The 60,717-nt window shown below is 36.6% G+C and overlaps 5 protein-coding genes across 5 annotated transcripts; all 5 read left to right on the top strand.

The window, feature by feature from the left end:
• The first annotated feature begins 16,438 nt into the window (after positions 1-16,438).
• On the top strand, positions 16,439-17,240 carry LOC132273463 (enoyl-CoA delta isomerase 2, peroxisomal-like). The gene has a single exon (XM_059774424.1). The coding sequence runs from the start codon at positions 16,452-16,454 to the stop codon at positions 17,169-17,171; it is 720 nt and encodes a 239-aa protein (XP_059630407.1). The 5' UTR covers positions 16,439-16,451; the 3' UTR covers positions 17,172-17,240.
• Positions 17,241-19,110: 1,870 nt separating this feature from the next.
• On the top strand, positions 19,111-19,836 carry LOC132273462 (enoyl-CoA delta isomerase 2, peroxisomal-like). Its single transcript, XM_059774423.1, has one exon. The coding sequence runs from the start codon at positions 19,111-19,113 to the stop codon at positions 19,834-19,836; it is 726 nt and encodes a 241-aa protein (XP_059630406.1).
• A 7,685-nt stretch (positions 19,837-27,521) lies between these two features.
• LOC132273460 (enoyl-CoA delta isomerase 2, peroxisomal-like) lies at positions 27,522-28,417 on the top strand. The gene has a single exon (XM_059774422.1). It carries the CDS (start codon positions 27,584-27,586, stop codon positions 28,277-28,279), a length of 696 nt encoding a protein of 231 aa, XP_059630405.1. The 5' UTR covers positions 27,522-27,583; the 3' UTR covers positions 28,280-28,417.
• A 2,043-nt stretch (positions 28,418-30,460) lies between these two features.
• On the top strand, positions 30,461-34,634 carry LOC132275027 (uncharacterized). The gene is made up of 5 exons (XM_059776405.1): positions 30,461-30,650; positions 33,664-33,778; positions 33,897-33,986; positions 34,076-34,174; positions 34,304-34,634. The coding sequence occupies exons 1-5, from the start codon at positions 30,583-30,585 to the stop codon at positions 34,403-34,405; spliced, it is 474 nt and encodes a 157-aa protein (XP_059632388.1). The 5' UTR covers positions 30,461-30,582; the 3' UTR covers positions 34,406-34,634.
• A 1,565-nt stretch (positions 34,635-36,199) lies between these two features.
• Positions 36,200-38,791, top strand: LOC132275026 (1-aminocyclopropane-1-carboxylate oxidase homolog 1-like). Its single transcript, XM_059776404.1, has 3 exons — positions 36,200-37,216; positions 37,747-38,068; positions 38,292-38,791. Exons 1-3 carry the CDS (start codon positions 36,690-36,692, stop codon positions 38,541-38,543), a joined length of 1,101 nt encoding a protein of 366 aa, XP_059632387.1. The 5' UTR covers positions 36,200-36,689; the 3' UTR covers positions 38,544-38,791.
• Positions 38,792-60,717: the final 21,926 nt, after the last annotated feature.

Raw genomic sequence — 60,717 nt, 5'->3', positions numbered from 1 at the left:
ATGACGATTTTTCAAACAAAAAAGTATTAGGTCGTGATAGTCAGACCGACTATTATGGCCTATTTCTTAGGCATAATCCAATGTGGCAGTCCAGTTGGCAACGAATCTAAAAAATAGGCATCTGAAGTGGGTTTGTTCTGGCGATGACGAACTCAAAACGGCGATGGTGAGCTTGTAGCAAAGACGGCTGGGTAAACCTACTTTGATTTCTCTCTAAGCCAATACCAAATCTCGTCATTTAGTTCAGTCACCGGTGCCATTCAGTCGCCAATGGACATTATACCTCCATTAACAACACCCCAAATCAACAAAACAACCTCATCCACCCACAACCTTCACCACCACCCATCCGCATCCAAACCATACCTGCAAACCAGAATCAAAATCGCAACCCCAAACCTCCATTACCACTACAATCAACCTAATCATAGAACCCAAAACCCAAAACCCAATTGAAAAACAAAATAATACAGACAACAATAGTGGACAACCCAAATCCCAATCTGAAGAATTGAAACCAACCATCGTCGGAACCTCGCCATTACAGTCACTGTTCAACGGCATTTTAGTCCACTTTACTTCCATTCCGTTCTCCTTCCATGTTGCCTACAGTCTCGTTTGTACCATCTGTCTATTGCCGGCATGCAAACGCTCGTCGCCAGCCCACCATCTTAGTCACCGAGCAGTTCTCTGTGCTCCTTTTTTCCTCGCTACGGTTCCTAGCTTTGATTCGTTTTTATTCATCCTCGCTACATATCAGGATCAGTCCTCGCTAATCTTTGATTTATTGCCCCCAAACCCAACATCAGAGGGTAAACGAGCCCCCCCTATTGCTCTAAATCATAACATCTTCATCGCCCTTGTTGAGTAGAGAAATGAATACAGGGAGGAAGTTCAAGATTCAGGAACGTGTGCACCGGTTTGAGCCGGAGTCGGAGTAGGGGAGGACAGACCGTCGCTTTAGGCTCACGTTCTTCCACTGTTGCATGACCTATTTGATGCCCACGATTTGGGTGGAAGACAGTCACTTCACCCGCATCTTCTCGCCGAATTTGTGTGTGGTGAATGAGATGCTAGAGAGAGAAGGAGATAGAGGAGAGAGAAGGAAAATGCCAACTAAATTGCCACGAGTCTATCCACGTAGACTCTATCTAACTAATCAGCCAAATACCTCGGCCAAAATATCATTTTCCAAAAGTAATATATCCGAATTTTTATTTATTTTGTTGCCAATTTTGTAAAAACATTTTTTAAATAAAAAGCAAATTATATCCTACATCCCATTAAGAATTTAATTTAATGGCTAAAAACAATTCTTTTCTTGCCAAAACTCGACAATACATTTTTTTCCCCAACTAAGTCACACACATATCAGTTTACATATGCATATACGTTCTTAAACTAACACGCTGTAATTTTGAAATTAAGATCTCATTAATATAGAGATTTGTTATCAACCAAAATAATGTCTTAAAAATTAGATGATAAGATTATGCTTCCTTGTCCCCTTAACAAAAACGAGGTACCAGGATCGGTTGTGTGTGGTAAGATAATGAATAATATAACTAATTTTTTTTAACAATATTTCTTTCTTATAATATATATATATATATATTTTTTTATTCCTTTATATTTCTGTCAAACCTTAGTATCATTTGTGCTAAGAGATTTCCAAGAATTCTATTATTTTCTTTTATTTTCTCAATGGAATAAATGCTTTTATTTTCTTTTATTTTCTTAATCGAATAAATCATATTGCAAGTATAAATAATATTGTTTTCTCTCAAGTAGAATAAATTGCTTATATTGGGAATATGTAAGTACAACTTCCAAAACACTAGATAGGTACAACTTGTGGGTGACTAATGTTACTAAATGAGTGATTAATAGTTACAATAGTCACATTCTAGTTATTATCTCTTTATACTCATACTTTATTTATAATTGGGTAGGATTCCAGTGTTGTTACTATTTCTTTATACTCACACTTTGCTTTCTAGTGAGCCTCCTACATGTTTACAAATTTACATAACTCTCTACTTCCCTAGAACATTATACCTTACAAATCACTATAATATTTTAGAATCCTTCAATACTCCACATAATTCTAAAAATATTGCAGCACCTAATTATTTACACTTGCCAAAGTAGAGACCATGCAGGGTCTACTTCATGACCTCTTTTGACATAACATGGCACATAAATTTGTGAATTTATAGAAGTTGCAGAACAACCCAACTTGAGTTTGTAGGTAGTGTGATCTTCAAAAATAACAAATTACTAACAAATAAAGGGAATATCACCGGGGTCGGCCTTGGACCTAAGTGATCCAGGCGATTTCTTAGGGCCTCCAATTTGGATCTAAAATTTTATATTATTAGGATTTCTCAAAATTTTGGATCTCGCCTCCTCTTATGGCTGGTCCTGAATATCACACTACAGTGTGAGAGACTCGAAAGAGATTCTGGAAGGAGGAGAAGAAGTAAACCAACCTAAATTTTGGATCTTGCCTCCTCTTAAGGTTATTTGGGTGTCTATATGCTTGAGTGTTGCCTTGAATGTGAGTAGGTATTTGGTGTGCCCGGTGCACCGTGCACATCACAGTCGTCTGTGTTGTAATGTGATGTTAAGGGTTTCTGTTTGGCACTTGCTTTCACCTTTTCTTTGTTTGGGCCCACTAGATAAGGTGTACTCTAACTTCTTATCCTCTAATATGAAATTCTTCTAAGTATCCCAAACTAGTTATTGGTACATGTAGAGGCATACCTAAAACTATTCATATGCCAGTGGTATTTTGAAGATTGCACGCTTGAGGTTTCTTGCATTAAGGATTACTCGCTTAAGGTTTTAACTCGAGGAAATATTATTTGCTCGAGGTTTTTTGACTTCGAGTAATTGCTCGCTCGAAGTATCATGGTTTTGGAGATTGTTTGCTCGAAATTTCAAGGATTGCTTGCTTGAGGTTTCATGACTTGAGGAATAGCTTTCTCGAAGTATCATGATGTTGAGGATTGTTCGCTCAAGATTTTGAGAACTGCGCACTTGAGGTTTTGAGGATTTATTGCTCGATCAATATTTCATGACTTGAGGAATTACTCGCTCAAAGTATCATGATGTTGAGGATTGCTCCCTCAAGATTTCGAGGAATGCTCTTTCTAGATTTCATGACTTAAGGAATTGCTTGGCTGAAGTATAATGATGTTAAGGATTCCTTGCTCATGATTCCAAGGAGGGCTCACTTAAGGTTTTAAGGATTGCTCGCTCACAGGGGTAGAGCCAGGAATCTGTGTCTGGGGCATATTAACACATGATAAAAATAAATTTCCTAGGTAAGAAATTAGGGTTTGATTGTTGAAAAAAGGAAATATAATTTTTTTTTTTGAAGAGAAAAGAAAAAATGTTAGAAGAGTAGAAAGGAAAAAAAAGAAAGAATTAGAAAGATTTTTTGAAAAACAAAAATTAAGGGGGGCATTTTGTAAAATCAAGAAGTAAGATTGAAAAGAAAGAAAGAACTAGAAAGACTTTTTTTGAAAAAGATAATTTCATGGGGGACATTTTATAAAAATAAGAAGCCCAAGAAGGAAAAAGAGAAGAAGAAAGAACTATTTTGTAAGATTTAATGAACTACATATATGAAATATGAAATTTTTTAATGGGTCGGCATCGGCCCAGGCCCATGCTAGCTCCGCTCGCTTGAGAATTGTTCAAGTCAGAGTTTTTCTTCTTTGAACCGTGACCCTTTCCTAAACTTCGTTCAAAGAAGAAAAACCATAGGATTTATTGCTTTCAAAGACTTCTCTCTCTTTTTGTTTTTTTTTTTTTGTTTTAGTTGATGCTATGCTTACTTTGCTTTCCTTGCTGATGTGGCAAGGGTTTTGGCTTTTTGCTGATGTGGTGAAGTATGTAGCAAGGGTAAAGTTTTTGAGCTTTTGTTGACGTGGTAGCACATACTGACCACCAACAGAGTTGAAGCTTGTGTGTCACTGGAAATTAAAGGGCTTAAAGGCTGAAATCCCAACTCAACCTATAGCTGGGTTAAAGCCCATTTATTGCCAGTTAACTTCTTTATTTTTTTTATTTTTCTTTATTTTTTTATTACTGATCTGATATCTTTACTTCGAATTAAAAATAAACTATCTTTTCATATACTGTAAGAGCATCCCCAATGCAGCATCTCCATTCTCATTCTATACTTTTACAAAGTGTAATGCCATGTCAGCATTTGTAGTGACATGGCTCTATACATTTTTTGAAAATATATTTCTCTTGTTGTGCACACATCTTTTATATTCTACACTTTATTATTTTATTATTTTAAAATTTACCCACATACTACTAATATGCAATCAATTTATTTTATAATATTAAAAGTACACACAAGGCCCACCATTTCAAGTGTACAATGACTACTTGATTCTACACATTTGAAGAATTGGGTGTGGAATATAAAGGGGGGCCCACAAGTGTGTAATGTGCATAGTAAGGATATTCGTTCAACACTTCATCAAATATTGTACACTTTGCTTATTCATTGGGGTTGCTCTAAGACTAATTACAAATGACGTATTGTTCATGAATTGGGTTAATAGTAGTTGATAATCGATAAATAATGGATCAAAAGGTTAGGGTTTTGGATTTCTATATACCAAGTGTTTTTCTTTTTAACAGAAATAAAATTTATTATTATTATTTTTTGCATGTGATAAGTGCAGCTAACTATGGTAATTGGACTATTCTAATTACTTAATGGAGTTCATCCAAATCTATTGTCCCAATTAAGGATGACAATTTATCCCAACCCGGTGGGGAACCGCCCCGCCTCTACCCCCACCCCATTTAAAGATGGTTTGGAGAGCCGTTTATTTAAATGGGGTGGGGATGGGGGTTGGGAAAAAAAACTGGTCGGATTTGGGGCGGGAGTGGGGGAAGGGTGCCCCCTCCCCAATTACATATGTAATTATTCCTATTAGCCCTGCCATGTTATTTTACTTACCGATTTAACATATTATATATATAAATATCATATTATATTATATATACACTTTTAAATAAATCATATTCATTCCTATCTTCTAAACCGGGGCGGAGTGGGGCGGGGCGGGGATGGGGATGGTTATAGAGATTAGAGGTAAAAAAATAATTTGTAGAAGGTTATCTCCAAATACGTAAAAATGATTAAATATACGTGATGTTACCTCCATATATGTTACAGTAGTGAAGTCTTATAGTTGTGCCAAGACATACAAAAATATGACCATAAAATTTGTTAGATTAGTTGCTCTTCAAATTGTCTTAAAAGGTTTAGTATTAGCTATAACAAGTGGATAGAACAAAAACAAGTTAATAGAAAAATGTTTTACATGTGAAAATTATAGGCAAAAGATATTTTGGGTTTTAATTAATTTAATAATTTTGAAGGAACAGTGTTTGACTAAGATTCTGATGCTTTAGGTGACTTTGATGGTAATGGTACAAAGAAGGAAACTGAAAATGAAATAACGTAGATAAAAACAAGAGAGTATAACATAATGCCACGGAATAATTAATACCAGAAAATGAATGCTTACAAAATAAAATTAAGTGTCACCATGTTGGCCCAGTTGGAACAAATTTCCATGTTGGACCGGTACATGGCATGTTAAGAAAGAATAATGAGAGATCATTCCAAGCATGAATATTATAATATTATTTTTAGACAACAATATTATGTTCACAGTAAAAAATAATTAAATTATTCAACCCAAAAAAAACAATAATTAAATTAAATTAAATTCACTGAAATAGAAAACATTCGAATCAAATGTTTAGAAATTAATTTAGAACCTAAGACTCAATAAATGGATCCGAATTTAGTACCACTTATGTGGTGGGCCTGAAAGTCCGTTTTCCTGATACTTCTTTCCGTACGATTGATAGGCACTCTAAGCTGGTGAAGCCCAAATAGAACACATAAGGGATGGACTAAGGCCCATATGGTTGCCTTGGGAGCGAAATAGGCTTGGATTTGATCCGAGGTCTGTAGCTCTGATTTTTTTTTATTTTTTTATTATTATTATTTTTTTTTTCAAGATTTATCGATGGATTTGAGTCTTCCATTAACAAATAAAGTGAATTGGATCATATTATTTGAAATCCATCTCACTAATTAATTAGTTTTATTTAATTTTAGTTAATTATTTTTAATTTGACAAAAAAACTCACACACTCACTATATCTTCATGGGGACTAGACCCTCCTTATATGACCATATAAATCATATATATAAGGAGCGGATTTAGAAATTGTTAATGGAGTGGACTAATATTTCTTTGGTAGTCTAATACTATTAATATATATATATATATATATATATTTTTTGGAGCTATGCCAAAATTAGGTATAGTGAATTTTTTTTTTTTTGGGTACCGAAGCCCCCCTTTAAAATAAAAATGAATGTAACCGTGAAATTGAATTGATGCATGGCAATTTGATATAATGCCCTCCAACGGTTGTGCAAGATTTAGATGTTAATTAATTAATTTTTTTATTTTTTATAATTGGGGTGTCAGGGTTTTTGTTCTGACTAATTTACATGACTTGTATAAGGCGCCTTCACACGAAATAGATAAAGTTCAAACTATGCTCGTGAACATAACTTCTAAAAAATCAGTAATCAAATTTGAGACCTAAAGTTTTGTGAGATTCTATGACCCAAATCATTTTTAACTATGCCAATTTTTAAAATTTTATATTTATATTTAATTAGTTCTATTTTATTTATTTATTTGTTTGTTTATTGAGATCTAATTCTATAGTCTAAAAAAGAATAAAATATGGTCAAACTTGATGTCACTTTAGTATTTGATTTTTTATGCTTGATTTGGAAGATTTGACCTCTTTTTAGTCGTGTATCGCAATACTGGTAGCTTCTATTACGTAAGTGCTTTGGACTGTCTTTTAGTAAAGCTTAAAGCACTATCTTTCATTTTTATTTATTTATTTATTTTTCAATGATATATACATATATGATAGTTAAAAATGTATTATATTTTTAAAATAACAAAAATTCTAATGCTTTAGCCTCTATCATATATATTACTGTTTGGAGGCAGATGATGTAACAATAATTTGTCATTTGTTTTTAAGTCATAGAGGTAAGTTAATTATTATTGCAATTTTGAGGAACAGTAATAATTTTTTTTTTAATTAATAATCATGCACACATGTTTGTACTGAAGTTCAAATTCTTGACCTTCTTCTAAAATATAAAAATTTGATACCGCTAACAACTGACCTTTTGATAATTAATTGTGATAATATATCATACAAAAAATGATGGTAATGTTTTTTACGCTTAATTACCAAAAAAAAAAATTGATCTTGTTTGGAATATATAAGAGACTAAGGCCCCCATTCACGAGGATCGATCAAAAGAGAGCCATGAATTCAAATATGAGCGAATATATTTTACAATCTAGGCATCCTAATCTATACATAACTTCTGTGGTCGAGATATTATATATATATATATAGATGGTCCAAATTATTGTTAGAAATGTTGTTTTATATGTTTATTTCTTTATTTATTTATTTTTTGCTTTCTGACCATTCAAACCAATCATAACCTGTTGATAAAGAATATACATGGCCGGTTCACAATCTGATACGATTTTCAAATGTAGGGGATGCATCATCTCCATATAATTACGTTATCATTTTGACTTTGCAAAAACAAGAAGGAACTGTAATAAATGGATCTTCTGCCTTGGTCCTGTATAAATCATGCACCTCACTTCATAATAATGCAAGAGACGCATGAAAAAATAATAGTGCAAAAGATATATGAAACACCATATGATATAGTTGCAGCATAAAACTATAATTAATATAGCAATTTATTATCAACGGGTCAGTAACCTAGCGGTATCAGTTTCTTACTCTTCAAAGAGAAGTCAGGTGTTTAAATTTTAAAAGAGACAAGTTTGTGTGAGTACCAACTAAAAATATATATATATCTATAACAACTTATTATATAATTGTGCAAGAAATACATAAAAGACAACATAATATAGTTATTGCATAAGTTATGTAAGGTACTTGTTGTCATTGTGCAGTCACTATATATAATAGTGCAAGAAGAACGTAAAATGCAATATAATGTGTTGTTGCATAAACCATCTAATATAGTTTAAAGACTTAGTAAGGTAGTTGCTTCTGCTAAAAAAATTATTTAGAAGATTATCTATATTTTTTGTTAAAATCTTAAAAAGGTTCCCACTCAATTTTAATAATACCCCATTATATATTGTTGTTGTTTAAGACCACCCTCTTGCTAGTTATTTATTGTATAAATAATATAAAATTATTATATAAACAATGTAAGTTATTGCATATGTAATGACACACAGTAGAATCCGAGTTTGGGATTATAAGCTCTCGTGTAAGAGCAGGTCCCTTTTTCTTTTCTTCTTTATGATAGATTATATTTAATATTTTCAGCTTGCAAATGCCTCACATTTTCGTAACACGCACCAACATGTTACATATGCATATCTGTAAAATATGAATTCAAGTAGGTTTTTTTACATATGCACTTGAGGATTTATTGCTCGATCAATATTTCATGACTTGAGGAATTGCTTGGTTGAAGTATAATGATGTTGAGGATTGCTCGCTCATGATTCCAAAGAGGGCTCACCCAAGGTTTTAAGGATTGCTCGATCATAGGGGCAGAGCCAGGAATTTGTGTCTGGGACATATTAACACATGATAAAAATAAATTTCCCAGGTAAGAAATTAGGGTTTGATTGTTGAAAAAAGGAAATACAATTTATGTTTTTTAAAGAGAAAAGAAAAATGGTTAGAAAAGTAGAAAGAAAAAGAAAGAAAGAATTAGAAAGATTTTTTGAAAAACAAAAATTAAGTGGGCATTTTGTAAAATCAAGAAGTAAGATTGAAAAAAAAGAAAGAACTAGAAAGACTTTTTTTGAAAAATATAATTTCATGGGGACATTTTATAAAAATAAGAAGCATAAGAAAAAAAGAAGAAGAATAAAGAAGTATTTTTTAAGATTTAATGAACTACATATATGAAATATGAAATTTTGTAATGGGTCAGCATAGTGTCACGCGCACCCCGCTTATGGAGGTTATGCCTCGTAGGTGACACGCAGACGCTGAAGAAGACGTTGCATGGCAACTGCATGGCGAGTGGAGTTTCTAGAGTCTTCCGGCGTTGTCTAGAGTTGTGTGGAAGATTTTAGATATGTGTAGTATATTCTAGAACTCTCCAGAATTGTGTGGAGTAGTATGGAGAGTTTTAGAATATTGTAGATACTTGTAGATATGTATGGAAGTGTGAAGAAGGTGAGAGAAGATTCTAGAGAATCGATCTCCACCGTTGGTTGGAATGCATCTTAGCCGTCCATTAGGGATGGGGATGCCTATAAATAGGAGTAGGACTTCATTTTATAGGCAACAAGTCCTGGACTAAGTCTTGAGAGCTTTGTAGAGAGTTTGAGTGCCAGCCTTGTACAAAGCATTCTTTGAAATAATAGAAGTGTTTTTTCCTTGCCAACTTAAGTGCCTTAGTGCATGTGAGTGTGCAAGCCAAGTGAGGAGAGGGCGAGGGCCACTACAACACTAGTAAGCACACGAGGGGTGTGTTGGCGAAGGTGGGCATGAGAGTTAGGCTGACTAAATACTTGCGAGAGTAGAAGTAACGTCTTGGTGTCGCACTGGAGTAGCTAGAGTGGTGCTGAAACTCTAAGCCCATGACAATTGGTATTAGAACAAGTTCGTCAAGGGAGCTTTGTGAAGTAGACATGGCTAGCGGAGGAGACCACTAAGTCCACGTCTTAGAGCGGAGCTTGGAGGAAAAGCTCGCTACACACGCGGTTTACACGGAGACCAAGTTCAACAGGCTCGAGAGAAAGATGGCGGAGCTTTACGAGTTGATCGACAGCATAGCGAAGAAGGTAGCTGGGGTGCGCTACGTGGATGCGCAGGTTAGTGGCAAAGCCGTGCAAGCGTTGGTGGACACGGGCGCTACACACAACTTCATTACCCCGAAGGAGGCGCAACGACTTGGCTCAGAGATGTGCAAGACGGAGAGCTGGATCAAGGCCGTCAACTTCGAGGAGGCACGCGTGAGCATGGTGTGCAAGGAGATGGAGCTATGCATGCAAGGGTGGAAGGGCAAGGCCGACTTCCAGGTTGCGGAGATGGACTACTACGATATGGTATTGGGGCTGGAGTTCATGGACAGGAACAACGCCGCGCCACTACCATGCCTTGGTGCATTGATGATACTTGGATGTGAGGATGGCAAGGCCGCATGCATGGTGCCGCTCGTGGGCAGGAAGGAGAGTCCAAAGGAGGCAATCAACACAATGGAGCTCGTGAGGACCTCACATCTCCCGAATGGGGCGCATACGTTTGGGCCTGCGAAAGGTTGGGTCAGCTGAAGAAACCGTGATGAGGGCATCACGGAAATGTGTGGGGAAGAATGTCACGCCCCGTCTATGGAGGTTATGCCATGTAGGCGACATGCAGACGCTGAAGAGGACGCTGCATGGCAACTGCATGGCGAATGGAGTTTCTAGAGTCTTCTGGAGTTGTCTAGAGTTGTGTGTAAGATTTTAGATATGTGTAATATATTCTAGAGTTCTCTAGAATTGTGTGGAGTAATATGGAGAGTTCTAAAATATTGTAGATACTTGTAGAGATGTATAGAAGTGTGAAAAAGGTGAGAGAAGATTCTAGAGAATCGATCTCCACCGTTGGTTGGAATGCATTTTAGCCGTCCATTAGGGATGGGGATACCTATAAATAAGAGTAGGACTTCATTTTATAGGCAACAAGCCCTGGAGTGAGTCTTGAGAATTTTGTAGAGAGTTTGAGTGCTAGCCTTGTACAAAACATTCTTTGAAGTAATAGTAGTGTTCTTTCCTTGCTAACTTAAGTGCCTTAGTGTGTGTGAGTGTGCAAGCCAAGTGAGGAAAGGGCAAAGGCCACTACAACACTAGTAAGCGCATGAGGGGAGTGCGTTGGTGAAGGTGGGCACGGGAGTCAGGCTGACCAAGTACTTGCGAGAGTAGAAGTAACATTTTGGTGCCGCACTGGAGTAACTAGAGTGGTGCTAAAACTCTAAGCCCGTGACAATAGGCCTAGGCCAATGCTGGCTCCGTTCGCTTGAGAATTGTTCAAGTCAAAGTTTTTCTTCTTTGAACCGTGACCCTTTCCTAAACTTCATTCAAAGAAGAAAAACCATAAGATTTATTGCTTTCAAAGGCTTCTCTCTCTCTCTTTTTTTTTTTTTTAGTTGATACTATGGTTATTTTGCTTTCCTTGTTGACGTGGCAAGGGTTTTGGCTTTTTGCTGATGTGGTGAAGTATTGACTTTCTGCTGATGTAGCAAGGGAAAAGATGTAGCAAGGGTAAAGTTTTTGAGCTTTTGTTGACGTGGTAGCACATACTGACCACCAACAGAGTTGAAGCTTGTGTGTCACTGGAAATTAAAGGGCTTAAAGGCTGAAATCCCAACTCAACCTATAGCTGGGTTAGAGCCCATTTCTTGCCAGTTAACTTCTTTATTTTTTTATTTTTCTTTATTTTTTTATTGCTGATCTGATATCTTTACTCCGAATTAAAAATAAACTATTTTTTCATATACTGTAAGAGCATCCCCAGTGCAGCATCTCCATTCTTATTCTACACTTTTACAAAGTGTAGTGCCATGTCAGCAATTGTAGTGACATGGCTCTACACATTTTTTGAAGATTTATTTCTCTTGTTGTGCACACATCTTTTATATTCTACACTTTAGTATTTTATTATTTTAAAATTTACCCACATATTACTAATATACAATCAATTTATTTTATAATATTAAAAGTACACACAAGGCCCAACATTTCAAGTGTACAATGGCTACTTGATTCTACATATTTAAAGAATTGGGTGTGGAATCTGAAGGGGGCCCCACAAGTGTGTAATGTGCATAGTAAGGATATTCATTCAACACTTCATCAGATATTGTGCACTTTGCTTATGCATTGGGGTTGCTCTAAGACTAATTACAAATGACGTATTGTTCATGAATTGGGTTAATAGTAGTTGATAATCGATAAATAATGGATCAAAAGGTCAGGGTTTTGGATTTATATATACCAAGTGTTTTTTTTTTTAACAGAAATAAAATTTATTATTATTATTATTTTTTGGATGTGATAGGTGCAGCTAACTATGGTAATTGGACTATTCTAATTACTTAATGGAGTTCATCCAAATCTATTATCCCAATTAAGGATGGCAATTTATTCCAACCCGGTGGGGAACTGCCCTGCCTCTGCCCCCACCTCGTTTAAAGATGGTTTGGAGAGCCGTTTATTTAAATGGGGTAGGGATGGGGGTTGGGAAAAAAATGTAACGACCCAAATCCTCATGGATCAGGATCATTAAACGGGTTCTTACTCGACCCAGAAACGACCAAGGGTAATACGGTCCTTTCACGTTAAATTCAATTATTGAGGTCCAAAAGGGGTAAGATGGTAATTTCCTACAATATAAGAAGTTGAGACTCAAGGGCATAATAGTCATTTACTTACATCACGCAATAAATAAAATAAGGTCCGGGACAATAAAGTTTTTTCGGTGGTTAAAATATATTTATTGTACTTTGATTGGGTCATAAGGCAAATACTCACAACATCAATTGGGTGCCAAAGTGTAATTAAAAAATTAAAAGAAGAATGGTTATGGGACAAGAACCGGTCGACGTATATACATTATACGTCAGCGGTGTGGGTTATGAACAGTGAAAAAACCCACTGCCGAGATACCTATCGACGTGTGGGAAGCTACACGTCGACTGGTTTGGAACGTGCACAGTGAAAAAACTTACTGTCAGGATACCGGTCGACGTGTGGGAAGCTACACGTCGACTGGTTCACGCAACTCGGTCGACGTATGGGATTTTACGTTGACTGGTTTGGGTCATCCTCTCTCACTGTCACCGAGATACACCAACTTTGAAAGCCAATCACCCACACCACTGCACTCACGTACATACGTAAATACATTTCAACATCTATAATAACAACAACTGCAACATTAACATTAAGGTCCAGGACAATAAAATTTTTTTGGTGGTTAAAATATATTTATTGTACTTTGATTGGGCCATAAGGTAAATACTCACAACATCAATTGGGTGCCAAAGTGTAATTAGGAAAATTAAAAGAAGAATGCTTATGGGACAAGAACCGGTCGACGTATATACATTATACGTTAGCTGGTGTGGGTTATGAATAGTGGAAAAACCCACTGCTGAGATATCGGTCAAAGTGTGGGAAGCTACACGTCGACTGGTTTGGAACGTGCACAGTGAAAAAACTTACTGTCAGGATACCGGTCGACGTGTGGGAAACTACACGTCGACTAGTTCACGCAACTCGGCCGACGTATGGGATTTTACTTCAACTGGTTTGGGTCATCCTCACTCACTGTCACTGAGATACACTAACTTTGAAAGCCAATTACCCACACCACTGCACTCACGTACATACGTAAATACATTTCAATATCCACAATAACAACAATTACAACATTAACATAATTTACCACCCGTTACCAAAATACACTAAAGGATTAAATGATGATAAAACTTAATTACATTACCCCACTGGCATGTACATGCTAAAATCCAAATATTTTACATGTTGAAAAAGTAATACATCCTAAATCAACATCTTTACAAAATAAAGTTCAAGCTCTACAAAAATACATCCAAAATGCTTCCTAAGTGCTCTCAAGCATGAGGTGGATTATCATCCGCCAACTCCTAGCCGTTACTTGATTTTTTTTACATATGGTGGGGTGAGCAATTTGCTCAGTAGGTGGCACTTAAGACATGCCTCTTGTGTCCCCGTGAACCCACAACAAAGAATAGAACAATGGGAATGAGGATCATACTATATCGGGATATTACAACATACTAATCAACCTCAAGTGTAAACAATGTAATGCAATGGAATGCAATGCATGCCGACTTCACTCCCCATTTTTACTTTTAAACTGTCACTTTCAAACTGTTAATATAACCCGCCCTTTGGCCCAGCTAACTCAACCACGCTAGGGCAATCTCCCTAGTTCCCTCTAGGCTATATTAACACTCCCGCCCTTTGGTACCCCCGCGGCGACCGGGTTTTCATAAAACAAGTTCATCAAAACAATTTCCCAAAATTTCCCCTTTCATTTCAAAATCATTTCTCCTATTTCATGCCCAATGCCAATGCATGGATGCTTCAATGCCATGTACATAATCATCATCTCACAACTAGTTCAAATTTAGTCATCAAGGCATACATTCACAAGAATTTTCTAAGAAGAATACAACATGCTTTTATACAATAGAAATCTAGCATGATGGACATACAAATTCAACGCTTAGGCATGTTCTTCACTTAATTCATGTAATACACATAATCACAAACTTAACACATTGTCCATAACAACTAAATAATTGGCTAGATACTACCCAAATTAAGCATGTTAAACAATCATTTATGGGAAATTAATTCACAAAAGCACAAGAACATCATGGATTAAGTGCCCCTACCTCAAATTTGTGCAAAACCTTCAAAATGATTTCCAATATTTCGAAATGCCTATGGAGGCCCAAAGCTGAAATTGTTGGTACTCATGCGTAGAGCTCGTCGTGCTCTCCGTTTTGCCTCAAACGGCACTTAAAAATTCCAAGTATTGAAGTTAGAATCAAAGCTTGAAATTTGAAAATCAAAAGAAGAAGAAAAGGAGAAGAAAAATGGGAGGAGGAGAGGGATTACGGGGAGAGAAAAAGTGAGACCAAAATGGTCTCTAGCCTTACATATAAGTTAGTGGTGGGTCCCACCACTCCCATTTTCATTTTCTCTTTTTCTTTTTGCTTTAATTTCCACACCACACAAATACATGAATCACACATCATACAAATACTATATAAAACACATAAAATAAAATGTATGAAATGCAAGTGGACTAAACCAAAATCCTGTACGAAAAACGTGAAAAGACAGAAATACCCTCGCGGCGATGAAATACTCTCGCGGTGGGGGAAGGGTACCCCCGCCCCGATTACATATGTAATTATTCCTATTAGCCCTGCCATGTTATTTTACTTACCGATTTAACATATTATATCTATAAATATCATATTATATTATATATACACTTCTAAATAAACCATACTCATTCCTATCTTCTAAAGCGGAGCGGAGCATGGAGGGGCAGAGCGGGCGGGGATGGGGTCGGTTATGGAGATTAGAGGTAAAAAAATAATCGGTTATGGGACTATTTTGGAGGTGTCAAATTTAAACGGGGATGGTAATAGAGATGGAGATGGGGAATGAGAAACCCACCCTATTGCCATTGCCATCCCTAGTCCCAATAATTTTGTTCCTTTTAAAGGTAAATGTGAAACACTGAATTTTCATTTTTCCTAGTTCCTTTTGGACTACTATAAAACTACTATTTACATATGAGTTTTAACTACAATAAAAAAATTTCCATTTTTATTGCACAGATTTAAAATAAAGGGCATCGTGGCTCTCCCAAAACTATGAATTGTGAAAAAAATCTTAAATTTCCCTATTAAGGTATTTATTTGGGCAATTTGTGTTTGGAAGATTAATTTTATAATAAAACATTTCATTTCATTTGTATTTGTTGTTTCATAATAGCTGATCTTAGTGTCAAAACGGTAAAGTTGCAAATGAGTCGAGCCTAACTCTGGTCTAACCGTATGTGCTCAAATTTGAGCTCGAGACTAAAACTGATAAGACAAATATTGATTATAATTGCAAACAAATTCTAATAATTGAGAGTTCATGAGATTTATTTAACAAATATATTAACTAATATTTTTCTTGAACATATTGGCGACCTAATTCAAACTCCACAACCCACAACTTTTAGTAAGTTATTGTTTAAAATAAAAAATAAAAAAAACTTAAAATAATGATATAAAGAGTTTAGAAGGTGATATCATCATGATGTTAGTCAAATTACTGCAATGTCATCGGCAACTTACACTTCAATAAAACACTCGACTGATGTCCAATTACATTTCGTATTTTAGCAACCGTAAGTCCCTTTTGTTGAACAAATGCTAACCTAATAAACTTGGTTGTGGTAGCTGTTGATTGCTATATTCTTGTTGGAAAAGTTATCACATAAAAAAAAGGACACATGGACGTACTCTATATATATATATATATGCATGAAAATATTGAAAGCTAGAGTGACTTACATTTATATAACAATTTGTTATTGGTCCTTATTTTCACCTTCAAGTGGGAATAACGTGCACTCAAACAAAAAAAGCTAACCCTCTAGCTTGATTTATATTGTTGGAAACAATACATATACACATACACACATCCATTTCCAAACCCAGGTTCGATCAGGTCACCACCATGTGCACTTTAGAGAAGCGCGAGAACGTCTTCTTCCTAACTCTAACGGGAGACGACGAGCACCTGTTAAACCTGACACTCATAGCTTCTCTCCGTTCGGTTCTTTCCGATGTCAAGTCGCAGTCCAGTCGCGGCTCGGTTTTAATCACCACAGCACAAGGCAAGTTCTTCTCCAACGGTTTCGACCTCAAGTGGGCCCAAGCGGCAGGCTCCGAGTCGACCTCCAGAGACCGACTGATTCAAATGCTCGAACTCTTCAGGCTGGTTGTAGCCGACCTGTTAGCCCTCCAAATGCCAACCATAGCCGCCGTGACTGGCCATGCCTCCGCCGCGGGGTTGATGCTGGCGATGAGCCATGATTACGTCCTCATGAGGAGCGATAGAGGTGTGCTGTACATGAGCGAGCTCGACATAGGACTGCCCATACCGGACTACTTCATGGCATTGGTGAGGTCAAAGGTGGCTTCGGTGGCGGCTCGCCGTGACTTGCTGTTGAGAGCCATGAAGGTCAAGGCGGAGGAGGCGGTGGCTATGGGGATTGTGCACTCGGCGCATGGTAGCTTGGAAGGCACGGTGGAAGCTGCGGTGCGCCTGGGGGAGGAATTGGGCAAGAGGAGGTGGGACGGCGAGGTGTATGCGGAGATAAGGAAGGGAATGTATCCGGAGCTACGTGGCACGCTGGGGTTGGAGGAGAAAACCATATTCTTTCCACTGCTTTGAAATACTATCAAATAACACTGCTAATCTAAGCCTAAACGATTAGTCAAAGGGCTTTTATGTCTTATTAAATATGTTCATGAGTGGAATCCTAAATAAATTTTAGGCTTCTAATTTAGGTCTAGTTTGGATTGAATTATTTGAAAAGAAAAGAAAAAAAAAGGTAAAATAGTGGAAATCATGTTTGATAACCTATAATCATTTTGATTAAGTGATTTGAAATGAATGAATTTTGTGTAATTATTTGAGATAGATGGTTTTAATTTAAGTTTAAGGATTATAGGTGTGAATTTTACATAGCCGCCCCCCCCCCCCCCCCCCCCCCCTTTTTTAATGATAATTTGTTACTTACAAAAAAAGAAGTGTTTTTTACCAAAAAAAAAAAAAACGTTGAAAAAAAAAAAGGGGGAAGAATTGTTGATTTATGTTGTCAATGACTCTAGTTCTACAAAGATTCTAATAAAATGCTTTAGTATATTGATTCATAAACTCATGAATCAAGTCAAGCATTCTTATTTGCAATGTAAATTCATTGAGATTTGAACTTCATTTTTTTTTTTTTTTTTTCCATTAAAATTTTATCAAAAGTTTATTTGAGTTGACTTGATGAACAAAATAGTCCAACAACCTTAAAACTCCAGTCAATTTTAAAAAGAAAAAAGAAAGATAAAGATGATAGTTTAGGTGTGATACTAAATGTATATATGTAATATTGCAGAAGGATAATATGGTATGTTTGGTATGAGTATGTTTCGTGTCTTTGTTTTTATTAGGTACTATAGTAATGAACAGTGAAAAAATGTGTTTGATAAAACATATTTTATGTTAGTCAAAATGTTTTTGTAAACAGTGACAAAAAATTGAATCACCAATTTAGTATTCAACCAGCAGTAATGATGGACAGTAAAAAATAAAATAAAAAAATCGCTGTAATGATGGATAGTTAAAAAAAAAAAAAAAAAAACCTGCTATAATGCTGTACATTAAAAAAAAAAAAAAACGAAAAAAAGAAAAAGAAAAAGAAGTTGAAAAACTATTTTAAACTTAACTATTATATTTTTTAAACTTGTAACACTCTTTTTATCAAATATGTTTCACTTTTAAAAATCTTATAACAAATGTACGTTACTAAGCAGGCTTCCAATTATTATTCAAAATATTCTAAAACAAAATATTTATTTTGTTTTGAATTAACCCAAAATGTCAAAAACAAATCGCGAACCAACAGGCTTATATTTTTACTTAACAATGAATCATGTGAGAGTAACTGTTTCTCACTCACTCCAATTCAATGATTTCCTCAAATATGCTGAAAATTTGTACTGAGGTAGAACAATTTGAATATGAAGAAAGGAAAGTATAATGAAAAAAAAGCAAAATAATCAAATCTGCCTTAAAAAACAAAAAACAAAAAAAAAACAAAAAACAAAAACAAAAACAAAAGAATCAAATCCGGAAATGATCAAAACATACCTTATGAACTCTCCTCCTAATTTGAATTTCTACGAGACCCAATTAAGAATGTAATTTACTGGCTAAATTCAGTTCTTTTCTGAACAAAACCCGACCCACACAATAAAATCATACATTTTTTTAATTATTTTTTATTTCTTAAACAAAACGCTTTGTAATTTTGAAATTAAGATCTCAATAATGTAGATTTGTTATCGCCCGCTCAAGTCCTCATCCGAAAACTTGGGCAAAAACACATGCATGTCTTCAACTAAAGACCTGCACGCATGTCTTGTGAAGTCTTCAGCTCACATGGACGCATGTGCTTCAACCCAACTTTCAGGTGGCGATAACTTTGGGCTGAAAACTTGGGCCTGAGAAGCATAACTCGTGCATTCAACCCAAGAAAGTCAACCTCGCGCTTGATATATAGCCATATAGGTGTGTTGCTTTCATTTCCAAAACCCCGATCAGGTCACCAGTCACCACCATGTGCACTTTAGAGAAGCGCGGGAACGTCTACTTCCTAACTCTAACGGGAGACGACGAGCACCGGTTAAACCCGACACTCATAGCTTCTCTCCGTTCGGTTCTCTCCAATGTCAAGTCGCAGCCCACTCGCGGCTCGGTTTTAATCACCACAGCGCACGGCAAGTTCTTCTCCAACGGCTTCGACTTGAAGTGGGCCCAAGCTGCTACTTCCGCTTCGGCCTCCAGAGACAGGTTTCTTCAAATGCTGGAACTCTTCAAGCCCGTTGTCGCCGACCTGTTGGCGCTCCCAATGCCGACCATTTCCGCCGTAACCGGCCACGCTGCCGGCGTGGGCGTTATTCTGGCAATGTGCCACGACTACATTCTCATGAGGAGTGATCGAGGTGTGCTCTATTTGAGCGAGCTAGACATGGGGATGACCGTACCGGACGACTACATGGCATTTTTGAGGTCAAAGGTGGTTTTGGAAGCGGCTCGTCGTGACCTGCTGTTGAGAGCCATGAAGGTTAAGGCGGAGGAGGCGGTGGCTATGGGGATTGTACACTCGGCGCACGGTAGCGTGGAAGGCACGGTGGAAGCTGCGGTGCGACTTGGGGAGGAATTGGGCAAGAGGAAATGGGACGGCGAGGTGTATGCGGAGATACGAAAGGGGATGTATCCGGAGTTACATGTCATTTTTGGTTTGGAGAAGAAGACCATAGTCTCACTCTCTCCACGTCTTTGAAATACCAAAAAGTGTTTTCTGTGTTTTATTACTTTGGTTGTGGTGTTGCAGTAGCCGAAGAAGACATGCTTACAAATTATAGTGCATGAAAGTAAACTCATGAATCATGGCTCCCATGTCAAATATTTTCTTTGGAAAATATATAATTTTTTTTGGAAAAAATATTTTTTTATTTGTATTTTTCAGTGTTTGACAGAGATTTAGGTTGAAGTTCATGTTGACTTCATCTAGCATGTAAAATAAGTTAGGAAAAAAATTATATACACAGTGGTACTTTGAATGAAAATATTAAGTGTTATTTAATTGGACACTTAGTAAATCAACACTGTTTTTTCATTTTTACATCAAATTTTGAAAGAAAATACATGTTTTCTGTACATTCGTGACTTTAACTTCATGTCTACGAAAGTTACACTCCAAAATTTCATATATTTGTAATATATATATATATATATATATATATATTATGATTTTTCCCACCGGAAGACATTGGCAAAAGCATATGCACCTTCATCCACATGTGAATTTAAGCATAACTTGTTTGTTATTGATCTATCAAGTCTTCAAAGCATAATTATTGGTTGATCAAGTCTTAGCTCTCATGCATCCCGCCAATGCATGTGTTTCTACCCAAGTTTTCAGCTGACGACCTACGTACTCGAAGCATAATTCTATTATTTATTTGGTCTATAGCCTTCGGCTCTGGCGCATCTTACGCATGGGCTTTTAACTGCCTGAAGACTTGAGTCCGAAAAACGTTGGTTATTGGTCCATGTTTTCCATCAAGTGATGTGCATTCCCAACCAAGAAAAGGTACGGTAATGACCCACTTCATCATATGGTATGATATTATTCGTTTTGGGCCTGAACCCGCACGGTTTTGTTCTTGGACTTCACTCCAAAAGACTTCATACCAATTGGAGGTGACACACTTACATATAAGCACTTCACCTTTCCTCTACCCAGGCGATGTGGGACTGTGCATTCGTAACTCTCCAGTGTGGTAGCCTGACAGTGTCTCTCGCACCCGCCCACGGCACACCCGCCCACAGGGTTATCACAATCCACCCCCCTTGGAGGCCCGACGTCTCCATCGGCACACTTCCCGCTGGGTCAGGCTTTGATACCATTTGTAACGACCCACTCCACCACATGATATGATATTACCCGCTTTGGGCTTGAGCCCGCACAATTTTGCTCTTGGGCTTCACCCCAAAAGGCCTCATACTAATTGGAGGTGACACACTTACATATAAACACTTCACCTTTCCTCTACCCAGGCGATGTAGGACTGTGCACTCGTAGCTCGCCAGTGTGGTAGCCTGACAGTGTCTCTCGCATCCGCCCACGGCACACCCGCCCACAGGGTCATCACAGGTACCATCTCTCTTAATATATTTTTGGAGACGCAGGTCACCATCATGTGCACGTCAGAGAAGCGGGCAAACGTCTTCTTCCTAACCCTAACTGAGACGATGAGCACCCGTTAAACCCGTGTAGATACTTGTTTCTCGTTGGTTCTGGAAAAGTCAAAGAAGTTTGGGAATATACCACTTGACAATGTGAGGAATGTAGAAGGGTGGAAGAAGGGAGAAAAAATCAGTCTAGTGTGAGAATTTTGAGCAATGGTAGGGAAGAAGTTGCCGTCAGTTCTCTCCTTTTCTTTTCTGTCACTGCCTCTTTTTATAGCCTTAGGTCATTCAGGTGGTACACTGTTGGGCCTTCATGTTGAGGACGGGTCGGGGTCATGCCTCTTTGGGCCATGTCACCCTAATCCTTATATTTCTGGAGCTGCTGCCAAGTGTACCTCTCTTGTTGAACAATCCAAAAATGGCAAGCTGTAAAGGCAATTGTACTACTCTCGTTGTCTTGGGCAAGGCATTACTAATTTTCCATCCTCCATTCCAAAATCCTTTCTGCATCCCATGGTCACTTGAAGAGTCCTACCATAGCTCTTTATTGCTCCGAACGAGGTTATATTGGATCGAGGTTCAAGACCCGTTGATTGACAGTTTGTGGTTAAGTCGGATCGAGGTTCAAGGCCCATTGATCGACGGTTTATGAAGAGGTCGGATTGAGGTTCAAGACCCGTCGATCGACAGTTGGTGAAGAGGTCGGATCAAGGTTCAAGGCCATTAGTCGACCGTTTTTGAAGAGGTTGGATCGAGGTTCAAGGCTCGCCGATCGACAGTTGGTGAAGAGGTCGGATCGAGGTTCAAGGCCCATCGGTCGACCGTTTATGAAGAGGTCGGATCGAGGTTCAAGGTTGTCGATCGACCGTTTGTGAAGAGGTCGGATCGAGGTTCAAGGCCCGTCGATCGACAGTTGGTGAGAGGTCGGATCGAGGTTCAAGGCCCATCAACTGAATGTTGGGCCAAGATTCGAGGCCCAGTGGTCAACTATTACTTGTCTTGTTGAGGTGGACTTTGTCTCAAATGTTGATCGTTTGTCTTCTTGCTCGAAGATAGTGTCGTAGTGGGGTCATCTTGACTTGACCCTTGGTGATGTGGTTGAACCACATCCACAACCCGACACTCATAGCTTCTCTTTGTTCGGCTCTCTCCGATGCCAAATCGCAGTGCACTCGCGGCTCGATGCCAAGTCAAGTGGGCCTAAGTCGCTGCTTCCGCTTCGGCCTCCAGAGACTGTTTGCTTCAAATGCTGGAACACTTCAAGCTAGCTGTCGACGACCTGTTGGCCCTCTCGATGCCGACCATATCCGCCGTAACCGGCCACGCTGCCGGCTTGTGAGGTATGTTGGCGATGAGCCACGACTACGTCCTCATGAGGAGTGATAGCTAGATGTGTGTTTTATGCGAGCGCGCTTGACATAGGGATGACTCTACCGGACGAGTAAATGGCATTTGTGAGCTCAAAGGTGGCTTTAGCAGTGGCTCGCCGTGACCTGCTTTTGAGAGCCATGAAGGTCAAGGCCGAGGAGGCGGTAGCTATGAGGATTGTAAACTCGGCGCACGGTAGTGTTGAGGGCACGGTGGAGGTTGCGGTATGCCTTGGGGAGGAATTGGGCAAGAGGAAGTGGGACGGCGTGGTATATGCGGAGATACGGAAGGGGATGTATCCGGAGCTACGCGTCATTTTTGGGTTGGAGAAGAAGACCATAATCCATCCCTCTCCACGCCTTTAAAATAGTATCAAAAAGTGTTTTATGTGTTTTATTGCTTTGGTTGGTTGTGTCGTGGCCAGGGCCGGAGCTAGAAATATAAAGTTGGGGGGTTAAAATATATATATATATATATATATATATATATATATATATATATATATTTTGTTAACATGTCTATAAATGATATGTAAAGAAAAAAATGAAAAGACTAACATATGACAGTCGATAAATGAGGTTGTCAAACTAAAATATTTTTTTCTATTTTTAATTCATAACAAACAATATATATATATGTGTGTGTGTGTGCAGTGTGCGCGTACGTATATGCATAAAGCACTATATAATAATAAAGCTGAATATTATATGAAGGATATGAATAGAGTACTAATATGTTATATCAAGATTGTAATAATAACCTTCCAAAAAAAAAAAAAAAAGAGGGATTTGTTTAGGGATGTCAATTTTTACTACCCCGTCCCGCCCCGTTAATAACGGATATGGGAACACTTTTTATACCGTTGGGGTGGGCATGGATACAAATTTTGTACCCGTCGTGAGTCATGAGGCGGGTAAGGGTTCAGTATACATATCCTATGGGCCCCGCCCCACTACGCATATAACTATATTTTATATAATAATAATAATAATAATAACTTATTTTAGCGGCTTACCCAGTTACCCATTTCTTACAATTCTAATTTGGGATGTAAACTTGGTATTAAATTTGCTTTTATTTTGGTTATGGTGGAAGTTGAAACTTAGAACTTCTTGTGATTTGGTTGTATTAAACTTTTATTTTTGTTTATTATGTTCTCTGAATTATGTTATGTGCATGTTATTTTTTTTTTTTATTTTTGTTGGGATATATAATTTCGTTTATGTTGTGCCATTCTCAGGCTTTCCACATTTAAATGGCAGGAGCTTAAGTTCCAAAAAGTGGGAGAAAAAAATTTGCTAGCGGGGCGGGCACGGGGGCATAGTATTTCCCAATGGGGCGGGGTTAGACATGAAAATCTAACCCGTCATGAGTCTCGGGGCGGGCATGGACTTGGTAAAAATCAAAAGGGGCGGGGCGGGATTTAGGGAAACCCACTCCAAACTTGCCTCGTTGCCATCCCTAGATTTGTTAGACTTTGATAAACACAAACAATTTCTTTTGCAAACCATCTTTAGTAACCATAAATAAGTATTTTTTGAAAACTTGGGGGGCCAATTTTAATTTTTTTTATAGTAAGTTAACATTAGTAATTATAAAGATACACTATTAATAGAAGTTACAGAAATTTGGAGGGGCCAATTTAAATTTTTCTATACTAAATTATCTTTAATAAGTATAAATATACACCACTAATAAAGGTTACAAAAAAAATTTGGCCCCCTAGCCACCCCTCCCTCCACCCCTTGTTGTGGCTGTCGGAGAAGAACATAATATATGCTTACTTACAATTCCTTTACCAGAAAATTTTAGTGACAATCTGTTGTCGATAGAATATGAAACCAACGTAATTGGATCTCTTGTCGATCGTTCTATAGTCTAACATTAAACTACTCTCATTAGTGCTTGTGGATCGTTTAATTTTCCCAACATCATACGTAACAAATATGCATCGACAACAAAGAGAAATTCATCAGTTATGCAACACTGAAGATGGCTGGATTGGAGTTTGGAAACATAACAAAATGCAGCTCATTCATCAGCTCCAACACCTGGTCTTTCCCTACAACCATCCTCAACCTCCTACCACAATTACAAAATATTGGCTCATTACCTAACCCAAACCCCAACAACAAAGACAAATTCATTTGGCTTCCATCTAATTCCAATCAATTCTCTATCTCAAAGACAATGAAGCACTTCAACCAGCAACATCCTACCCTACCTTGGCCTCATCTGGTCTGGTCCAAACCATCCATTCCAAAGCACTCTTTCACACTTTGGGTTGCCATTCAACATAAGCTGCCAACACTCAACAAGAGGTGCACAGCACACATCAACTCAACATTATGCAGTCTAAGCAATACTGAAGATGAATCCCATGATCATCTATTCTTCTCTTGTACATTTGTCAAACCATTGTGGAGTTTTTTACAAGCAAGATGTGGTTTCTACACCCAACCATCCTCTTAGGCAGAATTTGTTGTTTGGGCATCGCACCATTGGAGGGGGAATTCAAGATTCAATAGCAATGCAATATCTAAGTTGGGATTAGCAGCCCTTGTCTATCATATTTGGACTGAGAGGAACAACAGAATTTTCAAAAAGAGAACACTCAGTGCTAATTCAATCCTTCACCAGTTCTTGGAGACAGTTCGAGCAAAGCTACTTACCTCTACAATCACTGATTTTCTCCACACTACCAGAATTGCTTTGGAATGGAATATCCCTGAAGCAGTGATTCGTCAACCTGCAAAACCACCTGGCTTGAACTGCTGAAATTCTTCAACACTGCTGGATATTAGCTCCCTGATCACCGGATTGTTGTGTTCAATTTCACAATACTATTGTTGGGCTGCTTTGTATGTCTTCATTGTTGTTTGTTCCCATTGTGCCTCTGGGCTGTGTTTGTATAGTTCTATTGTGTTAGCATTGGGCTAACTACTAGACTGTATCTTTCTCCATTTTAATATTAACTTTAACTTTCCAAAAAAAAAAAAAAACGAAGAGAACATAAAATAGAATTAATAACACACTCAACAAAAACAAACTTGACACACAAGTGAAGAACCACTATTTCAATATAGATAAAATAAAAAAATTACAACACTCACCGGACGAAAACAGGCCTTTCTTTTTAAAGAATACACTCAAGCCCTCAATAATCTCTCAACTCTTTCCTGTGTACTATTCCCTCTTTCGGTTCTTCACACCATGCACTTGTATTTATAGACAAGCCTTTTGCCGCCTTAACCTTTCTTCACCTTGACTTTTTCCCTAGCCTTTACATTTCTTCCACCCACACAAGCTTTGACTTTAGCATTTACATGCAAGTGCATCCCATTCATTCACTTCCACTAACGCATGCATATATAAGACTGACTATTTAAATTTATTAATCAAAATCAAATAATTAAGGTTATTATTAATTATTTGATTTTGAAAATAACATCTAATTGTTTCATTTTTTTTTATTATTATTTTTTATATTGAGTCGTTAAATTGAATCATTGACTCATCATTAGCCAAACATTCACTTAACAGAGCATAGCCAATTACACATCCGCCACCCACTTATAAACACACTCATTTAATTGTACGATTATAAAAAATTTAAAAAATAGTATATTTTTCTCCATTGTAGATAAAAAATCAAAATCCATCTTCACGATATATTATGTCTTTTTTTTTAAAAAAAAATGTTAAAATCAAAACTAGAAATATCGAGCAAAAATCTCAGTGACTATATATGGCTAAATCTGTTAAAAGAAAACCAGAAGAAAATAAGAAAAAATCTTACCTATGTTCAGCTCACCTTGTTAATGATGTTGGAGATAAATGTGCTTTTCGAAAATTTGACATTTGTACTTGGTTTCACAATTTTTCTTACATTTCTCAATTCTCAAGCTTTTCTAATAGTTAATGCGTACGAGTATATGTATGAATTGACTGGTCTGAGTGATGCACTACAGCATGGGTAAGGGTTTGACTTTAACTTGTTTGGTGAGTAAAGTAGTTCATAAATTGCCCATTAATAGACTAGTCACGGTTTCATTTTAGTGGCTTGGTGTAAAATGATTATAAAAACTCATGTAACAGCTGACTTTTATAAACAGCCATGGTCCCAAGTCCACCACAACAGGAGTAAATAATAATAATAATAAAAGAAAAAACAGCGCCATGCAGAGACCGAGAAGGGAGAGACGGAGTGCAAGGCGGTTCGGTATTAAAATTAATGGACCAAAAAAAAAAAAAAGTTAAAAATTAGGATAGAAAAAGGGGCTTAATAATGAAGATAGTTTTATGGAATAACATAACTTATATTTTGTAAATAAATTGAATTAAATAATCAAAGTAAATATAACATTTGAAATTAAGGAGATGCCACTGCTAAAAAAGTCATTTATCAACATCTGAGTAATCTTCACATTAACCGAAATATCAAGAATGTCAATGTAGTTTATCCTAATTTGTTTTAAGTTTCTTTCCATTCCTCTATTTTTTTTCTTTGAAAAAATTACTTTCAAATTACACTTATTATTTTTTTTTTTCGGAAGATATGTGAGTGATGCACTTAATTGACAACTGATATACAATATCATTCATAATACTATATCACAAAAATCATTAATTTATGATCTTTATCATTATCATTGAGTCACAAATATCATTTTTGTTTGCATATTCATTCACTAAATTGACACTCACCGGCCATTCCCCAATACAACATATGCGAAGTCGACAGCCGCCTACTCATCATAAGCACACACATCATCATACCGTACGAATCAACGTGAACCACTTTAATTTTTCGTCAATTCCCAACGCAATGTTTCTCACGTGGGCGATAACTTGTATAATTATACTCCACTCTCTCCATTTCAAAACAGAACACTTACTTGGGAACGAAGCTAATAACCAAGAAAGCTAGCCATCTATTTTCATTTCCAAACCAGCCCAGCACCACCATGTGCTCGTTAGAGAAGCGCGGGAACATCTTCTTCCTAAACTTAAACGGAGACGACGAGCACCGTTTAAACCCGACACTCATAGCTTCTCTCCGTTCGGCTCTCTCCGATGCCAAGTCGCAGTCCACTCGCGGCTCTGTATTGATCACCACAGCGCAAGGCAAGTACTTTTCCAACGGCATGGACTTCAAGTGGGCCCAAGCCGCCGCTTCCGCTTCGGCCTCTAAAGCCAGGCCACTTCAAACATTTCTGGAACTCTCGATGCCGACCATACCAGCCGTTACCGGCCACACTTCCGGCTCGGGGTTGATTCTGGCGATGAGCCACGACTACGTCCTCATGAGGGGCGATAGAGGTGTGCTCTACGCGAGTGAGCTCGACATAGGGATGACTATACCGGACGACTACATGGCATTTCTGAGGTCAAAGGTGGTTTCGGTGGCGGCTCTCCGTCACCTGCTGTTGAGAGCCAGGAAGATCAAGGCGGAGGAGGCCGTGGCTATGGGGATTGTACACTCGGCGCACGGTAGCGTGGAAGGCACGGTGGAGGCTGCGGTACGCCTCGGGGACGAATTAGGCAAGAGGAAGTGGGATGGCAAGGTGTATGCAGAGATACGGAAGGGGATGTACCCGGAGATACGTGACATTTTTGGGTTGGAGAAGAACACCATAGTTTCTATCTCTTCACGTCTTTGAAATATCAAAATGTGTTTTCTGTGTTTTATTGCTTTGGTTGTGTTGTGGGTATGCAAAGTAAAATAATAGTATTTTTCATAAACTCGTGAATCAAGTCAAGCATGCTTAATTATAATGTAAATTCGACTTATCCTTTAACTTAATATTCTTCTTCTTCTTCTTTTTATTTTATTTTATTTTAATTTATTTATTTTTCGCTCAAAGTCCACCCCGGTTGACTTGCAACTCAGTATCTTATTATCAACTCGAGTTAGGACTAAGATACATATATAAGCATAAAAAGGTGATAGTATTTGGTTGGGATGTAAGCGACAAAAGATCAACTAAAATTTACATTAAACTTATAAAAAGTGAACTATCATATGAATTCACTATGAACATATTTAGTAATTCATTTACTACTAATATAACAAGAAAAAAAATTATGAGTAAAACCTATCTTCTTAAAAAGTTAAAATTTTTTTTTTTTTTTTTTTTTTTTTTTTTTTTTTTTTAAAAAAACACTTTTAAAGTTTCATATAAAATTGGGTTTGATAAAAGAGGAAGAAGAGAAAAATTCTGAGTTATTGGAGCAAGGACAAAAAGTAAAACAGGCCCAACGCAAATATAGGTCCAATTGGAGCATCAATCTATTGGTCATTTCGGGTGAGTTCAAACAAACAGAGCATCAAGCCCGTATATGCTCAAAAGTTCTCTCGTGTTGTGATTTTGGATTCCCTCCATCAGTTTCCATTTTCGAGCCATTATCTATCTACGGTGTAATCATAATATAGGGAGCTGTTTGTATATGCTCTAACTGCTCTTGTTTGTGATTTTGGATTCTCCCCTCAGTTTGCATTTTTAACCCATTATCTAAAGCGTATGTTGAACAAATAATGACATGATAACTTGAAGGGAAGAAAATTTACTGTAGAGAAATTTTTTATTTTGTAGGGTAGAGAATCTTGAGATGTCAATTTAATCCGCCCCATCTCGCCCCGGTAGTCGTCTCGTTCTGCACCTATTAGACTGAGTTGGTAATCATCTTAATAGAGTTATAGAAGAATTCAAGTACTGAGTTTTAAACCCGCAAAAGTCCTAATCCATCCCAAGTTTCTTTATTTCTCATTATAATTTTATACTTTTACAACTTTTTTGTTAGTATGATGGTTAAATATTTGATTATACTAAAAGAATTTTACAAAATTTATCTTAAATTTGTTTAAATTCTAACTTGTTTTTATTTAAAAATATGTGTATCGAGGTGATATCACTGATATGAATTCACGCATATTGTGATATTTGGGTTGAACCGAGTTTGAGAATTTTTTTTTTTTAATGGGATGAATTTGGGAAAGAAATACCCGTTCGAACCTGCCATTTGTTAGGTACAAGAACGGATGTAGGAATTGTCAATATGGTGAGCTAATATTTATTTGTATGGGCTAATACTAGTAATAATTTTTTTGTTTTGTTTTTTGAGTTGGACTAAAATCAGGTATATAAAAAAAATATTATTTATTTTTGATGGGCAAGCCCACCCTTGGATCCGCCAATGGTTAGATAGGAAAGAAAAAAATTGGATGGAAGTGAGAAAAGAAAGCGTAGATGAGGTATTCCTATGGAAAAGGTTGTGTGTTTCTTTCTTTTTGTTAGAAGAGAATATAATAAACTAATAATATACTATGTTTGTGGAAAAAATGAAAGGGAAAGTTTTAATGATTTTTACCATCATATTCAATAATATTTATAATATTATAATTTATAAAGGATTATATAATTTAAAACTTGTATAATTTAGAATAATATTTAATTTAAAATTTTTATAATATTTTTTATATATTTTTTAATTTCTTTTGCTAATTTCTTAATGAATAAAAATTTATAAAAAAAGAAGAAGATATTCTTCCTATTCTACTTTCTTCCCTTATATTTTCTCCATCCACTAAAAGAAGTTGACTCCTTCGTTTTTTTAAGAAAAAAAAAAACATACAATTATACAATGATATGTCTACATATTTTTTAATCACCCAAAATACTTTGATTGGGTAGAATGACGCGTTAGATCGTCCGAATCATCATTGTATGACGTGTCATATTAGAGCAGCGAGTACAAACCTACCCTATAAACGTGAGAGTACAACGACCACATGTCTGACTTTCACAGAGTGTAGATCGGTATTGAATCGCTAAATTCAACCAAGCAATCAATTTAGAACCCCCCCCTCCTCTTCTCTCTTAGACGCCGTCCCCTGTTTTTCTCCTTGCATCTCTGTCTCCTGTCCGGAATAGATTTCTAGAGAGAGAAACTAGAGAGAGAGAAAATGGCATTCGTGTCTTTCGTTGGGAGAGTTCTCTTCGTCTCTGTCTTCGTACTCTCTGCATACCAGGAGTAAGTTATTCACTTCATTTTTCTTCTTCTTCTTCCATATGATCGTTAGATCTGCTATATTCAAACTTCATTAACGATGTGTTTTAGTACATATCAGATTTGGCTCTTCCCCTGTTCTTTTGTTTTGTGTGTGTGTCTGGTTTTTTTATTTTTTATTTTTATTTTGTAGGGTATGTGTCTATTGGTAGAAATTAGCTAGAATTATTTTGCTAGTCTAAAGAGAAATTTTTTGCTAGTGTATGTGATAGTAGACTTGGATCTCCTAAGTTCAAGAACTGGTTTTTAATTTTGATAAATTTTGATCTGAACACTGAACCACTCTTTAGATTTAAATTTATTTAATGTAATTATTGGTATTTGCAATGATTTTTCCTTTTTAGCACTATTAGATTAAGGCCCTTTTGGTAGCATTTAGCTTTACTCATTTATCTCTTACTTTCTCTTGTTCACATTACTTTCTCTCCTTTTTATGTGGGTGGACTTTTGCAATTTCATATTTTTTTCCTAACAAATTTTTTCCCATAGTTGATTAAATTTAAAAAATTGTTTTAAGTTGTGCATTCAGGATCTTCTTTAAGATTGAACATTCAGAACCACAAGTGGGTAGTTACTTATTCCCATTTTTGTATTGAACTAGGTAGTTAGTTACTGTATCTGGTTTAAATTTGATATCTTCATGTAAATTTTAGTTTATCTTTCCCTTCAAGGATTTGCTGTTGATTTTATGACAATTCCCATGATTCGAATTAAATTTTAGAAAGATTTCCTAATTGAATATGCAGTAGGACAAGGATTGTCTGAATGAAATAGGTTCATGACTTTTGATGGTCACTTGTTGAAATAGGCTCTTTGGGATTATTTGAACATGTCGAAAAATTCTCTCTGTAATTTCTTAAAATGTTCACTTTTCAGATGTGTTTCTTCCCCTTCTCAGAGAATACTTGTTTAATGCTTTATTTATGTCCTTTTGTCCTTCCCCTTCTTGTATATGGTGTTTTTAACTAAACCATCAAGAAAGCCAACAAAACCAAACTAGAACATTAGATGAGCACGGCTAGGTCTGGAGGTCTTATTTAAACATTATAAATATGTTAAATGTCTATGCGTGTGGATTTGATTATGGATTTTCTCGTCCTCGTGAAGGGGTGTGCATGGGTAGGTCTTGAGGTGCATTGCCTGTTTCTTTGTTTTTTCCTTTTAAGGTTCGATAAATGAATGGAAAACAGGCGCGTGGTGTCATGACAACTATTATAGGATAGGTGGTGAATTTTGGGGATGTCAATTTCACCCGTTTTTTATGGTATCATGCTTATGGTATCTTTTGGGTACTTTATTCCATTTAGCTGGGAATAAGTTTGTCAATTGAGTATTCTAATTGGAGGGGTGGACAGTTTGAATGAAAGGAAAGTAGAAAGGATAGAGAAATATCCATAAAAAAAGGAATGAACCTCTCATGTTTTTTGTTTGGTTGAGTAGGAAGGAAAGGAGGGACAAGGGAGGGGTATTGTGTGATTTTACTATCATTGGTTAAATATTAAATGCATGTTCGTTCTTGAGGGGACAAAACGTGAAAACTGAGAAGCCTTTTCCCTCATTTCCTCCCACGTTTTGGAGGAAGGAATATGGTGTGTGTGGAGGAAAATGTCCTTGCTTCCTACGTTCCCTTCTCTTTTCCATCTTCCACCAAACAATTAAAATGTCCTTCAGACATCCCTCCTTTTTCTCCCCTATTTTCTTTTCTCCAACAATGCCCTCTTACAACACCAGCCATAATTGGGTATTTTCTTAGCAGTGGCATTTTGGAACCACCATATTCTTCTCATCTTTATTATAGTTATAATAAAATATATATGTGGACGGTGGACCCATTCACAAAAATTGGGTAGTTTTAATAGGTGACTGTACAACACTTCTAACCGCACCTTACTGCAGTGATAGCCTCTATCCCCCCTCCTTTAAAGCCGATGGTGGCTGAGGGGTTTTTACTTTGTAGAGATACCACATCAATAGTATTTTTTGAATTGCTAGTTACATTGCTGATTATGCTCATTATTGCATCCATAAAGAAGTTACATCTTTTCACTATTTATTTATTTTCCCATTGTAACTGTTTTTATTGTTGTATGTAGTGTCTTTGCATTATGCCTAGATTGGTATACTTTAATTTTGTTTTGATTTGTTAGTAAGATAGGATTTCTCATTTGAATTTTTTTGGGAGTATTTCTTAATCAAGTTACTGGTTTGATTTTAAGGAATAGTAAATTTATCTAGTGCAGTTGATATGTTAATGGTTTGGCCATTTGTCGAAACAATGTTAGTGATCTTTATGGTTAATTGGTGTTGCTTTGCTGTTCATTTCTTTGACATATCAAGGTGTCAGTAAAACATGCCACCTGAGTTTTGCTCAGTGATTTTCTTCTAATGCATATATTCTACATAGAAATGCATTCTTTATAGAGATGTCTGTTTCAACACGTCAGTTATCTACAAATGCTCCTGTTAGCCAATAAGTTGTATGGCTTGCAAAGTTTACCTCTATCACCTGGAAGCCACATATTTTAGTTTTCATATAATAAAAAAAAGGACTAATTCTTTGATTTTTTTTAGTGAAGTAACCCTTAATATGCGTAATGATTAACTTGGGATTACTTGTAAGAAGAAAAGGATAAACTGATAAACTGACTCAGGATAATTCGATGTAACATGAAGCTCTTTCTGTTTATTTTAATCTTTTAAAAATTATATTAGGTTCCAACATCCATTGTTACGGATCACGTGTCCTTATGTTTAAGGGTAGAAGAAGTGATATAATTTTATACAGAAAAGAGAAAAGTAATAGCTCTGGTGTCCCCAAGACCTGTCAAGATGGTCTTTAAGTATTTTCCATATTATGTTTAAAAAAGTGAGTGTTGCGTCCCAATCACAACTTGAGAATCTCTCAAATGTGGACTGATGGTTTTCCTAAAATATGCATTTCTCTGTTTTAAATTATCATTAACCATTTTTCTTGTAGGTTTAATGATTTTGGTGTTGATGGTGGGCCAGCAGCGAAGTCACTTGGACCAAAGTTCAATGTTTTCTCAAAACACGTGTCAACTAATACTGGGCTGCAAGTTCCGGATATAGAAGTGAGATCCTTTCCCTTCCCTTTACCCCCATCAAATTGGGATAATGGAGTCATTTTTGTTTGTCAGCACATTTATGGAGACAAATATCATAGCTAACTTGGAGTAATGCTATTCACAGCTCAAATATTTAGTTGCTGCAGCTATTGCGATGAAGGGTATCGGAAGCCTTCTTTTCATCTTTGGCAGCTCTCTTGGAGCCTATATCCTGGTCTGTAATCTTAATTTATGTACTATTTATCATTTATATCAACTAAATCAACCTTGCTGAGTGTTGTTCCCCCTCTTTCCCTTGTGCAGCTTCTTCATCAGGCAATTGCCACTCCCATCTTGTATGACTTTTACAACTATGATGTCGACAAGAAAGAATTCACTCATCTTTTTCTCAAGTTTACGCAGGTAAGAAATATGGTCCTCTCTACGAATCTGTGGGGAGACTTGTATTCCTGTCCTCGTTTGTTGTTTTTTTAATCTCAAAGAGTCGAAATGAATGGATTGTGATTGATCAGTTTCATATTTTGTTTCCAGAGTTTGGCACTCTTTGGGGCACTGCTCTATTTCATTGGTATGAAGAATTCAATGCCAAGGAGATTACTTAAGAAGAAGGCTCCCAAAACGAAAACAGTATGAGAAGGAATGTCATGGGTTCAGAAAATTCACAATGCCAATGTGACAGAATTTGGTTCAGAAACCACTTTTGTATGTTTCTTTTGAGGCAGCGGTTTCTTGTTCTTCATTTTCTTCTTGTTTTTGCTCAACTATATATCTAACTTTTATTGTGTGGTTTTATTTCATCCCCGGAATTAATGGGAATTTTGGTATCTATAATCTCCATTGAAAAATAGGTTTTTGTTTGCTATCTTGGATTCTTAATTTGGTTTCCTATTGCTTTAGTGGGTCTAATTTGAGCGATATGGTATGTCTGAGGAGCAAATGATTGTTGAATCCTGATAGTTGGAGTTGATTCAGTTGATGCCTATGTTGTAGATGAGACTCTGATTGAGATCATCATATAACTGTAAAACAGAGATAATTATACTCTCCAAAGTGTGTGTCCATTGCAAGTAGCTCTTGGCGTGCCCAAGCCTGAAATATTGGATCTTTTGGCTCAAGGCTTTGCAAAGTTAGATTCAGATTTATTTTTAGGTCGAGAAGTGTTTTCGTGTTTTTCCAAGTAGAACCTTGGTGTTCAAAATTCTTTGCATAGTTTTTCCCTTTCCGTCTTATAATGTTTCTAGTTCTTTTTCTTGGCAGACTTCTTTTTCTTGTTAAACCTAATAGTCATTCGCGCTAATATTATTTGGATGATTGAATTTATGGAGCCTGTGGTTTTCATGAATTCAAATAACTTCTAAAGGTAATTATTGCTTCTCTCTTCTGAAGCTCGTTTGTCAGCTGGAATTGTTTGGCCGACATGGATTCCTCATCTCACTAATTTTTTAATAAACAAAGTGAAAAATAAAATAAAATAAAGAAAGATGGAAAGAGGAGAGCAAAACCATAATGTATCCTTCTTTTTCTTTTGCCCTTATTCCATCATTTCTTTATCTTCCTTTCTTGCCTATTATATATTCCGGAGAAAAGAGGGGAAGAAAAGAAGGTGAAGACGCCAACTCAGTTTATAATGAGCTCGGATCTTCCGCTAATCTCTCCTGTAGTGTTACTGTCTACTTACATCTAGCTGAAAGCTGAAATAAGTAAATGTAATAATAGTGTTGAAAAGACTACTACAATTCCAAAAAATTACGGCAGAGGATTTGGGCGAGTTCGGCAAACACTACAAGATCATATAATATAAAACATAAAGGGCAAAGACAACAGGAAGTACGAACAGTGACCAAACAGTGAGAAAAAATATAGAGGCAAACGAGAATTCACTGTATTACAGTCTGCAAAATCTCACTATACTGTTCTGTTGTTTAAGACTTCATCTTGTTTAATCTTAAAGTTGGCTATAAAAGTGAAGCATACATACAGAACGTGACGATATTATCATAAAGTTTGCTATACCGGAATACTAATGTTACTATAAATAGAATACTAAACAAAACTAAAATAAATCTGGAGATTTGGTCTCCATCAATCATCATTTATATTTTTTGTGGTTCATGTTTTTCATTAAAAATAATTACTGGTTCACAGGCTTGAAACTATCGTAATTTTGAAAGGTTGGCTTTTGAATTCAAAACATTTTGCTTTGTTTCTTTCTTTTTCCACGTTGATCAATTGTGGTGGCTGGACTATTGATTTTTCGATTGCATTATTGTTCAATGTTTACACGGCACGGCAAATTACGTGGCAATATGTTATTCAAGGAAAGTGAAGTATATTAAGTGGAATAAATTTAGTAATCAATTGTAATCCAATAGATTAGATTTAAGAATTAGTTTATTTTAGGACTCTTTATGATTTCTATAAATAACTGTAGAAGCGTTGTTTGTAAATTATGTTCTCTCTCTCATTCAACTCTCTCTCTTTAGCAACATTGCTATTCTCAGTCTCTCTCTTCTTCTTTCTCCCTCTATTTCTTTCTTCTATTTCTCTTTCTCTCCTTTTCTTATTTTGTTTTCACGATCATTGCAGTTCACTTTCTCAATTAAAGTCCGGTTTATCAAGGCAGTTTGAACCTACTTGAGAGTTAATATTCTTTTTCATACAATCATCTGATCCATAACTTTCTTGCAAAACAGACTCAGTTTGACCTAATCTCTTTACACTCGAATGAAGCTGTTGGTTCTGACACGCCCGCATACACAAATTTCTGAATCGGCATGCCCATTTTAGGGTCAACACCTAATTTCCTCACTCTTTCCACAAAGACTTCTCTTCCCCCTGAACTTCCTAAATTCTATTTGTAGAAACAATATTTTTTTTTTTGTATGAACTTTCTCAATACCTCGGCAAAACAAGAAAAATGGTGGTGACCAGCACATGTGAAGTTCAAGCTGAAAGTGAGCTGAATTATGACCGAACAAGCGAATTGAAAGCTTTTGATGACACAAAAGCTGGGGTTATGGGACTCGTTGAAGCTGGAATTACCAATGTCCCTCGGATATTCATTCATCCACCAGACAACACCGACAAGTCATCTGACTCGAGTTTTCCAGTCATAGACCTTGATGGCAGCCATGAAGATCCAATCCGGCACAAGGAGATGGTTGAGCAAGTCATAGATGCATCCGAGAAGTGGGGTTTCTTTCAAGTGATCAATCATGGCATCCCTGTGAGTGTTTTGGCGGAGATGATGGATGGTGTACGTAGATTCTATGAGCAAGATACTGAGGTGAAGAAACAGTGGTATACGCGAGATGGCACAAAAACTGTGGTGTATAACACCAACTTTGATTTGTATACTGCACCGGCAGCTAACTGGAGGGACACCTTTCTTTGTATTATGGGTCCTAATCCTCCCAACCCAGAGGAATTGCCCGTGGCATGCAGGTATGTAATCAAGAGCATGTAATTGTTATACATATTGAACATTTAGGTAGTGTGGACTCCCTCCTTGATAAATCATATGATGATTAGTACTAGACTCATTTCACAATTGATGGTCAACATCATTTAGGTTTTGTAATTCATAATTCATTTCAGCCTAATTGGATTTCCATACATTCTATGCTACGGTTGCTACCATATGCCAGAAATGTGCTAATAACAGGGATACATATATACATACAAACCATGAAATTCAGATTTCATGAATTCTGTGCATTGAGAATGAAATCATCCCTAAAAACTTATACAAAGAAATAACAAAGGAAAAAGAAAATCACTACAAAAAATTATGTTCAGTTCAGTTAAGTAAGTCCGTAGTTAATTTTCTTAGCAAGGGACTTGTAGTCTTGTGCCAATGGTTTGAACATAAGCCTATATGGACTGAAGCTATAAGTCATTCATGCCATATAGATTTTAATTCCAAAAGTTATTCCTTTGGTAGCACTTTATGTGCTTATTTACTATTTCTGCAGGGACATTCTAATCGAGTTCTCAAAGCAAGTAATGAAATTGGGCAATTTTTTGTTCGAGTTGTTGTCAGAGGCTCTTGGGCTCAATCCCAACCACCTGAAAGACATGGGTTGTGCTGAGGGGCTCGCTGTTCTATGCCATTGTTATCCAGCATGCCCGCAACCAGAACTAACCCTTGGTGCCACCAAGCACTCTGACAACGACTTCCTCACCGTGCTTCTACAGGACCATATAGGAGGCCTTCAAGTTCTTCATCAGAATCAGTGGGTTGATGTTCCCCCTAAACCTGGAGCTCTAGTGGTAAATATAGGAGATCTTCTACAGGCAAGTCTTTTATTTTGTTGATTTTTTGTGTCCCTTTAAAATCATAGCAATTGATATGCACTATGGTGTCTATTACTTACCATATTATGATTATGAAAATAGTCTCAATGAACCTAACAATAGTCTTACATAGTATTTTAGAGAACTGTGTGTGATCAAAATTTTGATGTAACTTGAGATTTGAGAATGATGAACATCATTTACTCTGTTTTGGTTTTTTCAGCTTATGACAAATGATAAGTTCAAAAGTGTTGAACACAGAGTAGTAGCAAACCAAGTCGGTCCAAGATTATCTGTGGCGTGCTTTTTTACCACAGAGTTGTTGCCATCCCCAAAAATGTACGGACCCATTAAAGAGTTGTTATCGGAAGAGAATTCTCCAAAGTACAGAGAAACCACCGTAAGAGATTATGTAGCCCACTTCCATGCAAAAGGACTTGATGGCACTTCTGCACTGGAGCATTTCAAGCTCTAAACTTGGCATTACTCTGTAGTTGATCATCATATTTGTAAACTGTGTTAACAGTTAAACATGTTTGAATGTTATTTGTAAATTGTAATTTGTGACATTTGTGTTGGGAAACGTGCTAGTTTTAAAAACTTTTCGAGGGATTTAAATTCATAGACTTTGATTCATTACATAGAGACAAGTTTTATACAAAAATAAAACATGATGTATCATTCAATTAAAAGATTGAATACTTACATCAATGTTTGAGTAAATCTTAGATCTCTCCTCTAAAGTGAATGTTCTCACTTATTGTAGATCCCTTAGTAAGATGCATTCTCCTTAGATCTCCATCTTCTTGGTAATTATTTTGCCTTTAGGAATCACTCATATGTCTCCATGAATGACCTTGGAAAACTAGGCTTGTGGGAGCCTCCATTATATGAGAACATAAACCCTAATTTTCTAGAGAGAGAAAATATATTCCTTTTTCCTTCTACTAAAAATCACCCCTAAAATATACATAAACCATGTATATTTATAGGCAACATAAAAATAAAGAAAAGGAAACAACAAATCATTCTCAATCTCTAATTCACATGTCTCAAATTTAATATGATTCCAATATCAAGTTGGGTTATGAGTGAGAATCCATTGGGCTTATTATTTTATTGGCTACAATGAATTAATAATTGGCCCAGTCCATGGACCTATTCAATTAATTCATAAATTAATTTCTACTCCACTAAAAGAAATTAATTGAACTCCAATTAAATAATAAATAACCTCTAAGTCAATATTGCACTTTGACCCCTTTATGCATAATTAGTTATCGGATAAATAAAGCCATCAATCCGACTACTTAATTAATATATTTATTTTGGTACCTTTGATTATTTCTAACTCGATCACAATAAAACATTTGTTTGACAAAAATAATAATTTAAATAAATAAATATATAATAAATCATTTTGTCTAAAAACACACGAAGGCCTTCGAATTTACTTTGTGATCAACCATAATCAATACAAAATAAATACAAATAGCAATGATGCAAATATTGAAAATATAACCCTCTAACTATTAATTACATAACTACCCAAAGTGTCGGTCTAAGGATCCCGAAGAATCCGTCGAACAAATTAAAGTAATTATTAATTAATAAAAGAGTCTATACTTTTCTCATGCTTAAGAGTCAAATGCCATGACGGTGATTGGGAGTAATTACATACGACGGCTTTCGCAATATATCTCAACCTAACGCGGATCCAGTTCAAGTCTTAATTAATTATGAGTCCATCCATAATTACCGACTATGAACAATTTATAATTACTATTTATATATCATGCATTGATTGCCATCACATACATATATATAAATATTTCTTGTAATTACAGGGACACTATCAATTTCATAGTGAATCGAAACATAATACATTGAATTCACCAATTATATAAATCATAAATATTTCAGATATGTCAGGAACACATGTCACTATAATCCAGATAGGAATTTGCTATGCCAGGGCATATAAATCCCAACAGCTCCCACTTGCCCTCATAGCTAATTCAAATTGCACCTAACTTCAATGTTATCCAGATGATGATCAAAATTATTGATCAATGACACCTTTGATAATGGATCAACAAAGTTGTGTTCCAATGCAATGTTCTAACTACAAGTGCATTTTCTTGCCGGACAATATCATGTAGAACATGATACTTCCTCTCAGTGTATCTTGTTCCTCTATGGAACCTTGGGTCATTGGTTTGGACTACTTCTGCACTATTGTCACAACATAACTCAATAGGCAAGCTAATATACTCCACAACCTCTAAATCAGTGAGATCAAACCAATAGGCTTCCTTTGCCGCCTTTAAGGCTGCAATATATTCCACCTGCAGGTTTGAGTCAACAGTTGAAATCTGCTTAACAATCTACCAACTGATCTCCCTTCCATTAAGTGAACATACACTAAGTCATGAACCTCATAGTATCTACTTCTGATTTAAAATCAGAACTAGCATACCTGACTAGGACTATATCATCACATCCATAAATGAGTATGATATTTTTGGTTCTCCTTAGGTACTTAATGATATTTTTCACAATAGACCAGTTGTCAAGTCCAGTATTGGACTGATCTCTACTGACTATCCCTACTATGTAACGGATGTCCTGTTTGGTATAGACCATGGCATATATGAGACTCTCATATGCCGAAGCATATTGTTCCAGTCTCATTTGCTCAATCTCCTTTGATAGTCTTGAAAAACTACTTACTAGAGAGAGCCATCCACATCAATAAAGCAAGAACTCATTCTTTGAGTTATGCATACCAAACCTGGTCAAAACTTTATCAATGTAGGATTATTAAGATAAGCCTATTTTTCTTTTAACCTGATCTTGCAAAAGCTTGATCCTAGGAATATAGCTTACATCCTGAAAATCCTTCATTTAAAAGTAATTGAACAACTACCTCTTTATTGATGACAAAACTTCCACATCATTCTAAATTAGTAGGATGTCATCAATATATATCGAATCAGAAAAATAATGGCATTCCCTTGTACACTCATGATTTATTCACTAAGAAATCTTCTGATATCTTTTTGTAGATTAACTTGCCTTCTATAGGAATCACCCTACTAGAAAATTCTACAAGATCCCAGAATTTATTAGAATACATAGATTCCAACTCTGATTTCATAGTAACTCGCCAAAACGATCTGTATCCATATCGGTTCACGCTTCCGTGTAGCTTACTGGGTCCAACTCATGTTTAACAGGGATGTCCATAATGGTCTCACCTAAAAACATGATTCTGTCGGATTGGATGATAATCCTCCCACTACATCAATGTACTGATGCAAGAATCTGTGTAGTAGATGATGTTAACGCATCAATAGGGAATTCATATATTATTCTCAATCTCTATAATAAGTGTGTTCACATGTGGTACATCTGGTACTCATACCATATTCTCTAACATTATGTTACTAGGTGTGTGATTCATAATATGATTCTCCTATAGATAAACAGTGAGTGTAAACAATCAACTTTTATCTTTGAGATCATAAAATAATCCATCCTAGTGACTTAAGAGTAGCTATCAAATCTAGCATGCCTATGATCTGCTTCCAACTTACTTGTCCATATCAAACGCACATGTGCAAGACTACCCCATACGTGCATGTGATTCAAACTAAGATTTAGTCAAAAACACAGCTCAACGGTATCCTTGAGACAGACTAAGATGGAATGCAGTTCATAATGCGCATCGATGTCATTAACGCTAAACTCTTAAATGAAACAGATAATGTGGCATAACTAATCATAGATCTAACCATGTTAAGTGGAATTATGTTATTCCTATTTGACACCTAAATGCATTTAGCGTCAATTGCGGAAAACTGGTACACAACACCGTCATTGATCATATAGTCTTTGCACTATCCCAAGAAATACTTATATCCTCGATCAGATGGAAATGTCTTGATAAGTTTACCTAATCTGTGCTCCACATCAGTCTTGACCCTCTCAGAATATACCAAAAGTATAAGACTTGTGTCGCAATAGGTAAATTTATCCAAAACGTGAGTAATCTTGCTTGGATGTTCACAAGACCACACGTGTCTGTGTGTACCGACTCCAATTATTCTTTATATCTATTTCATTTGGCTGATTAAGCCCTTAGAGTTATCTATCCTTCAAAACAGGATTCACAAGTTTGGTTTAGGTTCCTCTGCCTCACTAGATAATAAACCTTCTTTGACCAATCTTTGAATCTCATTTTGATTGATTATAACCCAAAAATTGATACCAAAAAATACAATGAGTCAGGAATAACAAATTTTCTCTTAACATTCAATCTAGAGATGCAACATTAGTTTCTACATCCTGCAAATCTTAAGAGTTTGTGATTATAGTATATTAACCATCTTTCAATGCACCAGAAGCAATCCCATATCTATTCAATTTTATAAAACCAATTTTACAAAATAACAACACAGTTTTTTTTTATAAACCACAAGTGAAACAAGAAGAAGATAGCGTCTAACTTCTGTGCATAAAGATAGTTCTCTAATACTAATATCCTCATACTCTCTAATTTCAGATGTAAAACTCCCACTGACTTAGCTACAACCTTGACATCAGGTCAGGTACAAATATATTCCATATCATCGAGGCTTCTGGATTCCTGAAATCCTTGCAACGAATTGCAAAAATGTTTAGTGGCTCCAGAATCTATCCATCAGGAATAAATAGATACAACCACATAACATGGCTCAATGATTAAATATATATTTTCCTATGCCACGTCATTGCTTAGACAGTTCGTCCTTTAGTGTCTTCGTTAGCAGCAAAAGAAACAATTTAATTTGCCCTCAACATACACTGCCTTATTCCCTTTAACCTTTTGGATATCCATGTTTTGTGCTAGCCTAGTTCTATTATCATCCTTCTTCTTTACTTTGCCCTTCCACTTGGGCCTAGAAGAAGATGGTATAGACTAGGTTAGATTAATAGGAATACTTATACTATTTGATTATCCTTTCATTTGTTACCAATTCTATAAGAATATCAGCGAGTATAAACTCAAACTAATTCCTTATTTAGTTCACTCTAAAAGAGTCGAACGAGTTTGGTAACAAGGCAATAATCATGTCAGCTTGAAACTTACCACCCAAGTCAGCTCTATTGATCTCCAGCTAATTTTTAAATAATAAACAATCATTTTCCAAAATTCGATTTCATACTGGAGTTCCTTAGGCTATCTTGATGGTGTTCAAGTCTGACATAGTACGTAGGCATACGCCCTATCTAATCTCACCAAAACATCATATTGACATTTAACATGATGCTTGAAGAAAATAAAATAATGTAAATGTTAGCTTTGGAGCGTATTCGAGATAAACTCTAGAATATTGCACCAAGTCATCTCATTTGTCTTATTTCACTTATTCAAAGCATTAATGTTCTCTTGGGTATCTTAAAGTAAAATGATTAGGTTTAGGAGTAGTAAATACGTTTGTACCCTTACGTTGTGAATAAAATATCTAAATTCCTTTCCCAGTCAATATTAATGAGGTCCAGTTACATTGAATATGTAAGCAAGCAGATAAACTGGATTAGACATAATTAAATTGAATATAAATGCATTCATACAATATGCAAGGTGAATTATTAATACTGTCATGCATATTTAAAATTAAAATGAGTTTGTTTACCACATAATATAATAAATCTCAATCGAACAAGAGATCATTATCATTATTGGTGAACAATCGCTTTTAATTAATGCGGGTCCCTCAACTCTGTAGCATAATAAATCAACCAATCAATATGTCAATAACTTATCCTGTTGGAGGAGTTCATTATTACTATTGTAGAGATTCATTTGCTATTAGGTGAGCACTTCCATTAAAATAATAATATGTGGGTCCCTTAACCACTGTATGAAAAATCGGATAACCAATACGCCAATAACTTATTCGGTTGGCGAAGTTCATTATTACTATTAGCGGACAAATCCCATCATCTCCATATCTCTTAAGACAATGCCTTGTCTATCTATATGAAATGATTCCCGATTATGTTTAGCCTTTCTAAAATCACCTAATATAGACCACTCCGTTGGGGAGCTAACATTATTGATTTTAGATTGAGTGTATAACGTTATTAAAACTCTAATGAAAAATAAAATATTAAATATCTTGTCATTATAATCTAGACTCTTTAAATCATGCGTAGGGCCTTATTTTTAAAGATCTAATTACAATGAACATTTAATATTTTAATTTTCATGAGACAACCATTCTTGTAATATTAAGACTCTTCAAATCATGCGTGGGGCCTTATTTTTTAAGATCTAATTACAATGGTGTTAATAACGAAGGCCATGGGGCAATGTATAAAAATCTCCGCTCCCACTCAATTTTTAATCATTCATAATTAGGGTTTTCAATTTATTCAAATACATGATATGATGCATGCAAAACGTCTTGATTTTAATCCAATTAAATTTAGAAAATATTTGGACTTTAAACAATTCACTAATATTTAATTTGAGATACACTTTAAAAATAATTTACAAAAATAATTTTTCGTTTCCCAATAAGTGCACTCAAATTAATTAGTAATCAAATCCAATTAATTTTCATAATTTAATTAATATAAATCAAGTCATTTAATTAAATATCATGGATCCAATGCATGAATAATAATAATAAACAATTAATTATTCCATGCATCAGTTAAATAAATAAATAACAGACAGCAACAATTTAAATGGCCAATGGATTCAGCTTTTAACATTTATATGCTCTAAGTAATGCGCGAGGGTCTATCATTAGCCGCATCACATGGGATTATTTCCCATCAATCCCTCTTGATCTCCGGCCAAAACCTTGCCGCCGACAACTCTTCGGTCGCCGGAAAATCACCGAAAAATTCCAGAAATTAAATTAGGCCTTAAAAAATTCCAGAAAAATTCCGGAAAATTTCTAAAAAATCCCAGAAAATTCCTAAAGCCTAATTTAACCCTCTTGGATCTTCTTGAAGCTTCATAGCATCCTTTGACGAAGATTACATGGCTTTAAAAATATTTACAATTTGAAATATAATGAAAAAAATTAAATTACATCATTGAACTTTCAAACGGGTAAATCAAAGCCTTAATTACATTCATCCAAAGATAAAATTACATTAATTTAACCTATAAGCTTCATCCATGGCCCAACCATACATCATCATTCATTCACAATTATTCATACATCATCATGTATCAATATATATCAACATATTAAATCATACATCAACATACATCAATAAAAATATATATGAATATAATTTTGGATCCATGAATGATGATTTTCATAAAATCATGATCTCTAATAATGAATCAAATCATGCTCTGATACCACTGTTGGGAAACGTGCTAGTTTTAAAAACTTTTCGAGGGATTTAAATTCATAGATCTTGATTCATTACATAGAGACAAGTTTTATGCAAAAATAAAACATGATGTATCATTCAATTAAAAGATTGAATACTTACATCAAGGTTTGAGTAAACCTTAGATCTCTCCTCTAAAGTGAATGTTCTCACTTATTGTAGATTCCTTAGTAAGATGCATTCTCCTTGGATCTCCATCTTCTTGGTAATTATTTTGCCTTTAGGAATCACTTATATGTCTCCATGAATGACCTTGGAAAACTAGGCTTGTGAGAGCCTTCATTAGATGAGAACATAAACCCTAATTTTCTAGAGAGAGAAAATATATTCCTTTTTTCTTCTACTAAAAATCAGCTCTAAAATATACATAAACCATGTATATTTATAGGCAACATAAAAATAAAGAAAAGGAAACAACAAATCATTCTCAATCTCTAATTCACATGTCTCAAATTTAATATGATTCCAATATCAAGTTGGGCTATGAGTGAGAATCCATTGGGCCTATTTTTTTATTGGCTACAATGAATTAATAATTGGCCCAGTCCATGGACCTATTCAATTAATTCATAAATTAATTTCTACTCCACTAAAAGAAATTAATTGAACTCCAATTAAATAATAAATAACCTCTAAGTCAATATTGCACTTTGACCCCTCTATGCATAATTAGTTATCGGATAAATAAAGCCATCAATCCGACTACTTAATTAATATATTTATTTTGGTACCTTTGATTATTTCTAGCTCGATCAAAATAAAATATTTATTTGACAAAAATAATAATTTAAATAAATAAATATATAATAAATCATTTTGTCTAAAAACACACGAAGGCCTTCGAATTTACTTTGTGATCAAACATAATTAATACAAAATAAATACAAATAGCAATGATGCAAATATTGAAAATATAACCCTCTAACTATTAATTACATAACTACCCAAAGTGTCGGTCTAAGGATCCCGAAGAATCCGCCGAACAAATTAAAGTAATTATTAATTAATAAAAGAGTCTATACTTTTCTCATGCTTAAGAGTCAAATGCCATGACGGTGATAGGGAGTAATTACATACGACGGCTCTCGCAATATATCTCAACCTAACGCGGATCCAGTTCAAGTCTTAATTAATTATGAGTCCATCCATAATTACCGACTATGAACAATTTATAATTACTATTTATATATCATGCATTGATTGCCATCACATACATATATATAAATATTTCTTGTAATTACAGGGACACTATCAATTTCATAGTGAATCGAAACATAATACATTGAATTCACCAATTATATAAATCATAAATATTTCAGATATGTCAGGAACATATGTCACTATAATTCAGATAGTAATTTGCTATGTCAGGGCATATAAATCCCAACAATTTGGTGTAGAGGAAATAAGCCTAGTATATTACAAGTTGACCATATGCAGTGCATCTGGATAAATCGAAATGTTTTGAAATGTAAAATGAAACTTCTCCCTGCATTTCAAGCGATAAGGTTGGAAAAGGAGAGAAAAAGGATTTATGGAGTAATTAGCTTCAAATGCAAATGCAAATGCAAATGCAAATACTTACAAATACCTCGGGACTCCAATCCTTCCCTTCCTCTTTGAGGGTACGTAGGAAAATTATACCATTAGTTCAATGGTTCAAAAACAAATATTTTTGTTGCATGATCGACGTATAGAGAATAAAACAATTCATTAAAGTCTTTGTATTTGTAGCCGACAAAGCCAATGACTGGAAACGTACATCAAATGGTTTTATTATGTTAATCATCATGCCTTTTTGGAGATACAAAGAAACATACTGTTTGAAAAACTAAGGTATTATATAGTTTGTTTTTTAAAAGTAAGATATACATAAAGCATTAAAATAAATTTGTGAGGTATTTGAGGAAACCAAATTCAAAAAACTCCGATTGACAACTCTTTGGGTCACGCTACAGGAGATAGTCATATCAGCTGTTTTTCTTTACTGCGCTAAGAAGTTTTGTTGGATCTTGCTTGACCTGCGTACTTGTGGAAAAAACAATTTAAAAACATGATCTTACCCGGTTGCATCAAGTAATGAAATATTCGTCTTTATTTGTTGTTAGAATAACAACTGAATGACTGATATTTTTTTTTTTTTTTTTTTCGGTTTTAAAATTTTCATTATGTGACTCTGTAATGTCTAAAACACAATTAAATGTTAGATTTGATTTTAATCTCTTATTTTAATTTCTTTCAATTTTATCTATAATATAATATAATTTTTTTATTATTATTATTTTTTTTCAAGTAAAAAATATTAGAAGTTAGATTAATAAATGTAAAGAGTCAAAGCATAACCCTCCGAAGTCTAGACATCTACAAGCAAAAGTCTTGAAGGAGTAAAATAATATATATAACTTGTGTATTTATCGTGGCAAACAAAAAAACTTCTATTGATCAAAATAAATGATTACCATCATTATAAGTAGTCTTTTCTTACTCATCATTTACAAGAAAAGAATATATATATATATATATATATATATATATATATATATATTGTGAAATGCTGCAAATCATTCGACTGATGAGTTATTGCAAACGCTGTCAATAGCCATGATCATCTTAGGCGAACTAATTAATGGGACGCTTCTTCTCCCCCAACATGATATCAACTCTTTATGGTCTCCATTGATTTTTTTGGGATTCACATTGCCTACGGGTAAGAAGTTTCACTTCAGAAACACATTTTCATTTGAGACTCTTTTACAAGCTCACACATGCACAAAGTACAAAAAAAAGTTAGAGGAACGTACGAATTTAGGCCTATATAAGTGTTACATAATGGAATCAATTATCATAAAGTTTAAAAATACACTGAGCCACAATTTTTTACAATCCAATAAATATGATTTTTTTTTAGTGAATTTTAATAATTTTTATTAAATTTTCAAAATAATTTATCATAAGTATTGACCTTTTTATAATTTTTAAGTTAATATCCTAATTATTTTTCTTTAATATATTTGGAATTGTCTGATCTTTGACTCTGCAAATCGTTCCAATAGAGTGATGCAATTATTAATTGGAAAATATGGCCTACAACCAGTTTGTTAATGGATCACCATCTTGTTTCATATTCATTTTATCATCTTATGTTCGTTGAAGCTTAATATCTTCCTACAATGTGGCCTGCTACAATGCAAAAGGACTTGACGGCACTTGGGCATTGTTGCCTTTCAAGTACAAAACTTTGCCAATACTCTTAGTTGATCAACATTGTAATGTAATACTATGAGCTTAAAAATATTCATAGTGATCCGCAAACCAAGAAGTGTTCAATACTTGTCATAGATTTTTTTTTCTTGAAGGATTTTTGCATTATCGATGTTTGAAAGAAAAAAACAATTCATTAAATTTTTTATGTTTGCAGTCAACAAACCAAATGACTAATGAAATGTAAATCACATGATATGTTAAGCAACTCTTGAATGATAAGCATGCTTTTTGCATGAAAAAAAAAAAAAAAAAAAACACATCCCGTTAAAATGACCCTTAGCATTATATGTAATATTAATATACTTCTCTTCTTTTATTTGTTAAGACTTGGTAAAATTGAGGTATTAATTAGATTTTTTAAAGGGTCCGATATGTACATATTGTAATATTTATGATATGTTATATATATATATATATATATATATATATGTGTGTGTGTGTGTGTGTGTGTGTGTTAAAAGATTTTTTTACTTTAGCTGTAGAACCCACTTTACTTTAAGTTATTATGTGGCTAATGGGATTGCAGACCCATTTTCTGCTTCTCTCATCTCCGCCGCGTCTTCTCTCTCTTTCTGTGCATTGCATTTTTTTTTTTCTTTTGCAACTTTAAAGCTTTGATTAATCTCCAATCATTGGGAGTTTGTGGGTGTCGTTTGCGGCAAATCGGAGAGCACGACGAAATTTACGCGTGGGTGTAAACAATTCCTTGTTTGGCTAACTTTAGGAATTTCGAAATTACGGCACAAAAATTGGGGGTTTTCATAATTTTGGAGGTAGGGGTCTCTAATCCTCACTTTTTTGCTCCTTTATGAGTTTTTTAACTTTAATTGTTGTTAAGCATGGTTAATTTGAATTGATTATTTCTTAAATGATTTAATTGTGTTTATGAAGCATTCAATTATGTGTATTTGTTGATTTACATGGAAAACATGCTCTAGTTGAATTTGATTGCCTTGAAAATGATATAATTGTTGTAACTGAAATCTATATAATTGTTGTAAATGAAATCTATGCTTATATGTGTTGATGGAATTATATGAAGAAAAAAAAATGCCTAAGTGTTAATTTTCATGCCTATTGTTTATTATTTTGATAGAAATGATTATGAGAATGCTTCCTAAATTATGTTGTAGAAATTTTTATTTCTTTGCAAATGGCAAAGCATGTGACATACATTCATAACCTTGGGCATGAAAAAGGGCAAATTATTTGAAATGAAATAGAAAGGTTTTTTTTTTTTTTTTTGGAAGAATTTGGATAAAATGATTTTTGACAAAACCTGGTCGCCGCGGAGTCATCAAAGGGCCGGTGTGTTAATATAACCTAAAGGAAATTAGGGAGATCGCCCTAGTGTGATTGAGCTAGCTGGCCCCAATGACGCCGCGGGAGTACCAAGGGTCTGGGACAGTAGCCAATCCTTCTCTCGTGTCGCTGCGGAGTCATCAAAGGGCGGATTATTTTAACAGTTTGAAAAGTGATGGATTTAGAATTTTAAAAATGGGGAGCGATATACATGGCATCGCATATCATGGCATGACATTGTTTATTTTGAAATTGGAAGTGATGTTGTCTTCTTTCTTAGCATAGCATGACCCATATTCTCTATTTCTATTCATTATTTGGATTCACGGAGCTACAAGAGGCGTATTTTAGGCACAACCTACTGAGCAATTTGCTCACCTCATTACATTTAACATTTTTTTCTGGACACGGAAAAGAAGTGGCGGATGACGTTCCACCACAAGCTTAAATTGGATTAGAAGATCATTTTGCTATTTTTGTAAAACCTTAGTTTGTTATATCCGGTATAGAGACTTATAAATTCTTGTTATTGTAATTTTGTTTCATGGACTGTAAGTTGATGTAATTGGAGTAAAAATTCTAGTATGTGAGCATGGGATTATGTATAAGATAAGTACTCCTTTGTTCTGGATGAATGAGATGATGATGATGGGTTATTTTGAGGAGGTTGTTGATGTTATTGTTTTGGTAAATGTATTATATATATATTTTTGTATTGTGTGTTGGTACAGGTTGGATAAATCTTGAAAGGCCCCTTTTTAGTAGAGGTCATGTCAAATTATTATTATTATTATTTTTAAATGGTATCAGTTTAGGGTCGTTACAAATTTGGTATCAGAGCGATGGATCGAAAACCTTTAGGATGACGGGTAGAGGCATACATAGGGTTGCATGGGAAGTTATTTGTGTCGATTATGTAATTGTTTGCTATGTGTTCTATTATTTGAGGGAGCATGCTTAACTGTTTACTTGCTTATGTGCTTATATTAATGTGTTCATTGCATAGTTTTGCATGCTAAGTATTAGTATAGTATTATTTTGTGTTGAGTTGTTCACGGTTAGACCTTATTGCTATCGTTATTGAACCGTTTTTTTGTTTTATAGTACGATGCCGCCACGAAAGGAACCAGAGATGTTGGCTCTATGCCGACAAGAGGTGATGTTGGTGAAAGCTCTAGCTCCAATCCGGCGGAGCAAAATGAAGAAGATACACTTTTTAGGGATTTGATTACCCCAAGAGGTGTTTCCACCAGAAGGGGTAGTGTTGAAACGCCTGTTGAAGAGGGTGAAGGTTCGGTGGAACTAGCATTAAACCGTTTGTTACAGAGAGCCTTGAGGGCTACAATTGCTACTCATCCGTAGCCGGTACCACAACCGGTAGTTCAGGTAGAGGAAATGCCAGCACAGAAATGTCTCAAGATTATTAAAGGGTTTTCTAAGTTGTTGCCAATGATGTTTGAGGGTGGTGCAAATCTAATTGTAGCGGACGACTACATGGACCAAGTGGAAACCCATTTGACTTCTATGGATGTGACGGATGATCACTTGAAAATCATTCTAGCCACTTACAAGTTTTCAAAAGATGCCAAACTTTGGTGGAAGTCAGTCACCAACCGACATAAAGTGGAGGAGATGAGTTGGGAGATGTTTAAAGAGCTGTTATGAAAAATATTTTCTGCTCACTAAGAGATGGGAGCTAAGGGATCAGTTTAATGGCCTTATCCAAGGCAATATGTCAGTGATGGAGTACGAGAACAAGTTCACATCTCTCTCTCGCTTTGCTCCAAAGACGGTGAGCAATGAAGTTGAAAAGACTAGGAAATTTGTCTCCGGGCTTGATAACAAAATGAGGCCGCTGATAACGGCATAGTACATCAAGGTTTATTTTGAGGTAGTGGAAAGAGCATTGATGCTAGAGGCGGAGGCCAAATATAAAGATGCAAGAAGGGAACAGTGGAAGCAAAAGAGGAATGCAGGGTCATCTTTAGAGAGACCTTCATGAAAGAGGAACAGGGATGGTTCGTCTCAGTTTCAGGGGCAGTAGTTTACACGATCCGCTCCTACCACTCCTATGCCAATAGGGTGTGATAAGAGTGGAGTCATTTGCTTTCAATGTCAGCAGCCTGGACATTACAAGTCCAATTGCCCCATGAGACCGTCTTTAGTTTCTTCAGCTCCGAGAGTTTGTTATGGGTGTGGCCAGCAAGGCCACTTATTTCTAGACTGTTCGAGTCAGGGAGCAGGTACCACTAATGGCAGAGGGTCACGGCAGAGGCTGTCACAGTCGGCTATAGTTCAGTCAGGTTTCAAACCACCGTCACCACCACAGCCTTCCATGTCTTCTCAAGGTTCACAGTCAGTTAGGAGGGATACTCCTACTATGTCAACGTATCAGTTTGGTGTTCAGATTGGTAGTTCTCAGGCACAGGCACCGCAGGGACGTGTCTTTGCACTTGCACCGACTGATGCATCTCCTGGATTGTCAGTTCTCTAAGGTATCTTTCCAGTGTTTGATTCTTGGGCTCGTGTTCTCTTTGATTCTAGTGCATCTCATTCCTTCATTTCATCATCATTTGCACTTGCATCAGGGTTAGAGGTCAGTTTCATGGATCAGGCGTTGTGTGTTGATACGCTAGTTGGGGTTTCAGTATCTTTGAGCAGAGTTGTGAGAGATTGTTCTATTGTGATAGTTGGGCAGACTTTTGTGTTTGACCTTATCTTCCTAGAGATAACTAGCTTTGATGTCATTCTCAGGATGAATTGGTTAACTTCCTTTCGTGCCATGATCGACTGTTTTAGAGGTAGAGTCACAGTTTGCACTCCTGAGGGAGACTGTTTCTTTTTCATGGGAGATCGAAGTGATTCCCAACCTTTATCATTGTATAGAATTCATGGACAGAGTCGTAGTGATTACTTCTTGGCTAATCTTCTAGTCGAAGAAGATGATGCTGTGAAAGAGGATTATCCTGCAGTTGTTAGTGATTTTCTGGATGTGTTTCCGAAGGATTTGACAGAGTTGCCTCCACACCGAGAAGTGGAGTTTGCTATTGATTTGATGCCCAGTACCGCGCCAATTTTTATGGCACCGTATCATATGGCACCAGTTGAATTGGAAGAATTGAAGAGGCAGCTTGATGATTTGAGGATGAAAGGTTTCATCCGACCGAGTGTGTCACCGTGGGGCGCACCGGTCTTGTTTGCTAAGAAGAAAGATGGTTCTTTGAGGTTGTGCATTGATTACCGAAAGTTGAATCATGTCACCATCAAGAACAAGTATCATTTGCCAAGGATAGATGATTTGTTTGACTAGTTGAGGGGAGCTAGTTGTTTCTCGAAGATTGACTTAAGGTCAAGATACTATCAGTTGCGAGTTAGGGATGAGGATATCCCGAAAAGGCGTTCCTACACGGTATGGACACTATGAGTTCCTTGTTATGTCTTTTGGCTTAACTAATGCGCCAGCGGCATTCATGGACTTGATGAACCACGTCTTTTACGATTACTTGGACCAGTTTGTGGTAGTTTTTGTAGATGACATTCTTGTGTATTCACGATCTTGGGAGGAGCACGAGATCCATTTGAGTATTGTATTGCAGATTTTACGGGAGCACCGATTGTATGCTAAATATGAGAAGTGTGAGTTTTGGCTAAAAGATGTGAAGTTTTTGGGACATGTTGTTTTAGAAGGTGGAGTATCGGTTGATCCATCAAAGATTGAAGCAGTTTTGACTCGGGAGCAACCCAAGAATGTGTTTAATATCTGTAGTTTTCTTGGTTTAGTGGGTTACCGAAGATTTGTGAAGGATTTTTCTCGGTTGGCAGCGTCTATGACCCGTTTGACCTAGAAAGGGATCAAGTTTATGTGGAATGAAGCCTGTGAGTCATCTTTTTAGGAGTTGAAGACAAGATTGACTACAGCTCCAGTGTTGGTGATACCTGAACGTAGCTTGGGTTATGTGATTTATTATGACGCTTTATGTGATGGTTTGGGTAGTGTGTTGATGCAGGATGGTAGAGTAGTGGCTTATGGGTCTCGACAGTTGAAGACTCATGAGCTTAACTACCCTACTCATGATTTAGAGTTAGCGGCAGTCGTGTTTGCTTTGAAGTGTTGGAGACATTACTTGTATGGTGTGATACCCCTCGGATCCGAGACACGGGTTGATCAGGCCCAGGCCCAAACCCGAGGGAATATCAAACAATTAATATTTTATAATGAACACGGAATACAAAATAAATTAAGAAATGAAATTAAAGCTGGAAGAAACTAAAAATAGAATCCGCAAAATATTATAATTATTAAAATCCATCAAACCCAAACTCCAAAACTCCATCAGTTTACAACTTGGGAATCCATCTCTAGTGGACCCCTATTAAACATCCATACGAAAAATAGAACAACTGTAATAAACGTCCAGAAATAAAACTATAGAGAGAGCCCTACATCGTCGGAAGAGTGAATAGAGACCTCTGCTCAGCACGAACACGTCTAAGCCTGGAACTGTCGTGTACCAGAAAAATAGAAGTGGGTCAGGCCCACGCGCAAGTTCTATACTACTACAATCCAAACAGAGGCCCGATACGCATGTACATCCTAAACAATTCAACAATAGCTAATAGTCCGTAAATATATATATAGTCACACTAAAAGACTCTCACAGGACTACAGGTCGGTCTCAACCTGAATAGAGGTAACATGCTAAAACGCACACGAAGTGGGCATATGTACCTATACCTAAACAGGGTACACCTCCAACCATCGTAGCCAGCTACACATCCCGATGCATATACGCTCCCTAGCCATCGGTCCTGAGGCTCAAGCTCATACCGAGGCACCATAACAGTACATATATAAAATCCATCCAAAATCTCTGGTATTGCCGCTCAACAAGTAGTTGCCATGACAATACAAATCCACGGGACTTAACTTTTAGTTAATCCCATCCTTATTCCAAGTAGGTGGGTAATGGTATTGTTTTAAAAATCAAACCCATCCTTAGTATGCCACCGTCCCATACCAGTGCCTACTTTCCAATCCTCCAGTAGTCAATAATACCAATAAATCAAGTATATATCAACTAAATTCCAACATCCAACATTCAATGTTAGCAGTGATAGAATAAGCATTGATAAACAGGGTCCCAACAACAACATATACATGCCCAGTTTACGTTGTTCCCTTTAGTCTGATATAAAGACAGAATTAATTAAAACTTCCATTTAACACCTTACAAATGACATACAGATATGTAAGGTATGTATCACAAAATCCTAACCTCCACAGTTGATACTAACTGTGATAATGTAAGCATCAAAACAATATTCACAGTATGTATGTAGACATGCTCAAATTATAGTGTTCCACAAAACCGATCTCGTGTTAAACTCAAATCCTCCTAGTATTTAAGTTCCAACAGTTGCTATTACAGAAGTTAAGATAGCTATCATCTAGACCCATCCTTCCAATAATTTATACTAGCAGTGGTAAGGAAAAACATGAACCACAGAACCACAATGCATCCACAAACATGCTTAGTCTAGGTTGAACAAGCATACAACACTACTGCAACTACCAGTTTCATAGCAAAACAGATATCATTTTTGTTTGGTTTAATCTTCATTAATCCTGGAATCATTTAAGAGTGCAAAGAGTATGAAGCCTAAGGGAAAGAGTAAAGATAGAATCTTGCCTCAGAAACTTTTGTTCAAAGTTTCAACGTCGTCTTCTTAAAAAAAATCCCGGCGAGTTCCAAAACCCGGTTACTGTTCACAGGTACGAAACACTATTCCCGAACTCAAAATCTGATCTCCACCATTCAGATTGTGCGACACTGAGTCATGAACCTATCCTCCAAATTTCAGCTCGATCGGACCACGAACGAAGCATGATCGGATGGTTGATGAAATCTGGGCAGAATGGAAAAAACCTGTGCGACCCGGTTACTGTTCACGAGTATGAATCACTGTTCCCGAGGTCAAACTCTGATCTCCACCATTCAGATTGTGCGTTACTGAGTCATGAACCTTTCCTCCAAAATTCAGCTCGATCGGACCACAGACGAAGCGGGATCGGAGCTTTGATCAAACCTTGGCAGAATGTGAAAAACTGCGTTTTTCCTTCTCCACTTCCACAAAACGTGTGCTTTGTTTAAAAAAACCCTACACAGACATCTACCTTATACTTATAGAGTTTTCCTAAACCCTAGGTTCATTTAAGTCCAACTCACAATCCTAACCGGCCCATCCAATTAACGTAGAAACCTACGACGGCTATAAACCCTAATTTAAACTGTAATTAAAACCCTAGTTAGATGTATTTACCTAATTACCCTATTCACCATTAAATACTTAACAAATAATCTAATTGAACAAAATAATAATTAGTAAACCCAATTAAACCAAATAAGACACACATAAAATAAGACACACATAGAATAACCAATTACACTTAAACCATTAATGCCAATTAAATAATTAAAACACTTACAAGTAATTCCAATCAAATAATTAAACCAATTAATATCATTTAAATAAATTAAATCACCACAAAAGAAAACAATTAAGGACCTAATAAAAAAATAATGATACATAATCAAATAAAATGCACTTAAATAATAAATTAAATACCATTAAATACCAGGAATATCCTTTTTAAAATTAGGGGTATTATATTCTTCCCCCCTAACAAAAGGAATTCCGTCATCGGAATTCACTCTTACCTTCTTCCAATATTTCAGGAAACCGTGAGCGAATGACATCGTCTCGTTCCCAAGTGGACTCAGACTCATTGTGATGACTCCACTGAACACGAACCAAAGGAATAACCTTATTACGAAGAATCTGATCTCGTCGGTCGACAATACGACACGGTGGCTCTAAATAAGTTGCATCCGGCTGCAACTCAATCTCCCTAACATCGATATGCTGATACCGATCCTCATCTCGAAGAAATTTTCGCAACATGGAAACATGAAACACGTTGTGGACGCGATTCAAAGTATCCGGAAGTGCCAACCGATAAGCAACAACTCCAATGCGATCCGTAATCATGAATGGACCAACAAATCGCGGTGACAACTTCCCTTTCTTCCCAAAGCGCATAACACCCTTCATAGGAGAACCTGATCCCCAACCTGAAACTCCAAAGCCCGAGTACGACGATCAGCATAGCTCTTCTGCCTACTTTGGGCAGTACGCATGCGATCTCGAATAAGCGCAATCTTTTCAGAGGTATCCTTGATGAACTCAGGACCTAAGAATCGATTCTCTCCAACCTCCATCCAACAAACAGGTGACCGACACGGTCGACCGTACAATGCCTCAAATGGTGCCATACCAATAGTCTTCTGGAAACTATTGTTATAAGCAAACTCCACAAGTGGCAAATATTCCTCCCAGTGGCCCTTGAAATCCAGAACACACGACCGAAGCATATCTTCCATAATCTGATTCACCCTCTCAGTCTGTCCGTCAGTCTGAGGATGATAAGCAGTACTAAGGTGTAACTCCGTACCTAAAGCCTGCTGAAAACTCTTCCAAAATCCAGATACAAAGCTCGAATCCCTGTCCGATATAATAGACAATGGAATGCCATGTAACTTCACAATCTTTGAAATGTAAAGCCTCGCCAACTGCTCCGAAGTGTAGTCAGTGCAAATAAGCAAGAAATGAGCTGACTTGGTCAACCTATCCACAATGACCCATATGGAATTATGCCCCTTGAAAGAATTTGGCAACCCTTCCACAAAATCCATAGATATGCTCTCCCATTTCCACTCCGAAATTGGTAGTGGCTGTAGAGCTCCTGGCGGCCTCTGATGATCAATCTTAACCATCTGACAAGTACTACATTGAGAAACAAAAAGAGCAATGTCCCTCTTCATACCTGCCCACCAAAACTGCCGCTTCATATCTTGATACATCTTATCGCCTCCTGGATGAACAGAGAAGTCAGAGTGATGAGTCTCAGTCATCACATCCTTCCTCAAATTATCAGCAGAAGGTACCACTAACCGTCCCTTATACCTTAAACCTCCATCAGCCCCAACATAGTAGAATGGAACCTCTCCGGAAGCTATCTCTGAGACCTTGTCGACACACTGCTGATCGGTGAGTTGTGCTTGTGAAACCTTGCGAATGATGGAAGGTGTAACCACCATGCAAGCATAAAAGCATCCGATAACTCATCCACACTCTTTAAAGCATTCCACTCAGTAGTGAATAGAGCAGAAAGACTACCAACAGGTCGGCGACTGAGTGCATCCACCACTACATTCGTTTTCCCTGGATGGTACTGTATAGAAAAATGATAGTCTTTTACAAACTGCAACCACCTACGCTGTCTCATATTTAGCTCCAGCTGAGTGAACAAGTACTGTAGACTCTTATGATCACTAAATAATCTGAAGGACTTACCCAACAGATAATGCCTCCAAATACGCAAGGCAAAGACTACTGCTGCCAACTCCAAATCATGTGTTGGATAATTAAGTTCATGAGGCTTAAGTTTCCGAGATCCATAAGAAATCGGTCGCTCCTCCTGCATCAATACACATCCAAGACCCTGCAACGAAGCATCCGTGTAAACAAGATACTCTATCCCGCTCTACGAAGTAGCCAGAACTGGTGCAGAAGTCAGCTTCCTTTTCAGCTCATCAAAAGCTCGCTGACAGTGTTCATCCCACACGAACTGTACACCCTTCTTGGTCAGATGAGTGAGTGGTCCTGCTATCTTGGAGAACCCCTGGATGAATCTCCTGTAATATCCTGCCAGACCGAGAAAACTCCGAATCTCAGTAGGTGATGTAGGTTGTCCCCACTCAACCACCGCTGAAACTTTGGCAGGATCCACTGCTATCCCCTTTTCTGACACCACGTGACCCAGAAATTTCACCTCCCGCTGCCAAAATTCACACTTCTCGAACTTGGCATATAACTGGTACTCACGAAGCGTCTGCAAGACTATGCGAAGATGTCTAGCATGATCGTCCTCCGACCGAGAATAGATCAAGATGTCATCAATAAAGACAATAACAAACTGATCCAAATAAGCCCGAAAGACTCTATTCATTAAGTTCATGAATACTGCAGGTGCATTAGTCGTCCCAAACGGCATAACTCGAAACTCATAAGAACCATATCGCGTGAGAAATGCTGCCTTAGGAACATCCTGCTCCCTGACCCTCAGCTGATGATACCCAGAACGCAGATCAATCTTGGAGAAATATGTGGTTCCCCTTAACTGATCAAACAAGTCATCAATCCTGGGCAAAGGATACTTGTTACGAATCGTAACCTTGTTCGACTCCCTGTAATCTATACACAGACGAAGCGAACCATCATTCTTCTTCACAAACAGAACCGGTGCTCCCCAAGGTGATGTACTTCTACGAATAAAACCCTGGCTGAATAACTGCTGAATCTGATCCCTCAGCTCTCTCATCTCTACCGGTGCCATCCTATAGGGTGCCCTAGCAATAGGCGCAGTTCCTGGAGCTAAGTCTATCACAAAATCGATCTCGCGACTAGGTGGCAACCCTAGAATCTCCTGAAATACATCCGGGAAATCCTGTACAATCGGTATGTTATCCAATGACACAGTAATCCCCTCCTCATTTTCCTCCTCCACATGGAACAAATAGGTGCTACCGCCCCCTTTAGAACGTGGCATAGCTACTACATACATATCCTGACCAGGTATGGTAAAAATAATAGATCTATCAAAATAACCAACTTGGGCATGGTAGTGAAACAACCAATCCATCCCAAGTATCACATCATAAGTGTGCATGTCCAGGAACAATAAATTGGCTAAAAATCTGAGTCTGCCAATATCTAGTGTCACAGGCCCATCACTCTCATATATAATAGCTGTATCACCCAATGGTGTAGAAATACCCTGAGGTCTAGTGCATACCCTCGTCCTCATCCCAGACAAAGCAACAAAAGTCCTAGCTACAAATGAGTGTGTAGCACCCGTATCAAATAAAACACGTCCATGCAAACCATGAATAAGAAACTTACCCTCAATAGTCTGAGGTGCCTGAATATCCTGTGGCATGGGGTTATACACCCTGCCATAGTGCAACTGCTGTGGTGCTTATCCCTGAGTCTGCGGCGGTGCCGGTAAAGCCAGATATGTCTGTCCCTGAATCCATGGAACCTGTGGAGCTGGTAGAGGCACTGGCGCCCTCTGTCCCTGCTGCACATACTGTCTCTGTCCCTGTCCTTGTCCTGTTTTAGGACACTGCCTGGTGGTATGACCATACTCTCCACAAGTGTAACAACTACCCTGGAAAGTACCAAATGGCCTCCTCTGTCGGTTAGCCTGTGGCTGACCCTGTCCTGCCTGTGGTCCCCTATTCTGTTGCCTCTGAATAGGTGCCCCATTCCGGTGAGCATCTAAACCACCCTTGTGCTTCTTCCAAGGCTGTTGTCCTTGGAACTTGCCTTTGTCATTCTGCCGGTGACCATTGCCATTCCCCTTTTCAGCTGACTGATTAGTAGTCTTTATTTCCCCGCTTCTCACCACGAGCCTGTCTGATGTCCACAGTCAACTGATACTGTTGTAGAGCGGCGTCTACCACCTGAGCATAGGTAGTATAGGCTGGACTACCTGTATAGCTCTCTTGATAGACCACATCAGTCCCTTGACAAAACTGTTGCGCTTCTTCTCC

The sequence above is a fragment of the Cornus florida genome, unplaced genomic scaffold (genome assembly GCF_030987335.1).
Source record: "Cornus florida cultivar Cherokee Brave unplaced genomic scaffold, ASM3098733v1 CherokeeBrave_3.0.0_Hap2_Chr09, whole genome shotgun sequence".
Classification (NCBI taxonomy): Eukaryota; Viridiplantae; Streptophyta; class Magnoliopsida; order Cornales; family Cornaceae; genus Cornus; species Cornus florida.
Note: the sequence above shows the minus strand (reverse complement) of the source record. Positions and strands in the feature narration are given on the sequence as shown.

Excerpts from the sequence above, each read along its gene's own strand:
- LOC132273463 (XM_059774424.1), top strand. The coding sequence starts at position 16,452 with ATGTGCACTTTAGAGAAGCGCGAGAACGTCTTCTTCCTAACTCTAACG.
- LOC132275026 (XM_059776404.1), top strand. The coding sequence starts at position 36,690 with ATGGTGGTGACCAGCACATGTGAAGTTCAAGCTGAAAGTGAGCTGAAT. Across the intron at positions 37,217-37,746 it reads GAATTGCCCGTGGCATGCAG|GGACATTCTAATCGAGTTCT; the intron begins GTATGTAATCAA and ends CTATTTCTGCAG. Across the intron at positions 38,069-38,291 it reads ATATAGGAGATCTTCTACAG|CTTATGACAAATGATAAGTT; the intron begins GCAAGTCTTTTA and ends TGGTTTTTTCAG.
- LOC132273462 (XM_059774423.1), top strand. The coding sequence starts at position 19,111 with ATGTGCACTTTAGAGAAGCGCGGGAACGTCTACTTCCTAACTCTAACG.
- LOC132275027 (XM_059776405.1), top strand. The coding sequence starts at position 30,583 with ATGGCATTCGTGTCTTTCGTTGGGAGAGTTCTCTTCGTCTCTGTCTTC. Across the intron at positions 30,651-33,663 it reads GTACTCTCTGCATACCAGGA|GTTTAATGATTTTGGTGTTG; the intron begins GTAAGTTATTCA and ends TTTTTCTTGTAG. Across the intron at positions 33,987-34,075 it reads CTCTTGGAGCCTATATCCTG|CTTCTTCATCAGGCAATTGC; the intron begins GTCTGTAATCTT and ends TCCCTTGTGCAG.
- LOC132273460 (XM_059774422.1), top strand. The coding sequence starts at position 27,584 with ATGTGCTCGTTAGAGAAGCGCGGGAACATCTTCTTCCTAAACTTAAAC.